Source organism: Zalophus californianus, chromosome 7 (genome assembly GCF_009762305.2).
Source record: "Zalophus californianus isolate mZalCal1 chromosome 7, mZalCal1.pri.v2, whole genome shotgun sequence".
In the NCBI taxonomy this organism is placed as follows: domain Eukaryota; kingdom Metazoa; phylum Chordata; class Mammalia; order Carnivora; family Otariidae; genus Zalophus; species Zalophus californianus.
The window spans coordinates 88,338,313-88,410,401 of NC_045601.1; positions in this window are offsets into that span (position 1 = coordinate 88,338,313).

Genomic DNA, 72,089 nt, shown 5'->3' on the forward strand with positions numbered 1-72,089 from the left:
AGTCTACAGAAAATTAAATGCTTCATTAAAATACTTTTAACGGCACACTGTGGGGCATGAGGGGGGTAGTTTTCTTTAAAGCATGTTTATAATCTGATGCTAAATCCAGATTATTGATTGGGACTTCTTAGGTAGAAAACTCCTTCAGAGAATTATGTTTCAAGGTCTTGTATGAAAGGTGGAATTTCACAAAACCCTTACTTAATACTGCTGGATACCACTGTTAAGTCTTCTCCCAAACTCTAGCAGTCAAAACCAATGAAAGTGGAACATTCTCTTTGTAATGCAGCCTTGGGAGCTCTGATCTTATGAACCCTCTGTCAAGCAATATTTCTGAACATGGACAAACAATGCAAATAATGCTCAAGAGGTAATGATGATGAACACGGATATTTTAGAACTGTTATAGCTGTTTTGCTGCAAATAATTATTCTGATAAGTTTTTCAAACTGCTGAATAAAAAGGGATTTGCTTGTGCTTAAAAGTATTTTCTCTATTGCTGTAAATTATGAAAAGAGTTATAGCAGCATTCATGACAGAAATCAATAAATATATATTTGGGAGGAAAAAACTGAAATCTGGAAAAAAACTTAGGGCATCATTGTCACAATATTTTTTAAATAAGGTGAAATGAGTTCTATTAATATATTTTATTTTATCTAATATATACAAAATATTATCATTCCTATATGCAATCAATTTAAAATTATTAGTGAAGCATTTTACATGCTTTTCTACTAAGTTTTTATAACCTGGTTTATAAAAGATATCTCAATTTAGTTTAGCTATGTTTTAAGTGCTTAAGAGCCACATGTCGCTAGGGGCTGCCATATTGGATAGCACAGATTTAAGGATTTTTTCTTTTCTCTGTGTAAATAAATTAGAGATAATCTCCTTTTTGGTATATATGTTGAAAAGGCCATACTATTTTCTCACTTCCCCAATTCCTTCATGTCCCCAAACAACAATTTGTAACTCTTACTTTGGCATTGGGCCATGCATCAAAGTATGCACCACACAAATATTTCTCCTTTATGGTAGCAAATGGTAGAGCAGTCCTTTGTGTGAAATACATGTATCCATGAACTTTGAGAAATTTCTTTTAAGAATTGTGATCCATGCAAATGCTTTGTTTTTGACAAATTTCAAAAAATTAAATGATTTAAATACAAACTATCACATTTTAAATGCCATCTTACTTTTATTAAAAGGCAATGATAAATAAGAAATGTATCAGCTTTAGACACAGACATGTGTTTGAATCCCAGCAATAGCAATTATATGACCTTGAGTCTGTCACTCAGTTTTTTTTTTCTGGGTCTCAGTTTATTTATAAAATTTGATTAAAAATTGTATTAAATAATTCATCGAAAGTCATTCATTGGTAGTAATCTCTTAAGATGATTTTTGAAACTACGTATATGGACGAGACAAATCTGGTCCATATACGTAGTTTAAAAATGAATTAATTAGTAATATAAGTAAATGCTTCATCAGATATCACCTCTCAGAACATGGTTTAGTGGCAAATGACCAGTAAAATGTTATATGTTTTTAGACAACGATAATTACAGGGGGAATAGAAATACTCAGATATATATCACAGCAAAGGTCATATTTGTGTCTTGGGGAAGAATGGTGAATATAGTGTGTCATCCAAATCACAGAAAAATTTTAAATGCTTTCAGGCAGGAAATCACATGATGTCTTTAGGGAAAAAAATGACTCAACTTTTGGGCAGCAGTGTTAACACTTTCTAGAAAGGAAGAGAAGCCATATTGTGGTCGTGAATGACAGATTACCTATTTTAGATAGGTGGCAAGCCACTAATAAAGAGGTCTTTAGGGAAGAAATCCTAGAAGCTATGTCCTTATTAGCTCTAAAATACTTCCTTTTGTGTTTGTCTTGCTTTTCTATGTTGAACATGGTTGTTACTTATATTCATAGTTTAAAGCATGAATTTTCTATCCCTGCTAGGATCAGCGTTTAAAATCAGCTCTGGAATTACCAAAACGAATATTTTGTACATAGTATCTATAATAATAATACTGTAAAAGAGATATTATTATACCATTTAATATATAAGGGAAACAAGGCATGGAAAGTTTACAAATCTCTCAAAGTCACACACTTCCTATGTGATGAAGCTAGGAGACTGACTTTAGTCAATTTGATGGCAGAACTACTTTATCCCATCCTATCTTATTGGATGTACCTGTATGTTTTGGATAGTGGTTATGTTGATACTTTCTTTGTAAAACTCATCTGTTTCTTTTTCTGCCTTGTTCTTAACAACTGCTAATACACCAGTTAAAAAGAAAACAGCATGACTCAAGGGATTATCCCATTTGACTCATTATTCAGTTACAAAAAAAGAGCAAGGTGATCTTTCCCATTTCGCTAGGAAATTAACTGTTTCAAAAAGAACATCCCACCTGTTTGCCTAACTCCTGCAGAATGTTTATATGCTTATTATTTATTCCACACTTGCTTTATATTCTCCCCTTTTTTTAGAAACCACATTTGTTGTCAGTAAGGAGAGGACTTTCAGTGATCAAATCTTGTTATTTCTTCCAGCTGTTATATTCAGATATTCAAATTTTAAAATATAGCATAATCTTCTGTCTACATTTTTAAATAAGATAATATTAAAATGGCAGAGTTGCACACATTGTGTAGAAGATTACATCTTGGCTCTTTTTATCAGGATCTGTTTATGCAGACCAGCTGACAAAAGATAAGTGGGTAGGAGTAAAAAGTGAGAGATTTACTGTTCTAATAAATGATTATATTTTTCTACTCAGACTCCAAAGGGAAAGAAGAAGAAAGTTTTGGGTGTTTATTTTAGTGGGATTTTCAACTGCGTTTGCTGTTTTATAGGATGTATTCCTCATTGATGCACATTTTAGTTATAGTCATATCATCATGTATATGTGCACAAATTGATTGGGGCTGAAAAGAAAATAAAAATCCTTATCTTATTCAGCATAATTGAAAGTATGAGTCATTCTTTTCCTTCTGAAACATGTACTCCTCTGTTCCCTATTTTAATTCAAAATCTTCCTCTCAGCCTTTATCTTAAAAATATAGAATTATCATATCATTCTATTCCTATATCCTTCAGCCTATAGCCTACATGGTTTCCTGAACTCTTCATGGACTTTCATGTCTTTGCACTAATTTTTTGTGCTGTTTCCTCAGCTCAGAATTTGACATTCCTTAATCCAAATATCTGTATTCTCTGTTCCCTTCAGGGAATCAATCAGATGATTCTGCCTCCTGGTATCTTTCCTTACAATTTTACATAGCAGTCATCTCTTCCTCTTTTGCATTCTGCAGATCTACATTGGTTTCTTTAAACACTCTTAACATTTTCTAACTTCTTGTATCTAATAATTTATAATGTCTACCTTTTATCTCCCCCACTATAGTTTAAGATGGCTGAGAAAGTTCAGTGTAACAGCATAAAACTCTATTAATTGATTGATTGAATATTTGAATGCATTCTTCCAAAGTAGAATCTAAGTGGGAGTAAATTAGCTTTGGAGGCTGCATTGGCTTTGTTTTACTTTGTTTTTTTGAGATAAAATTTACTATAACACCTCTAAATAGCTTCTATACCACAAAAAATAATAAATGTTCAGGACAGGTGAATTTGGTTCTGAATAATGGCATATTTATCAGTATATTTCTGTCATATTTAATGTTACGTATTTAGGCAGTTACTAATTAATGAGATTATATTTGAAAAGATTCTTGTGGAGTTTACCCAAAGTCATATTTTTAGTATGTCTTTAATATTTTAATTTTTTCCTAAAGTTGAAACCTCCAAGTAGACCAGCACTTGTAATTTTTACGCTCAAAAAAACCTCTAAGAGTAACAAATTGACAGGCTGAAATGGTAATAACTTATAAAATGGAAAAGAACTGGCAACTTAGAAAAGCAAAATATCAACCTGTGAAGTACAGTATAATGCATAAAAGAGAACTGAAGTTCAGTGAGGTCTATGGAAAATATTGGCTTTTGAATTTAAACACAAATAGCAGGTGAAGAAAACTTCTCTATCCTGCTTTAAAAAATACAAATTTCATAATATTTGATATTAACTTGAATCCCCAGTTGCCTAAAATACAAAAACAAAACAAAACAAAACAAAAAAAACAGAAGAATGCATCAACCCTACTATATTTTTTTCTTACTTTTATTTTCTGAAAGGGTATCTAAAGTTCTACCCCCTGACAGGGAATACAAAGAAATTCTCAGCTTCCTGTCAGATGTGCTATCCTGGAGCAAGCCAGAGGAAAGGACAATTCTCCGTCCCTAGGTCCTGGTGTTGTCTCTTCAGAAATACAGCATAAAGCCTGGGCCTCAGCAAGGGTCGGCAGCAGCTGCTGCTATTTTTCTTGAATGCTTTAAGGTGGCAGTAAAACACAATAAGATATTTGTTTTGTTTTATTTGTATTTACAAGTATTGCATCTAATTGAAAATATTATACATATAACACAACAAAGTGAGTGGAGTAATATTCCCTAGAGGAAATAAAAAACAAGCACCATAACTTTCAACTGTAAGATAAGGTCTGAGGACCTAATGTATAGAATGGTGACTATAGTTGATAACATTATCATATAATGGAAATTTGCTAAAAGAGTAGAAATCAAATGTTCTCACATACACAAAAAATATATATAACTATGAAATGATGGACATGTTAATTAACTAGATGGGAAGTGCCCTTTCACAATGTGTACATGTATCCATCATCACGATGACCAGCTAAAATATCTTACAAAAAATAAAGTATCTTACAATTTCATTTGTCAATTATACCTCAGTAATGCTGAAAAAGTACTGTATTTTATCAATATAATTTTTATACTATTTTTCTTTTAAATTTTAATCACTGAGTATACATGATTCCTTAAGTCATGTAAGGGTTTTCATACAAAATATTTTAATAATATGTGACCTGGAATTACCCAATCATCCTTGTAAAGAGTGAAAATATGGAAAAATTGAAAAGCTCATAATTTGAAATACATTTTGCCACAGCAAAATTCCTAATTTCCCCTAATCGAGCCATCATAACATCAGTGGAGAGGGTAGTGTCTCCACTTTGCAACAAAAATGTGGTTTGTGGACCAGGACCATTGACATTACTGGGGCACCTATAAGAAATTCAGAATCTCAGGTCTCATTCCAGACCTAGAGAATGAGTATCTGAATTTTCACAAGATCCCCAGGTGGTTTGTATGCTGATTAAAATGTGAGAAGTTCTGGGTAAGTGAATGTGGGTAGGACAGGAGAAATTTTACAAAGATCCCTTGCTGACCAATCTAAAGGAGTTAAAGTGCCCTGGGTCCTATGCCAAATGTAAGTAGAAATGACCTAGGGCTAGAGAACTTGCTGAACACAAAGGAAGAACAGAGACATCCCAAAGGTTATCTAATAAAATGGTGAGCTCATATCTACTGCTGTGAAAATCCGTGTAGTTTTACAGAGGCAGGAATTGACCAGCTACTGACTTTGTATTTTTCCACCATTTTCATCAAGATAATTTTTCTCAATTTTGTGGGTATTCTTATTGTCTGAGAGACACTGTATCAGACCCCAAATTATACATGATGGTTTCCTTGAGCCAGTGATTCCCCAGCAAGTAACACCCAGGCTTTTGGCATTAGTTCAGAGGAGAGAACCTGCCAGCTCATCTGTTTAGTTTACATCAGAAAATATGTAAATACAAAGACTTTTGCTCCAATCATGTCCCACTCTTAGAGTAAGAGGAAAAGAAGGAGATAAAATTCTTCATCATTCATTTGACCATTCCACCTTAAATAAAGAGACCGTTAAATGTGTAATGCAAATATGGCATTAGTCTGAATCAACACTGAAAGGAAGAAAAATGAATAAATAAAGAAGTAAATTAAACAACCAATTTGTTAGGACGGATATTGAGTTAAAGGTTATTTTTGTAGGGGCAATTATCAGACTTTTTAAGGACCTAGATGGAATTCATTGTTAGATTTCTTGGAAAGCCAAAACTAGAAAAATTTGGGGTCTGGTAAAAAGCCTGGTGATGACAAAGTGAAACCAAAGTCCCAGACACATCAATTCTGGTGTGTGTGTGTTGTCACCTCTTTGACCAACTTCACACTTACTTGACGTGTATTTATCAATCAAGTGCCTGTTGTACTCATACTTCTAGAGTGAACCATGTGGTTGTAATTGAATTCAGAAATCTTATAATCAATATTCAACTCATCGTGGTGACTGTCTGACTTAAGGAACACCTGGGGATACTTTATGTTCTGTATATAAATGCTAACATATTTACAGTTTAAAAATATTTTATCTAAGAAATCATAGCAAATATTTTCCTAATGAAGGCATACATAAAAATGGGAAATATCAATAAATCTTTATTATACACAGGGATACTTACATACATGTCCTTTATTTATAATCATATTGTATTATTATCATGGAAAACTTAGAGGTTATTTTTATTCCTTGATATTAAAGTGATACTTACACTTTATCATACCTATCAACTCCCTTAACCATATTCTTTGTATGTTCCACCTAGAACCTTCAATATTAATCTGTACGTTCAGCCAGAACCAACATGTGTGCACCAGTTTTTGTCATAGGTGAAGAAAGATAAGAGCAACAATATGTATCCCAGTGGTTTGGCATGGCCAATCTTGATGCTCTAGTTTTTGTATCCTCATAATTATATTTGATTCTTTTTTTTGTAAATTATCAATGTGTTATTTATTGTCATTGTGTTCTTCCCTATTTTATATTCTAGTTACCAGATTTCTCCTTCCACCTATTTGGCTTTGAGTTCTCTCTGTAACTGGGTTTCCTTCTGTAAAATTTTGCTAGTGATACATTCTCCTTGATACCAAGTGGGAAGAAATAATAAAAATAATAAGTATTAAAATTTTTATGTATATATATTACATATATGTGTATATAGTTATGTGTTCTATATTATGGATTTTGTACAATACCTACAGCAACATGGTGCTATAGGTATAACTATTTTTGTTTTATACATTTTGTAGTCGAAGAATCTGTGTCTTAAAGGACTTGGGTGAATTCTCCACTGTTAGTTGATAAGGAAAACTTCTCAGTCATATTTTATTTGTTTTTATTTTTTTAAGATTTTATTTATTTGTTAGAGAGAGAGAGCGTGGGCGAGAGAGTGAGCAAGGGTACAAGCAGGGGGAGCTGCAAGCAGGAGGGAGAAGCAGGCTCCCTGCTGAGCAAGGAGCCCGATGCAGGACTCGATCCCAGGGCACTGGGATCATGACCTGAGCTGAAGGCAGAGGCTCAACCGACTGAGCCACCCAGCCGTCCCCTCAGTCATTTTTTAAACACAGCTTTGTTCATTGTCAAAGCCTGTCCCATTAGCATAATGCATAATAATTCACAATTTACCTGCCCTGATTGATTTTTTCTACAACCAGATCAGTGATAGCAGACATTTTATCTTTAGCACCAACACTGGGCAATTGGTAAAAACTACCGAGAATTCTGGATCACAAAGATTTTAAATTTTGGGTACTTTTTATTTTGAGAAAAGTGTAGAGTCATATGCAATTGTAAGAAAAAAATACAGAGAAATTCATTATGCTTTTTACTCAGTTTCCCCCAATGGTAACATCTTGCGGAACTGAATAATACAAAATCACAACCAGGAAATTGACATTGACATAACCCACCACCTTATTCAGATTTCATCAGTTTTAAGTGCACATGTGCGTATGTGTGCGTGCATGTGCGTGCGTACGTGTGTGTGTGTGTGTGTGTGTGTGTTTAGTTCCATGAAAGTTTATCACAAGTGTAGACTCAACCCACCATATCACAGTCAAGATATGAAAGGTTTGATCACAAGGATCCCTTGTGCTATCCTTTATAGCCACAGCTCCCTCTTTACCTACTTTTCTAACCCCTGGGAACCACCAATCTTTTTTCCATCTCTATAATTTTGTCATTTCAAGAATGTTAAATAAATGTAACCTTCTGAGATTAGCTTTTTTCACCCATCTTAATCCCCTTGACATCTTTCCAGGTTGTTATATGCATCAGTAGCTTATTCTTTTTTATTATTGAGTATTATTTCATGGCATGGATGTGCTGTGGTTTAATTATTTTCCTGTTGAAATACATTTGGGTTTTTACAGTTTTTGGTTATGATGAATAAATGCTGCTGTAAACATTCTTGTTCCAGTTTTTGTGTGATCAGTAAGTTTTCATTTCTCTGGGGTAAGTGTTCAAGACTATAATTGTTGGGTCATATGGTAAGCCCATGTTCAGTTTGATTGTATAAGAAACCTCCAGTCTTTTCCAGAGTCTGTGCCATTTTGCATTCCTGCTAGTAAGATATGAGTGATCTGGATTCTTTACATTATTGACAACATTTTCCAAATGTTATCACTATTTTAAGAATTTTTGGCATTTTGATAGGAGATTTATGATGTCTTAAGTTTTTAATCTGCTTTCTCCTAATGGCTAATGGTGTTGAAAACCTTTTCACATATCTGTTTATGTTTTTTGCCCATTTTATAATTGTTTTTTTAATTGATAAGTTTTTACATATTCTAGATACAAGTCCATTGCTGTATATGTTGTTTGCAAATATTTTTCTCACAGTCTATAACTTGAGACAAAAGAATTTAAATGCTTTATGTAGTTTTTATGATAGCTTCCCACAACATTTGAGTGATGTGTACAAAGAAAAGAGGAAAAAGACTCTAAAAACCTTAGTTTGCTACGTACACATTTACCATCCCTATCTTAGACATCAAACAGTGCAGACTTATGTGCATATGCATTACCTTCTCTTCTTCCCATCTCTCCGAATCTGTTCAATGAGAACAACACATACAAATCACTCTTGTAGTAATTACACAGAATAATAGCCTTGACAGCAAAAACCTGGCTTTAAGTATATACTCTTGTACTTAACTCTTGGAAAGTCATCTAAAATTTTGTCAAATTAAACATTTTAATAAAAAAAATACATTGAACCACTTACCCAGATGTTACTGATATAAATAACCCAAAATAATTTTTTTAAAGATTTTATTTATTTATTTGAGAGAGAGAGAGAATGAGAGAGAGCACGAGAGGGAAGAGGGTCAGAGGGAGAAGCAGACTCCCTGCTGAGCAGGGAGCCCGATGCGGGACTTGACCCCGGGACTCCAGGATCATGACCTGAGCCGAAGGCAGTCGCTTAACCAACTGAGCCACCCAGGTGTCCTAACCCAAAATAATTTATACTACACTTAATCTTACCTAAAAGGCCAAGCAATAAAAAATTCAAAATAATTTATAGGTGATTTGTTTATCCAAACTTATAAAACATACATAAATATTGCTACTAAATGTTGGTGCTCATTTATTATATGCTCATGGTATATTTCTGCCTGTTTCTATAATAGAAGAATATTTAGGCTAATTATTAATAAAGTTCTTTTTAAAGAGTTGATTTGTGTGTTTGATTGAGCATCATAGCAAAGGAAATTGCAGTACCTTATTCCTTCCTCCTCAGCTTCAGTCAAAATTATTCTTGAACTTGGGATTGAGTAGATTGATGACTTAATGTTAACTTTTTCAGAGTTGTTCAGTTATGCTCCTCCTAGAAAGAGAGAGACCTCACCCCATGCAATACATGACAGGTTCCTAAAGTTGGGCCCTGATAGAAGAGAAGTAAAAAAATGCCCCCATAGACAGCCTAACAATAAGATGCTTCTAAATATTTGCTTCAACCTTGATTTAAAGAATCTGGTTATATATGCATTCAGCATTGATTGATGACCATGTGTGCTAAACAGTAATGAACCTACACATTGTCTTTCACAGGCAAAACTAGTTAGTTAAATGGTCATTTAGAGTGAATGGACAAAATGAGGACAATGTTTGCTAAACACCTCTTGCTCTCTATTCTTGTTTTTTTTTTCCTACTAAATAGCAGATATTATTTGCTTCAAAGCCTTCCTTTTCCTGGCATAAAATAAGTCACAGGTTTAAATTGGAGGGTGGCTCTGAGATTGGTATTAAAAGGCCCCTGATTTTTTGCCACTCCTCCCCCATTCTCCACTGTTGCCTCCTCCAGGTCAAGTACCTACCAATTAGTTCACCCTATGTAACAGGGTAAGTGATCAAGTCTTGTATCTGAATAGTACATTTTGGAATAAGCCTTTCAATCTGTTTATATAAATCTCATTTTGTAAGCCTGAAGAGAGAAATTATGGCCCAATACAAAGAAAGTCTTGCCTAAGTGTCCGATATGATAAGTGATAAAATCCTACACAAAGATTTCACTCCTTCAATTAAAATGAAAAGTCCATTCCTTTTAAATAAATAAGCACTGGTGGATTCTTGATGTTTTCTTAAAGGGAGCATAGTGTTTTGTTTTGCTTTTTTTAAACTTTTTTTTTTTCTGTTCTTATACAACAGATAAAAATAAATGAGAAATTATAATTATAGTCAGAAGCATTCCTGTTTAGTTTTAAATGTGTAGAAAGTAGGCATTAAAATATTATAATGTGTGACTGTCCCTTCAATATGGAATACATAGCACTTCCATTTTTAAGTTACTTATGTCATTAATACTTGATTTTTTACAGACAATTTAAAATTACTTTTTAATTGGATATTCCAGTAAAAGTGAATAAAAAGACATAAAATGGATATTTTAGGAGATGCTCATGAATTACATAAATTTGGCAGACTCTGAAAAGGACAGATTGGCATGGATAGTTTCCCAAGAAGACTTAATCCCTAGGTCATTCTTAAAGCACATATGCTTTTAAGAGCAGATTCATGTCAGAGGACTTACTCATCTGGTGGATAATTTATATTACAGGACAAGTATATTATTCCAAAGAAGTGTTTTATTCATTTTAGATAGCAGGAGATGGGGTTAATGAAATTGTGCTCTCTTAACTGGTTTACTGGCAGATTAAATACAATATTCTTCACTTTATAATGTTCAACATGATGGCTACAAACGTAACAGTTGCAAAATATTTTTACAAATGTCTGTGTGGTATATATACAGACACCTTGCATAAGGGGAGGACCATGAATAACCTCTATCTGATTACAGGTTAGATTTCCATCATCTTAAACTCTATGAAAGACAGTGAAACATGACAAGTGTATGAAGTATGAACAATGCAAAGGAACTACAGAACCTCCAAAATTAAAGCCAGCCATCCGCCTCCCATTCTGAGCTGTATTTGGCCTGTAAATCTTAAAAAGCTGGGTTATCTGTTTTTCTAGTTTACTGCAGATTAGAAGTCACAGTTAGATTAGAAGCAACAAATTAGATGTGGGAGGTGGTAGTGAGAGGTGTTGGTTGAAGGCATTCTGACAGCATTGAGAAGTTACAGCTGACAGCCTGACATTGAAGAATACAGAAACTCCCAAGCATATGCAGAAATGTGCTGAGTGTTTTAACAGAGAGCAGGAATGGAGATACATAATGATGATGATGAGTCATCAAGAAAACGACTTCATTATGTGCTGTGTCCTCTGTTGAGGAAGGAAGTGAAATGTACTTTCCGCCTTTTGGAAAAATTGCTATCAAAAAAAAAGTTAAATCATTGGCACCTGATGAGACAAAGTTTGTTCATCTAGAATATTCACTTAAATAAAATGTGGTTTCATGATAAAAATTCCTTCTAATCTTCCTGCTTCTCCCAGAATTTTATTCTGAAACAAGTTGTGATTATAAAAATATACAAGTCCTAATGTACTAAAAATTTGGATATGAATTCAAGTTCCATCCCTTAAAGTGTGTGACTTTGGGCAATGAAGTCTCTTTGAGGTTGAGTGTTCACATCTGTAAACTCCAGTTTTACTTACGTAAAACTTACAGTTTTCAGTGCAGGTCAAACAAGAGTAAGGGAAATCACTTTATAATGTTCGATATAATAGCTACAAACATAATCAGATTGATTACGTGATGGAGGAGTTGTTCATTGGTGTTCATGGGAGGTTTCCTCCTTTGATAATTAAGAGGATTTGAGATTCTGGAGTAATATTTCTAAAAGATCAAAGTCTAAGAACCTTGTGGACTTTCAGGAGATTTTTTAAAGGCACTTGCTTGGATATCATGGAATGTAAAGCATGGATTGGACTCAAGGTTAGAGGTCCATCCCCTTAAACTTTCTGGAATATAGTAGGAAATGTGAAAGTGTATAAAGCATCAGAATAGCTTAAATGAGACCACAGAAACCTACAATTAAGAAGTTCTCACTCTGAGCTCCATTTGCACTGTAAATCTTGAAAAGTTGGATTATCTATTTTTTTCATTTTATTGCAGATTAGAAGCAACAAACAACGTGGGAGGAGTTAGGAAGAAGTGGTGGTTAAATGTGTTCTGACAGCATTGAGAAGTTAAAGCTGACAGCTTGGCATTGAGCAGTACAGAAACTGTCTCAGACTAACACCTTACAATTTGGTAGAGACAAAAAAGGATTAGAACATCAAATTTCCCAAAGATACACCCAATCCATCTCATTCTTTCACCATAACTTCCTAGTGAGATTTACTAGTGTTCAGCCTTGAGGTATTATGTTGGAGATAGAGCAGTGGGTAAGGACTGGCTTTTCCCTTTCTCTCCTTCATACAGAAGAAAGTTGATGACAAATAGATGCTAAATGAAGATATGTTTACAGATCATGGAAAAGAAAATTCTGCAACCCAGTGAGGAAAGGCCAGTCATACCAGCTTTGGGTAAGAAAGCTGGGAGACTGGCAAAATGTTGTGAAATTTGTTTGAAACATTTAACTGTAGACTTCATAAGTAGCAAAGAACAAGGCCCTTAAGTGATGCTCATTGTATGTGGGAGCTTGTTATCTTTGTTACCATTTATTCTGTGTTTCCCACGGGGGGTATTTTTCTTTTTAAAAATTAACTAAAAAGGTAGGTAAGTATGAGTATCTGAGTGTAAAGAGATGCTAAATTGAAGATTTACACTCTGCATTCTCATTTAACTGGTATCTGCTCTCTTCAGTAGAACTTTGTGCCCTGATGGAAATGCTTTACATTCTGTCCTGTCTTAGAGTAGCCATTAGTCACATGTTAACTACTAAGCATTTCAGATGTGGCTAATGTCATCAAGGAACCAATTTTTAAATTTTATTTGATCTGCTTTTTAAATTTAAATTAAATAGCCAAATACGGCTTGTGGTTATAGTCTTGGACAATATAGGCCATGATATTATTTTTAAATATGAAAAGAGTTCAAATGAATAGAAAGGTCTTAGAATCCAAAAACATGTTTAAGAAGTTTTTTGTTTTTGTTTTTGTTTGGCTTAGACTTAGACTCAATGTAAAGAACTTACAAAAATCCAAGAAGCTCTTCATTGCAGCTAAATATAATAAAAGTGGCATCAAATGCTGCAAAAGTTGTTCTCTGATACCAATGCTGGAAATGAAGTAATATTATCCAGGCAATAGGAGAACCACTGAGGTGTCAATTGTTGATGATTATACCCAAGAAGGACACTCATCAGGGGATTTAGAATGAAATACTTTACTTCTTAAGATGAAGGCAGTGTAGGAAAACTTTTAGAGAATAAGTGATCTCAGGAAATACTGAGTTTAATAATAATCTCTATTATAGAGTCAGTATAGCTGATGATATAAAATGATGATAAAAAGCTCCTTTCAGAAACAAAATTATAGGATCACAGTCCCATTCATTAGTCCTCATGAATAAAATGAGCAGAATAATTGATGTTTAATTATTTTTAAAGAACGACTTTTTAATGAAGAAAATTACAAGAAAATATTAGATCTAATATATTATTTATAATGCACTTATAAATATATAAATCTATATACTTGTTAACCTGTAAAAATGAAATAATTTTGTTACAACTTGCTTTGTTTGTTGACATTAATATATTATAATCATGACGATTTGAAGATAACTTCAAAGCCAATGCTTTTAGGATACATAAAAATCCATTGTATATGCCATGAAACTCTTAACATGTAATGCATTGATAGTAAGCCAAGAAAGGTTGTAGTTGATACTAATGCTATATCGTTTCTTAGACTGATGGAAAAAGGATTTTTCTTATTCAGAATATGTTCTCACTCCTTTCTGTCTCCTCATTTCAAAACTGGCTTACTGTATAATTAATGAGTAGCACACATCACACCTATTCTCAAGGAACATACACATAGGATTAATGATACAGTTTAGTACCACATGTTTAATCAGGGTAAAATTTACTTTTTAATGGTAACTCCATTGGATTAGGTTGTAGAGTCAGCTTAATTAAACTGAGCTTATTTTGATTTTTTTGTTGGCTCTAATTAATATTAAAATATATTCTTGACATCTCTTAAGCATATGTAAGGAAGTCAAAGCCTCTAGTTATAAAAATAATTACTAAAGGTAGAATGAGAGGGCTTTGATTATACTATCTTATATTTGATTATTATATGTAATTGGTATGGTAAAATTAAATGACATTTTAGGAAGACAATGTTTTATTTTTTAATCTTCATTTCTGAAAGGAGAACATATTCTAAAGGTAAAAACATTTATGAAACTGGAGTTTTAATTGGTAAGATAACCAGTGAAGTATTTCTTCCTTGGGGGTGTTGGTAGATGGTGGTATGTAATGCTCTTACATGCCATAAAACACAGTTGTGTTCTCCATAGGCACAGAAAAGCTTAACTCTCTGAAGTAGCCTTTCTCTTTTTAAGTACTAAGTTCTTTAAAAAACATGTGATTTGGCAATTTTATGTTGTTTTTTACTCCTAGGTTTGATAATTTATTTCTTTTTTATCTACATTGTTCTTTGTTTCAAACTTTACTTTTCTTCCTTTTCTATCTGCATAACATTTTATTAAATACTCTTCTGGAATATTCAAGTTATAAGTTAAATATTTTTATTTTTTATTTTTTATTTTTTTTTAAAGATTTTATTTATTTATTTGAGAGAGAGAGAATGAGAGATAGAGAGCACGAGAGGGAAGAGGGTCAGAGGGAGAAGCAGACTCCCCGCGGAGCGGGGAGCCCGATGTGGGACTCGATCCCGGGACTCCAGGATCATGACCTGAGCCGAAGGCAGTCGCTTAACCAACTGAGCCACCCAGGCGCCCTAAGTTAAATATTTTTAAAAGATAATTTTTCTTTCTTTCTTTTCTTTCTTTCTTTCTTTCTTTCTTTCTTTCTTTCTTTCTTTCTTTCTTTCTTTCTTTTTCTTTCTTTCTTTTCTTTCTTTTTCTTTTTCAGGTGCCAAATATCTAGAAATGCAGACTGAGTTTATCTCCTATGGTGAGTTTTATGTATTTCATTACCCTTATGGGGAAAATTTTCAATTGGTCAATGGCAAATTGGATGAGCAATTTACACTATTTTAATGGGCACAGTGGTGTGATTGCACTCATATTGAACAAAAATTTACCCCTTATGATGAAGAAATGCTATGGGGAAAGGAGATGGGATTCATATATTTAATTTTCCTCCTGCAATTGAATAAACATAATCAAACCTTTTAAAAAGCTTGATTAATCAAACAATAAATGAAATCTATAAAGTAAAAGTACAGGGGTGTTTCCATTTATCTATTACATGAACTGTTCATTCAATTTTTTAAATTATTATGTTAATCACCATACATCACATCATTAGTTTTTGATGTAGTGTTCCATGATTCATTGTTTGTGTATAACACCCATTCAATTTTAAATAACTTGTTTCACATTACTATAATAACAGGAAAAAAGAAGGCAGTCTATTTCATAACAAGAGACTGATGTAGGCCAGATTAAACTATAAAATTCTATATTTTATAATCTTGACAATAAACTTATTTTCTTAGTGCCTTAAGTCATTCTCCTCGGAACAAATATCTTCTGTTTTACTTTCACAAGGAAAAAAGATGCCAACTAAAAATAATTATCATTTCAAGAATAATACAAAATCTAGTACAGCAAAGTGAAATACAATTTAATATTTTCAGTTGATTATTTTCCTTACCACACGAATGAGTCATTAATAATATTATTTATATTTCTTTTGCTAGTGTTTTAAGTTTTATAATAATAATCTCAATAAGTAAAAGATTAGTTCCTTTAGACTTGCAGACTATGTCTAGATATGATGCTTGGTCTATCCCTATTTAGTTCCTCCCTACCCTCAAGGTGTAGCCTTGTGGGCTTCCACTCTGGGAGTATAATATTTTTACTAGAGATCCTCCTTCATGGCAGACCTTAAACTACATTTTCCTTCAGTTATTTAAGACTGATAAAGCTCTGCTGAGCTTATTAGGCACGTTTTTCTTGGCTTCTTTGCTTCTTTCATACTATAGCATAAAAATCTCTGTGTCCGGGCGCCTGGGTGGCTCAGTTGGTTAAGCGACTGCCTTGGGCTCAGGTCATGATACTGGAGTCCCAGGATCCAGTCCCACATCAGCCTCCCTGCTCAGCAGGGAGTCTGCTTCTCCCTCTGACCCTCTTCCCTCTCGTGCTCTCTGTCTCTCATTCTCTTTCTCTCAAATAAATAAATAAAATCTTTAAAAAAAAAATCTCTGTGTCCACTGCTTACCAGACACTTTTCTCATGGCAGTATACAGTGATAAAGACACATTAGATTTAAAGACATTAGAATACATTAAAAAACATTAAAATAACTCATGTCTTCCAAATCATAATGTTTTCAAAAATTTTAAATGAGATATAATACAGATCTACTATAATGTGGAATGTTTGTTCTAATTTATAATTTTCTTACTGAATATTAGTCATGAATATTTCTTCATTAAATATTGGTTTTTGGCTTTGTAGAACTTTTTTGTTTCTCTGAAATATATTTAATAATATATAGGTAGGATCAATAACTTTCCAATAGCTGTTTAAAAGCCATGTTGAGAAATTTCCACGAAAATGTATTAATACAACAACCAAGGCCAGGATGTATTTGTTGTTCAGTTGCACCTGTCCAACATACCCTACCTTGCTCAAGATGAAGTATGGCTCTGCAATGAGCTTAATGAATTTAGTTACCTTTGGCATGTGTTTATTTTCTGTTTTGGCATTAGTTATGAAAGTTTATATTCCCTACATGTCAGTAAGTGAATCAATTAGTTTTCACATGCTTTTATCTTTTATCATGTAATTATATATACAATATATTACCTTTCAGTAAAGGGGGTCAGGGAGATGAGGAAAAGTGAAGAATTCAGAAATCGAGTGCATCTTTGCCTGCATTATCTCCTATCAAAATTCCAACAACTCTGTAAAGGAATAACTACTTTCATATGTGTATATTTGTGAAAAATTAAGATATGCAAGTTAAAATGTTGCAATTTTTACAAATTTATTAAGCAGTATATACAGTTTTATAAGAAAAACTAAGACCACACATGAATAGCTGGACACGGTATGATAAGTAAGGAGGAACAGAATGCCGCTTATATAAACATTAGAAGTAAATAAAAATTATATATATGCACATTATATATGGCTTTTCTTGAGAAAATCATATTTGAACTTCGGTTATCTTAGTTTCCATTAAGGACTGTTAAAGCTTAGGAAATAGGTCTAATATTAAGATGAATCTAAAATTTTTAAATATCTCAAAAATCTGTTATCTCTTTTCCATTCACTTCCACAATTTCCCTCATACTAGTATAATAGCTGCTTTATTAGTTTTTCTTCTATTCTTTTTAACTCGTCACGCATGCTACAGCAGATATAATAAAATTATGTAGTCACATAAATTGCTAATATAAATTAGCTACTTATAATAAAAGTAGTATACATAATACACACACACACACACACACAATCCCTGAGTTCTAGGCCAATTGAAAATTCCTAAGAGGTGTAGAGCAGGGGTTGTCAAAAATTAAACTGCATGAGAAACTCCTGGGGGATTTGTTAATTTACAGATTGATGGACTGTACCCTTAGTTGACTCTGCGCGCCTGAAGTGTTGCCCCCAAATTTGCATTTCTAAAAAAGAAGGGGGGCTGGTGCCTGGGTGGCACAGTCGGCTAGGTGTCCAACTCTTATCTCAGGGTCATGGGATAGAGCCCCCATGTCTACTCAGTGCTCAGCGTGGCGTCAGCTTGAGACTCTCTGTCCCTCTCCCGCTGCTCCTCTCCCCTACTGCCCCTCTCCCCCACACACTCTCTCTCTTTTTCTGTAAAAATAAATAAACAAACCTTTAAAAAAGCGAATTTGCATTTCTAAAAATTTCTCAGATCATACTGGTGCTGTTGGTCTATAGACTGCCCTCCATAGTACTGTAAAAGCTCTCAAGTATCAAAATATGTTTCCTTTACAACTTTATTATTTTAAACACATCAAGCATTCAATTTGCCTTTGGCTAGCTTTTTATTTAAAAGAAGCTAGCCAGAATCTGTTCCTAAATGTTCTGCTATAATTTCTAACACTTTGCTTGTGGTGAAATAACTCACTTTGAAATAGAAACAACAGATGATGACATTCCTTAAAAACTGGAAATAGTTTAATGTTTTAACCCTCTCACACATGACAAAATGTGTGCTATTAATAGAACTTTTTTCCTTCTATCTTTAGTACTGGAAATAAATATTAGAATAACAAAAATGTTTACTTGATGCACAATTGACTTTTCCTATTTAAAAGAATTTATTTATACAAGAATCTGAAATTTAGTTGAAACATTCTGTTTGTTTTTCTTTGAGAAGTCCAGGTATTATAAATACCTGAGGTTTGTTGAGAATTCGTTGAATGAAAGGTATGCACTTTTATTTTGATCTAACAGTAAATATATGACCAATTTAGCAAATAGGGTTGCCTCTGATTTACTAGACATTATGTATAGGGGAAAAACTGCTCAAATTAAAGTTTGTTTGAATATTTTGCATGAAGGTGATTCCAAACCTACTAAACAGTTACTGATAAGAAACATAAAATGTTGAAAAAGTTACATGATAGACTGAGTTTATTTATTTACCAGCTTTGTAAAAAAGGCTTGCTATCACTATGATACAGATTGCCACTACAAAAAGATAAAATGATGAAGACAAAAGTATGAGGAGAAAAAATAAGCGACACTTATGAACAAGGTAAACAAAAGGAGAAAGTAATTGTCGTAAACATGTTAAATGACGTATTACCTCACTGATTGTTTTAGAAAGAAAAATAAAACAATAATTTTGAGTGTGCATAAAATACAATGGGAAATTATTTTTCCACCTTTCAAATGGTCAATAATTAAAAACATAAATAGTAATGATATTCGGCTCTGATTGATATTGGTGGAAATAAAGCACATTTTTAAAGGGTAACCTGACAATATTCATTCAAATTATATTTTAAATGCCTCTTTGTCATTTTATTCCTACTTGAAAAATTTGGAAATCTGTCTTACAAGAACAAGCAGAATTAATACCTGCACAAGATATTCATGGCCGGTTAATTTGTAAGGGGAAAAATAAAACAAGAGAAACTAGAATCAACCTGAATGCCCATGAGAATCTATATATTCATATATATATATGTATTTAAGATTTTATTTATTTATTTCAGAGAGAAAAAGAGAGCTTGCATGTGCCAGAGAGAAAGAGTATGAATTTGGGTGGGAGGGGCTGGGGGCAGAGGGAGAAGGAGAGGGAGAAGCAGACTCCCCACTGAGCAGGGAGCCCAACACAGAGCTGGATCCCGGGACTCAAAGATCATCTGAACCAAAGGCAGATGCTTAACCAACTGAGCCACCAAGGTGCCCCTGAGAATGGATTATATTTTCATATGACCAGTAGATATTAGGCAGTGATTGAAAGTAACTATATACCTGACATATGCATATATAGTTATATATATGTATACATACATACATATATATATATGTAAATTCATACATAAATCATGAAAGTGATATAGAATAAAAGATTTGTTAAGTCTTCTCTTCAAACATTCAAAACATTGGTTAGAATATTATTGTACCTCCTGTATATGTCCTCTATGTACTGAGAAATTTTCTAGACTTTATGTTCAAAATATATTTTTGGTAAGACATCTTTAATCTTTATCTTATTCTATTAGCTCATTCCTGGATTATTTATTTCAATATCATTTTATTAATTTTATTAATCCATGCTCTCTTTCATGGAAAATTTTTCTACTCCCTTCTTTTTTTATAGAACCCTGATCTTTTATGATGGACATCAAATCCAGCTGTTCTGTTGCTTCATCTTGATCCTTCTTTATGTTTTTGGGTTTCTTAAATTGTCTAGTATTTCTTGATTGTCCTTCATATTTACAGATAAAAACACAAACCCAATTTATTTAGATATCTGAAGGAGATTTTTCCGTCAAGTGTGGGCAGTGCCTTCAGGATGTGGATAAGACCAGGCTTTCTGGCAGGTGGCTTCAACAGAGAATAGACAGAACTCTGGAACCCCTTGAATAGTGAAAAGGACGTTTCTCTAGGAATTGTGAAATACTGGGTATTTACTGTTGAATAGAGTTGTATTACTTTGCCTTGCTTTTCTTTCTCCCACTTTTTTTTTTTTTGGAAGAACATATTGTCATCAAATTGAAATTTGGTCTGTTGATGAATTACTCTAATGATTTTGTAATGTCTAAGTTCTGACTTTCTTTGTGATGAATGGTCCCTCATTTAAAATACCTTTGATGTTCCCCTTATGAAGAATCTTACTTATCTTAGGAATTGTCTTTTTTTTTTTTAACCCTTTCTTTATTGATACAATCCCACAGGCTTTTGAAAGCCCTGGAATTTCTTTAGGAACTTCACTCATTTATGCTTTCCTTCCAGTTTTTAGTACTTCAACTGGATATTGTACATGTGCGTTTTAGTGTGCCAGCACCACCCCAGGCAAATTCCCCTGGCACCCCAGTTTTCTCTCACAACTCATGATGTTCATTCTGAAGTGCTGTCCTTATCTATTTATTATACAGTATTTAATCTAATTCTTATTTTCTAGTTCTTAAGTTGGCATGCCTCTTGGTTTACAGCCTTGCCTTTATATTCCAGGTCACGATTGTTTACTATTGTCATCTCAACCCTGATTCAGGTTCTTTGTGTAGTTTCTCTGTGTAAAATGCTATTCATATTTGGCCTCAGAATCTTGGTGCCAGCCATTTATAGTTGATGATTTGTTCAAGTTAATTCCTGTCCTGCAAGATAGAACTATTCAGTGGTGCTGACTGCACCACTCTGGAGAGGTCTGTCCTATGTAAATGCAATTAATTAGTCTTTGTTCAGCAATGTCCTGAGACATGATATTTACCAAAACGGTATTTATTCAGGGGCACCTGATTTCAGTGGCAAGGTTGGGAAATATATTTTTTGCACTTTTCATAAGTACCCCCTTAACAAATCCTTAAGGCATGATTTGACTTTTATTGGATTTTAATTGGCAATATACTCTTATAAACTCTGGTGCCATTTAAAAGCATTCCTAATCCTACCTGGATGTCAAAAGTCTTTGAGCATTTCAATTTCACTAAAGAAGTAAAAGGCTCAGAAGAACTTGCTGGTAGAGAGATAGTATCACAGAAAATTAACAAAGATGATATAGTTATTGACAGCTTCTGGAGTTCCAAAGATCTTAAAAAGGAAAATTTTACTAAGAGAATTGATAAAATAGATGTTTAATTTTTGAAAGGAAGGACAATATCCCTACCAAAAGAAAATGTAACATAAATGGGAAAAGAACTGAACAGTCAAGAGCTACAAGCTACTCATATTAGGAATGAAACTGAACTTATTGTATTCATTTACACTCAGAGATAGAATTAATCTTATTTTTCGATGATTTCTATCTCGCCATTTGAAATCTGTGCCATTTTGAAGCATTTTAAAAATTATAATCAAATTAAATAACAATTGTTCATGATTGCAGTCAGCTGGACTTCAGTATGTACTGGACTTAATTTAAGAGTAATTAACCTCTACCCCATAAATTCATTTTTTAACCTTTGCCAATTAAGTCCCATACACTGACTAAAAATCAGCCTTTCTGATTTTAAATCAGTTGCCTCAATTTTTCCCTTCTCTTGTGTGGTGCTGTCTCAGCCACAAGGAGAGAGTGGGGCAAGCTCTGTAAGAATTTGCAAATTTCTGAGAAGTGGTCCTGAATCACAATTGCCTGCACATTCAGGGTGTGGTAGAATGATGTTTTTGGTGGTGATAAAACTGAGGTGGCATATTCAATTGTACCCACAAGAGTTTAATCATTTCATAATGTACCCGAATTATCTTCAAAGATGAATTTATTTTTCTTCTCCACAAACTGATGGTTTCAGGTAAAAAGCCTTAGTTTGGCACAAAAGTCATTCTGAAGCACTTTGGACTGCTTCCCAGATCTGCTGGGCCTTTTTGGCAATATAGTAACTTCAACATTTCATATTTCAATATTTATTCTAGGGAAAAAGTAAATTTTCACAGGTAAAAAATGATATCATTAAAATGGCAACATTGAGGAAATAACAAAAACGTCTATATATACTTTATATCCTTTCAAAATTGTGGGATGGAGAAACAAAAAAGGAAGTTGGCTTTATTAATTAAACCTAATTTATAAAATAAAGTAAAAGGCTTTTCTCAAGCTAGAAAATACGTTGGTTCTTGTCTTTCAAATGTGACTTAACATTGAAATGTCACAAAATTGTCTATATCATATTTATTTTTTTTCAAAGATTTTTATTTATTTATTTGTCAGAGAGAGAGAGAGAGCACAAGCAGGGGGAGCAGCAGAGGGAGAGGGAGAAGCAGGCTCCTCACTGAGCAAGGAGTCCGATGCAGGACTTGATCCCAGAATCCCGGGAACATGACCTGAGCCGAAGGCAAACGCTTAACCACGGAGCCACCCAGGCGTCCCTATATCACATTTAAGAAAAATGTTTTATATTTAAAATTCAAAAAAAATATTCTCTGTTGAGAGCTTATACAACAATTTTGCTGAGGGGACAGGAAATAGAATACTGTTTAGTTCAAATATGTTGACATAGAAAAGTACTAAGTTTATTTCTTATGGGATGTTATATTCATTATAACTGACTGGACTTTTAGGTCCCTGTTTTATGAGTCAGGTAAGTAAAGTCAGAAAATGTGAAGTTAGAACACTTTTTTTTTTAAAGATTTTATTTATTTATTTGAGAGGGAGAGGGAGCCAGAGAGAGAGAGAGATCAGGAGCGGGGATGGGGACTCAGAAGAGCAGGGGGAGAGGGAGAAGCAGACTCCCCGCTGAGCAGGGAGCCTGATGCAGAGGGCTCTATCTAGGGAGACTCTGGGATCATGACCTGAGCTGAAGGAAGATGTTTAACCGACTGAGCCAGCCAGGCATCCCTAAAACACTTTTTTTAAGCTTTATATATTTTAAGTACATTTCTTGATTCTGTGTTAAATTGAACTAATGAGAAAATACTTAAATACCGACTGAATACAGGTGTGGTTCTTGGTACCAAGCTGATTACTTTGAGATCTTACAAGAAGCATGGCATTAATCCCTTAGTAAGGAGTTTGTGATGTTAATGGAACGGGAAAAGGAAAAACAAACAAACAAACATGCAAAATCAAATCATAGTTTAAGTGAACAATTCCTGGAATTTTTGTCATATGAGACATACAAATGGAAGTCCTAAAGAAAAAGGGTGCATTTTAAAGACTCTTCGGAACCTTTGCTCCATCAGTTACTCTGAATGAACGGCAACGGTCTCTGATTGTTAAAGTTTCAGCTTACATCTTACCAATTCAAATAGGTCTCTCCTGACCATACACTGTCTACAATAACATAATTTTCACTTCTGAATTCCTAAATCACTTAGTCATCAAATACATAAAAATATTATATATTTAAATATAATATTTTCTGTCATTCTCCAGGATTTTATTGATGCATTCAGTCCTCCCAATTTTACTGTAATCTCACAATAGAGACCTTATATATATATTATACTCCTTATTTACCATCCCTCAGCAGAGTATATTATATGTAGTAGGCAGTTGGTAAATTTTTGCTGACCAAACAAAAGACTTGGATTGTAATAGATGTAGTTTCTGACATGTACCCTGCCCAAAGAAGCTTTAAGGAGGGCACTTGTGATGAGCACTGGGGGTTGTATGTAAGTGATGAATCATTAAATTCTACACCTGAAACTAATATTACACTATATGTGAACTAACTGGAACTCAATAAAAACTTGAAAAAGAAAAAAAAAAGCGGCTGTCCTGCGTACCATATGAACGCTCTCCAGACACAGATGATTAGACCTCGCTTTTGACAAACACATCTTAGGCATTCCATAATAACCTATGGCATAGCAGAAGACAACCCACCAGATCCTATCTTCTGAGAATTTAAACTAAGCAACACAAAGAGGCTTACCATCAGCAGTGAGCTGTGGATGGACCAAATAGGTCATAATGAAGAATCACGGATGGGCAGTGTTGGGCTAAAAGTAAAATACCTAAACAAACGGAGATGGTTAAGAGAAAAAGGAGGAAGAGATAGATCGGAAGGAGCAAGAAGCCGCACAGAAATGCTCTGTCTTAGGTATTGCAGACTTTCCAGAGAACACTTTGTGTTTTCAAAGATTAGCCTGTGTTTCATTTTCTGCCTGAAGAAAGAGAAGATAGATCAGAATATTCCATGTATAATTTGAAAGAAAATAATTCCTTCAAATGATTTTGATGAGCAGATCTTAGATAACCTCCTCCCATTATTTGAGAATCATTGCTGAAATAGATAAGAATTAAATGATTTCCTAGACCTCATTACTTAATTCACCAGAGCAGATATTTTTCATTTTGTATTTTATTTAAGGTAAAGCAGCTTCTTCACTTAGAGAAAAAATAGTATAGAAATTCAAAATAGACTTATCCAAACACACTTTTTTGCTTATTTATTTTAGATGGATAAATGTGACTTTAAACATAATTTATATACACTAAATCAAATGATAAAAATCATTTCAATAAATAAGAATGAAATAAATTTAAGTACACCAGAGTCGCACATCTTGGTCTTATTGCCATTGGCTATCTTCTACTTATATCTGAAGAGTCAAATCATCACATATGCTTTAAGTAGCTTTTGAAGTCCAGTTTAAACTCTGAATACTCCAAATTAAAAGCATACAATCCATTAATATTTTAAGAATTTCATATTTTTAAGAATGTATTTATTTCATTTGGCTTGATAGAATCCTAACAACTGCTCAATCATTCCGTGAACCAGTCTGATGCCAAACCAGGATATTTCTGATTAAATAGCATTTAGATGATAAATATGTTCTTTCATAAAAGTCATAAGATTGATTGCTTACAACAAAGTTATGATATTGTAAACACAATTCTAAAAACAGTATCTCAATATGTTGAATTCAGTTTATGTTTGAAATGTTATTTCCAACATTTATGTTTGAGGTAATGTTTAGTTTATTAAACTCAGCACTGGCCAGAATGTGTCAAGAAGAGTCATTCAAAGTGATAAAATTTTCAATTTAATTCTACAAATATTTATTGGGCAATTACAATGTACAAGCCACTGCATTAGAATCAGTTAAGAAGACAAGATGAAAAAGACAAGGTCTCTGCCCAACATTCTATAAAGAAAATGTAAACAACCATTTAAGCTTGTAGTTGTTATCTTCAAAATTAGCTGCAGATATCTTTCCTGAATTGCTATTATAGTTTTCAAGGTATTAGCCATATTTTTTAAAACTGGTTATCTATTGCTTCTCCCAAAATGTAAATCATAGGAACTGGTTCAATAAGCTAATTTGATTTTTGTTGTTGTTGTTGTTAAAGGAAACAAATCCATGAGAGAGTTGCAATAAAAAAAAATAAATAAAAGACAACTCTAAAAGCCAGAGATTTTCACATGAGTTTCATATTTTCCAGATTACATTTTATTTTTTTCTAAATTACTCGCTTGAAAAATGAAAACACATTGGTTTAGTAGAATGGGGAAGATGTTAAGAAGAATGGTTACTTATGGGGTAATTGGAGACAGTCAACTTAAGTCCCTTTTGAAACAGAAAATGAGGTTGGTGCCATGCCAATGAAAACAAGGAAAAAGTGGTAGAGAGTAGCAGAAATTCTCTACAAAATAGGATCATACTTTGTCTTTTCTGCTCTGCAAAAGTGTGAGGTGAGGACTTTGAAATTCTTTAATTTATAGACCACATTTATTTCTGCTGTTGAGTCTTAGAAAATTGTGGTACAGCACAGTGGAGTTGAGCTGTGTTATCATGGCCTATGTGTTGGCTATGGTTTTTAAAATAGCTTTGTTTGGCTAAGATGCAAATAAGGATATAAAAAGATGCCTCATATCATATGTCATCAAGGAAATGCAAATTAAAACAGTTATGAGATACTACTACACACCTGTTAGAATGGCCAAATTCGAGAACACTGACAACACCGAATGCTTTTGATTATGCAAAGTGACAGGAACCCTCACTCCTTGGTGGTGGGGTTGCAGAATTGTGCAAGCCACTTTTTGGAAGACAGTTTGATGGTTTCTTACAAAACTAATCATACCCTTGCCATATGATCTAGTAATCATGGTCCTTGGTATTTACTCAAAGGGCTTGAAAACTTAATGTCTACAAACAAACCAGCACATGGATGTTTATAGTAGCTTTATTCATAATTGGAGAAACTTGGAAACTACCAAGATGCCCTTTACTAGGTGAATGGATAAATAAACTGTGGTACATTCAGACAATGGCATATCATTCAGGGCTAAAAAGAAATAAGCTAGCAAGCCATGAAAAACATGGAAGAAACTTAAATTCATATGCTAAGGGAAAGAAGCTAATCTTAAAATCTACGTATTGTATGATTCCAACTATATGACATTCTAGAAAAGACAAACTCTGGAGACTGTGAAAACATCAGTGATTGATGGGTTGGAGCAGGGGGAGAGATGAATAAACAGAACACAGAGGGTTTTTAAGACAATGAAAATACTCTATATGATATTATAATGATGAATACATGTCGTTATACATTTGTCCAAATTCACATATGAAACCAAACGTGAACTTTAATGAGAATTATGGACTTTTAGGGATCACGATGTGTCAATATAGTTTCATCAATTGTACCATTCTGATAGGAGATGTTGATTATTGAGGAGACTATGCATGTAGGGGGCAGAGATTATATGGAAATCTCTGTGTCATCCCCTTAATTTTGCTATGAATCTAAAACTTTTCAAAAAATCATACATTTTTGATAAATAATTATGTCATTTTAGATATCCAACGGATCAAAAATAAATGCTTAAACTTAAATTAATGTTTAAATTTAAACAGTGTATTATATTGTATTATTTTGCTAGGGCTGCCACAAAAAAAATACCATAGACCATGAAGCTTAAACAACTTTAATTTATTTTCTCATGATTCTGGAAGGCTAAAAGTCAGAGATCAAGGTATGACAAGGGTTGGTTTCTTCTGATGTATCTCCCCTTTGTTTGTAGATTGTTTTTCTTTCCCTCTGTCTTCACATGGTCTTGCCTGTGTGTCTGTGTCCTAATCTATGAGGGTGCTAGTCATCTCGGATGAGGACCTACTCTAATAACCTCATGTTAACCTAATTACCTTATTAAAGACTCTATCTCCAGATACAGTTACATTCTGAGATACTGAAGCTTAGTACTTCAACATATGAATTTTGGGGATGATATAAATTAGCCCATGACATACATAGTGTTTCACCTTAAGACATTTTTCTTTAGACCTAACACAAAAATTCTTTCATTATTTAAAACTTCTTTTAAAATTTCTATTGAGTTGGAAAAAAGATGGCTCCTTCTTAGCTGGTGTGAAAAACAAAGGTAAATATTACATTTAATGTCAAAACATCTAAACATGATATGTTGATAAAAATAGTTATAAAGAAGGCATGATTAAATAAGATTTAAATTCAAAAGCATATTCTTAGAATATGTGTTATGATCAAGTAATTTTCATTACAGCAAAGCAAGGCTGTTTCAATTTAGGAAATACACAGAATATACACAAATACACAAATACACAAAGTATATAAAACTGTATGGTTGTTCCACAGGATGCTGACAAATCCTACAAGATAATTGGTAGTCATTCCTAATCTCAATTTAAGTGAACAAGAAATAAACAAACTAAATATAATAAAACTAGTTATTTCAGCCCAAATCAATCTAGTAACTAATAAAACAATGAAATCCCAATGATTAAAATCAGAAAAAGTAGAGGGATGACTATTATTATGGCTATCATATGACTAAATCCTTCAAGGATGATGATGTTTAGGGAAACACTTTTAATAAGTGTGGAGGAGGGTGGTTCCCACATGGATGGGCTCTCTTCAAGATGTCAGGTAATTACTGTCTTTAACCTCAGTCTTGTGTCCTAGTAGCCAAATATAGGAAACAGAAAAATAACATGTTACAAAACACAAGCATTCTACTTTACGATAGTACCAACAACTAAAAATAATTTTTAAATCCCTATTACGATAGTGGAAAAATGTAAAATAGGAAAAATTATATATTCAGGGCCTCTATACACAACTATAAAACTTATTAAAATAACTAGGGATCCTTGAATTATATGAAGAAGGATACAATTTTCCTGGATTTAAAGACAACATAGAAATAGAAATTATTTTAAATTATAGAAATTTACGGAAACTACAATCAATTATTAAATGGTTTCTTGGAAATGGTAAAAATGATTCATAAGTTCAAAAGGAAGAATACATTTCTGAGAATTTTCAATTGATTTTTTAAATAAAACAAAATATATTTAGATTCAAAATAATGCTAGTATAATAACATTAATTACCATTATAAAATCAAGGTAACCCCTAAACATATTTCATATACATAATTGTGTATACCTTAGTTTTTTTCCGTAATTTCATCAATTGTGACTAACTCAGCTAACCATTATTTTCCACTGATATTCTAGTTTTCACTGGACCCAGTTACATAAATTCTTCTTCTTTTTTTTTTAAAGATTTTTATTTATTTATTTATTTATTTGACAGAGAGAGAGATAGCGAGAGAGGGAACACAAGCAGGGGAAGTGGGAGAGGGAGAAGCAGGCTTCCCGCGGAGCAGGGCACCCAGTGCGGGGCTCGATCCCAGGACCCTGGGATCATGACCTGGGCCGAAGGCAGACACTTAACCGACTGAGCCACCCAGGCGCCCCTAAATTCTTCTTAATTTTTCTAATATTTCATAGTTTCATTTATAAGACTATTTGCAAAACTGTTACCTTTTAGAAAATATCTGAGAGGACTTTATGTGACTGTTTCCAGTGAAGGCCCAGTTAAGGGATGCAAGAAATATAAAAGCCATAAAAGAATACATTATTGATTTTTTTTCTGCATGGAAGAAGACCAAAACAAAATCAGTAAATAGATTATACTCCAAAGGAAATTATTATGATATATAACCTGGACAAAGGGTTAACATCCCAATACAAAAAATTAATATCCACACAAAAAATATTACATAAAATGTAGGCAAAAATGTTAAACAGACGATGATTATAAACAAATGAAAATATGTAAAAAACTAAAAGGTAAACATTGCCTCATTTATATTATCAAAAAGTGATATTTTACTTTGTGTAAAATAATTTTATTCCAAACATACTTTATTTTATCTTTCAGAAATCTAGTAATAAAGAAAAGCTTAAAAATGATTTTTCTACTCTAAAGATATCTACATAGTTTGAATACCAGTGAATAAATTATAAAAAGATCAGTCATTGCTAGGAGGTTTAATAAAACAACATTGATGAATAATTCAATTTTCTCAAAAAGTTCAATGCAAACGTGTATATAGCTATTGTAGTAATCATAATCTCAAATCTAAGAATTGCTTTGCATAGTGGATTACAATAAATCCATTGCAAGTAAAGTTCACAGGAGAATATTTGCAAACAAATGGCCCAGGAATCTCAATTCTTGGTGAGATATGGAATGTGCAAAGATAACAGAACTTTTACCTTATTTGGCTAGTCCATTTATACTGCTAGCAAAGTGAATCTGTATTAAACTTATCCATTATATTTAACCAAGTGCTTTTTGTCAACAATCTTTGTAGTAAAAATATCTCAGTAACTACAATAAGCTTTGATTGTTACTCAGAACTGCAATGGAGTTACATGAATAGAAATTCAACATATACTTTCTTTTTTTTTTTTAAAGATTTTATTTATTTAATTGACAGAGAGAGACAGCGAGAGAGGGAACACAAGCAGGGGGAGCGGGAGAGGGAGAAGCAGGCTTCCCGCCGAGCAGGGAGCCCAATGCGGGGCTCGATCCCAGGACCCTGGGATCATGACCTGAGCCGAAGGCAGACACTCAACGACTGAGCCACCCAGGCGCCCCAACATATACTTTCAATTATATTTTCATCCAAGGTTGACTCAAACCATTTGGAATATATTTTATATTTCCATGTAAAAATTGTTTTCATTGGTTAAATAATCAAATATTTTAAGGTGAGTTAATGACTAATGAGGGTGAGAGCATATAGATACAGTCATGTTTGTATATTGCTAGCAGGATTATTTATTGCTATAATGTTCTCAGAATATTATTTGACAGTATTAATTATACTTTAAAAATTATTAATCTAGGGGCACCTGGGTGGCTCAGTTGGTTAAGCGTTTGCCTTTGGCTCAGGTCCTGATCCCAGGGTCCTGGGATCCAGCCCCATGTCGGGCTCTCTGCTCAGAAGGGAGTTTGCTTCTCTATCTCCCTTTGCCCCTCTGCTCATGCACTCTCTCACTCGCTCTCAAATAAATAAAATTTTTTAAAAATTCTGAATTTTTTATTGTAAAAGTTAACTTTTGGTATTCCTCTTATATAAACAAATGCACCAAAAATAAGATATATTTAATATTTATTTTATCACTATTTTCAATATTGAAACAAACCTAGAAAAAGTATCCATTATAGGAGATATTTCCATCAATTGTTGATTCTCCATGCTATGAAATATTATCCAGCTACTAATTTTTTTTAAGATTTTATTTATTTGATGGGGAGAGAGAGAGAGAGAGCTGGTGCACAAACAGGGAGAGCTGCAGAGGGAGAGAGAGAAACAGGCTCCCCGCTGAGCAGAGAGCCTGACATGGGGCTCAGTCCCAGGACCCTGGGATCATGACCTGAGCCAAAGGCAGGTGCTTAACTGGCTGAGCCACCCAGGAGCCCCCAAGCTACTAATTATTTTAAAAGACAGTTATTAATTGATTATTAAGTATACTCATCAAAAATACTTCTTTTGAAATAAATACACATTGAAAAAATACAATGATACAAGTCATCCTATGTAGTATGATTGTATTTTTTAAACATATGAAAACCAGAATAAATATAATAAGCTGAAAACCTATATGGTGGTATAGTCATACAAAATACCAGAAATGTTTACATATTTTTTAATAATGATCACCTCTGGTCGTTATAATAGAAAGAACAGAAATTAATTTGTCAATGCAGTTTTCTTTTTTTAATTATTAATTTTATTATGTTATGTTTGTCACCATACATTACATCAATAGTTTTTGATGTAGTGTTTCATGATTCATTGTTTGCCTATAACACCCAGTGCTCCATGCAGTACATGCCCTCCTTAATACCCATCACCAGGCTAACACATCCCCCCACCCCTCTCCCCTCTAAAACCCTCAGTTTGTTTCTGAGAGTCCGTAGTATCTCATGGTTCATCACCTCCCCGATTCCCCCCCCTTCATTTTTCCCTTCCTACTATCTTCTTTTTTTTTTATTGAAACATAATGTATTATTTGTTTCAGAGGTACACGTCTGTGATTCATCAGTCTTACACAATTTACAGTGCTCACCATGGCACATACCCTCCCCAATGTCTATCACCCAGCCACCCCATCTCTCCCAACCCCCCCACTCCAACAACCCTCAGTTTGTTTCCTGAGATTAAGAGTCTCTTATAGTTTGTCTCCCTCTCTGGTTTCATCTTATTTCATTTTTCCCTCCCTTCCCCTATAATCCTTTGTCTTGTTTCTCAAAATCCTCATATTAGTGAGATCATATGATACTTTTCTTTCTCTGATTGACTTATTTCATTTAGCATAATACCTTCTAGTTCTATCCACGTCATTGCAAGTGGCAAGATTTCGGGGTTTTTTTGATGGCTGCATAAGATTCCATTGTGTGTGTGTGTGTGTGTGTGTGTGTGTGTGTGTGTGTGTGTGTGTGTGTGTGTGTGTACACATCTTCTTTATCCATTCATCTGTTGATGGACATCTTTGGCTGTTTCCATAGTTTGGCTACTCTTTGGATCACTACATTTGTTATCTTTGGGGTAAATACCCAGTAGAATAATTGCTGGATCGTAGGGTAGCTCTATTTTCAACATTTGAAGAATCTCCATACCGTTTTCCAGAGTGATTAAACCAGCTGGCATTCCCACCAACGGTGTAGGAGGGTTCCCCTTCCTCTGCATCCTTGCCAATATCTGTCATTTCCTGACTTCTTAATTTTAGCCATTCTGACTGGTGTGAGGTGGTATCTCGTTGAGGTTTTGATTCGGATTTCCCTGATGCTGAGTGGTGTTGGACAGTTTTTCATGTGTCTGTCGGCCATTTGGATGTCTTCTTTGGAAAAATGTCTGTTCATGTCTTCTGCCCATTTCTTGACTGGATTATTTGTTCCTTAGGTGTTGAGTTTGATAAGTTCTTTATAGATTTTGGATACTAGCCCTTTATCTGATATGCCATTTGCAAATATCTTCTCCTGTTCTGTCAGTTGTCTTTTGGTTTTGTAGACTGTTTCCTTTGCTGTGCAAAAGATTTTTATCCTGATGAAGTCCCAATAGTTCATTTTTGCCCTTGCTTCCCTTGACTTTGGCAATGTGTCTAGGGAGAATTTGCTGCAGCTGAGGTCGAAGAGATTGCTGCCTGTGTTCTCGTCAAGGATTTTGATGGATTCCTGTCTCACATTTAGGTCTTTCACCATTTTGAGTCTATTTTTGTGTGTGGTGTAAGGAAACGGTCCACTTGCATTCTTCTGCATGTGGCTGTCCAATTTTTCCAACACCATTTGTTAAAGAGACTGTTTTTTCCATTGGACATTCTTTCCTCTTTTGTCAAATATTAGTTGACCATAGAGTTGAGGGTCCATTTCTGGGCTCTCTATTTTGTTCCATTGATCTATGTGTCTGTTTTTGTGCCAGTACCATACTGTCCTGATGATTACAGCTTTGTAATAGAGCTTGAAGTCCAGAATTGTGATGCCACCAGCTTTGCTTTGCTTTTTCAACATTCCTCTGGCTATTCAGCATCTTTTCTGGTTCCATACAAGTTTTAGGATTATTTGTTCCATTTCTGTGAAAAAACATGATGGTATTTTGTTAGGGATTGCATTAATGTGTAGATTGCTCTAGGTAGCATAGACATTTTCACAATATTTGTTCTTCCAATCCATGAGCATGGAACGTTTTTTCCATTTCTTTGTGTCTTCCTCAATTTCTTTCATGAGTATTTTATAGTTTTCTGAGTACAGATTCTTTGCCTCTTTGGTTAGATTTATTCCTAGGTATCTTATGGTTTTGGGTGCAATTGTAAATGGGATCAACTCCTTAATTTCTCTTTTTCTCTGTCTTGTTGGTGTATAGGAATGCCACTGATTTCTGTGCATTGATTTTATATCCTGCCACTTTGCTGAATTCCTGTATGAGTTCTAGCAGTTTTGGGGTGGAGTCTTTTGGGTTTTCCACATACAGTATCATATCATCTGCAAAGAGTGAGAGTTTCACTTCTTCTTTGCCGATTTGGATGCCTTTTATTTCTTTTTGTTTTCTGATTGCTGAGGCTAGGACTTCCAGTACTATGTTGAATAGCAGTGGTGATAGTGGACGTCCCTGCCATGTTCCTGACCTTAGGGGAAAAACTCTTAGTTTTTCCCATTGAGAATGATATTCGCTGTGGGGTTTTCAAAGATGGCTTTTATGATATTGAGGTATGTACCCTCTATCCCTACACTCTGAAGAGTTTTAATCAAGAAACGATGCTGTACTTTGTTGAATTCAATGCAGTTTTCTATTCTATCAATTAATTTATGAAAATAATCTTACTATTTTTATAAAAATGAAAAGCCAAATACATAAAGAAAACTGAAAGAAAATGCAGCTATCAATTATAGGAGGGAAATTATAGGTTCATATTTTCGTAAGTTATAAATATACATAAAACTTCATACAAACTCTTGGCTTTGATTTTATAATTATGTTTTATACTGTGTTTTTCATTAGAATTTGGTCTTTTTTTAAGATTTTATTTATTTTATTGACAGAGAGAGAGACAGTGAGAGAGGGAACACAAGTAGGGGGAGAGGGAGAGGGAAAAGCAGGCTTCCCACCGAGCAGGGAGCCCAATGCGGGGCTCGATCCCAGGACCCTGGGATCATGACCTGAGCCAAAGGCAGATGCTTAATGACTGAGTCATCCAGGTGCCCCAGAATTTGGTCTTTTAATGATTGGCTCCTGTAAGATAATTTTAAGAGTTGGAATATAGAACAAACACTCATCTTACTATGACATTTTCCTTACAATGATCTCATTCTGGCTTCTTTCATATTGTTTTCTATGGCATAGGTCTTATTAAAATTTTGACATTTTGGGGGGCCTGGGTGGCTCAGTCGTTAAAATATTGACATTTCTTTTAACTTTCATTTATGATTTTTTAAGTCCTGGACTGTTATTTATATTGATTCTTACTCAAAGCAATGAAATTATATAAATATCATTTCAACTTGATAAAGTGTATGATTTTTAAAACCAAGCACTATTTTGATGTATATGATTATTTTAATTTGGTAGACCCCTGCATGTTCCCCTACATATATATCTCAGGCTTTAGAACAGCATAAATGCTCTCTCCAAGCAGTTCATAAAACTCTTGTGATTAAGTACTCTACATACAGTGTATTGCTGTTTTCCTATTTTCTTATTTTGTATAAAATTCATCAAGATAGAGACCATCTTACCAAAATATATGCAACAGCATGTAAAACAATTTTATCCTTGAAAAAAGATAAAAAAATACATATAATAATTATATAAGTCCTTTATGTAAGATACTATTATTTCTCAGGGTTCAGTCCTATGCTCCATTATCAGAGGGATAACTCACCAATTCTGTGATTCTAATAGCCACCATATGCTGGATTTTCCCTAACATCTATCTTCCTTGAAATATTTCTGTGGTGAGTATCAGACATGAATATGTGGCTGTCCTCCAGGCCTCCTCCTTTGGATACCCCACAGACACTTAAAGCTCAACGTCTTAAAAAAAAAAAATCAACGTAATTAACATCAAGACAGGATTTTTCTTCCGTGTTCCCAGTTTCAATGAATTGCACCAATCTGTACAGATGGCCACTGTAATAAACTGGGCAATTTTCTTAAGATCTCTATTCACTGCAACAAATATTATGTTGTTCACAGCTTCTTTTAATACCAGCTATTGGAACGTTTTTCTTGGTGCAAAACACAATTCATTATTAAGGTACTCTTTTATCTGGAGGCTTGTTATCTGGCCAGTTTCAGCTTTTCACAACTCATTGACCCCACATGTTCCTGAAATATAGATAGCATTATCTTAATTCCTGTACTGTTTTTCACAGTGCAATAAAATGTAATTATTTAATTGTTTATCTCTCCCACTATAATATATAATACCCATTGCCTTGTACAGTGGCTGGCATAAAATTTGATATGAAATATTTTCTCAAAAACTATTTTTGAATGTATGAATAAATAAGTATACAAATGTGTTCTTAACAATAACTAGTAGTGATCTGCCAATCTGTCTTGGAGCTTCCTGTTTCATAAATAAAAGAGGTCATATTATCAATAACAAAATCTGCATTATTCCAAGAAAGAAACATATCAGATTCCTATAGAATTTTTATTTATTTATTTATTTATTTATTTATTTATTTATTTATTTGAGAGAGAGAGAATGAGAGATAGAGAGCACGAGAGGGAAGAGGGTCAGAGGGAGAAGCAGACTCCCTGCTGAGCAGGGAGCCCGATGCGGGACTCGATCCCTGGACTCCAGGATCATGACCTGAGCCAAAGGCAGTCGCTTAACCAACTGAGCCACCCAGGCACCCTCCTATAGAATTTTAAAATATTTAAATACATTAAGCAATTTGTTAAATTTTCTTTAAATTGTTATTTGTTAGCACAAGATAATATGGAGGACAATGTATTTGTTTAGCATTAATTTATAATAATCCTTAAAGCAAAACCATTTCGTAAAAAAAAAGCAATATGACAGAAAATCAAGATAACATTTTTCTAGCGTTGTGGCATCAGTTGCTAAGTATATGTGACTTTTTCCAAATACACATATTCAAAGGAACAGTGCCGCTTATATAGGACAGAATTAGAAACCATTTTAATTATTTACTTCATATACAAAATATGCATAACATATATCTTAATGCACTTTGAATTCAATACTAAACTGTTATATAATTTAGTCAGTATTATTTCATACTTCTATTTCAGACTATTTCATGTATCTGCCTATTCATCCAAGCACTTGCATTGTAATAAATGGTTAAAAATTATTTTTGTTCTAGACCAGGAATTGGCAAACAATGGCCTACAAGTCGGCAAACAATGCCCAGCTAGCAGTTTCTTTTCATGTCGTCTACAGCTAAGAATGGTATTTACAGGGGCAGCTGTTGGTTAAGCGACTGTCTTCGGCTCAGTTGGTTAACCGACTCAGTTGTTCAATTGGTTAAGTGACTGCCTTTGACTCAAGTCATGATCCCAGGGTCCTGGGATCGAGCCCCACATCGGGCTCCCTGCTCGCTGAGGGGCCTGCTTCTCCCTCTCCCTCTGCCACTTCTACTGCTAGTGCTCTCCCTCTCCCTCTGTGCTCTCATTCTGTCAAATAAATAAATAAAATCTTAAAAAAAGAACGGTATTTATATATTTGAAGCATTGTAAAAACAAGAACAAAACAAAACAAAAAATTAGAGACTATGCCACAAAAATATATCACATGCAAAGCCTAAAATATTTATTATCTGACCCTTTAAAGAAACATGTTTGCCAAACTCGTTCTAGAATTAAATTCAAATTCACCACATCCCATGCTCAGTGTCCTAAAATTTACCAAAAAAATTATTATTTTTATACAATTAAACAAAGATTATAAAAACCTTCAGGCTCTATTGTGAGCCTTATCTGTGTCACCACATTTTTTCCCCAACACTTAAATAGTAAATATTTGTCATTCAAAGCAGTTGATACCAGTTTGTGATTGTCAGTGAGCCTCATATCCAGTCCAAACCTCATTTTGCTCATCTGTAGCATGAGGAGAATAACAATAAGACCTAGATGGTGTTGAAATTCTTTGAAATAATACAGCCTTATGATTTAATTCAGTGATTCACACATTGTAAGTATCTCACCATTGTCAATTTTTCTTCCCCATTTTCCACTGATTCATTTTACATGTTCATTTGAATTATACAGATACATCTATAAATATTAGAACTCTAGCAACAGAAGTAAACAAAGGCAGCATCTATCTTAAAATGCAAACAAATTTTAAAAATTAGGAAAACATAGCCCATGACAAAATATAATTAAAATATAATACATTAAAATCTAATTATATTAAAATCTAAAAGTTGATTGCATGACTAATGGTCAGTGTTTATTCATGTGGGTAAAAAACACTGTTTTGAAATTATTTTGATTAATCTGTATATATGAGGGTCATAAAGTTACCTGGAGACTTAGTCACTCTTAGTACAGAGAACATTTCTCTCAGTGTTTTAGTTATTGTTAATTGTGTATTGGTCGATACTTAATAACAACAATTGCTCACAATTGTTAAATACTTACATATTATCCTCATGCTCTACAGAATATTTTTCATGCATTATTGCATTTAATCTTCAAAAATTCTATGAATTAAGTATCATTACCCTCCTTTCAAAAATGAGAGAACTGAAGCTTTTTAGAAGTGTAAGTGATTTGCCCTAGATCTCAAGCTATTAACTGGCTGAGTCAGAATTCAAACCAAAGCAATCTGACTGAGAGCCTGTGCTCTTAACCAGCGTGCCCAGCCATTGATGAACATGACAACATGACAACAGTGTATTTGAAGTAGCTATTAATGCTCATCACTAGTTTTAGATGGTCAACTGATTTTAGTAGTTTTTGGACATAGGTTGTGGGGAAATTTAGAGACAAGAAAAAACTGTGCCACATTAGAAATAACTCTAGGCCTATTGCGAAGAGTAAGGCAGTTTACAATGCCCAACTATAAAAGATGATCATAGTAAAATATAGAAGTAAGGGTTTTTTTTTGTTGTTATTCTCTCTTTTTTATTGAGAGGTAAATAACATAAAACATTGTGTAAATTTAAGGTGTACAATATGCTGATTTGATGCATTAATGTATTGTGATATGATTACCAGGATAGTGTTAGTTAACATCTCTATCATTTTACTTATTATCATTTCTCTTTTGTCAGAAATGTGAAAACAATTAAATCTAGTTTCTTAGCAACTTCGATGTTTATAATATGGTATATTATTATTATTGACTATAATATAATATAATATGGTATATTAGTATTGACTATAATATAATATAATATGGTATATTATTGTTATTGACTATAATCTCTATGGTGTGCATAGATATCCAGGACTTATTTATCTACTAGTTGCAAATTTATGCCCTTACACAATATCTGCCCAATTCCCCCAAGCCCCAGGCCCTGGTAACCACCATTCTACTCTGTTTTAACAAGTATGGCTTTTATAGATTACACAGATTAGTGGTATCATAAAGTATTTGTCTTTCTCTGCCTGACTTATCTCATTTAGCATGATGCCTCCAAGGTCCATCTTTGTTGTTGCAAATGGCAGGATTTCATTTTCTTATGGCTTTCCATTGTGTGTGTGTGTGTGTGTGGTGTGTATGTGTATTGTATGCCATACCTTCTTTATCCATTTATCCCTAGGAGGACACTTTGTTTTTAAATAGATAGTAGAATATGGTTTCAGGCATTCAGGCATAAATATGAAAAACAAGTATCTATTTTAATTCCTTGTTTATGTGGAGGAGTTGGATTTTCAAATTCCCACATCAAACTATTAGAACTCTTCTGTAAATGCCTTTAACCCACAGATTCTTTCTGACAGTTTATATAGAAAAATAGATAAAGAAATGCTGATCAGCCAGTCACCCAGTGAAAAATAATTACCCCTGATTTTTCAACAGTGAATAATAAAGAGACTCAACAACCAAAAACTCCTTTTTGGAGGGGCCCCTGGGTGGTTCAGTTGATTGAGTGTTCAACTCTTGATTTTGGCTCAGGTCATGATCTTAGGGCTGTGAGATTGAACCCCACATTTCACTCTGTGCTCAGCGGGCAGTCTGCTTGAGATTCTCTCTCTCCCTCTACTCCTCCTCTGCTCTCTCTCTAAAACAAATAAATAAATCTTTAAAAAAAAAAAACCTCCATTTTGGAGAGGAGCCAATAGATTGTTCTAATAATAATGTTATTTATGGATTATATAAAAAGATTGGAAATAGTAGTTTGCTGTTATAATTTCCTGCCTTGTAGAAGCATCGGGGTCAAAAGTTGAACCTGATGTGTTTATAAATCAGTATCAATAAGCTTTAGAATACAGTATCCTCACTCTAGACCCTGAAGGGATTCAGCACATCTCAATTTTTTTTGTTGTTGTTGCTAAGAAATGGCCTCAAAGTTGAGGAAGTTCCCCAGGCTTGAAGCAATCCCAGTGTATTTTGAAGTGTGGATTATATTCGATAAATATTTTTTTTGCATTTGCTTCAGTGCATACTTATCTATTGCTACAAAAACTATGAGAAGTGATTCCACAAACTATTTCAGTAAGAAGTTAATTCCATGCAGAGCAAAATAAATCACTTTCAAGTGACTTTAAAAACATAGCAACAAAAGCAAAACTTATCAATATTATTTTCACACTGCCTGACTGTAACTTTTGCTATTCTTTGCAACAAAGGGCTCATATTTTTTATTTCTTAATTAATGACAAATATTTTAATGAGGCACTTAAAACCATGGTATTCAAGAATAACATTAATATTATAACAAATGTAATCCTTCTCAGAACCAATTCAAAAGCCTATCAGAAACAAGTAAAAAAATTTAAAAGCGTGTGTGATGAGTAAAAGGATTTAGAGTTATGTAGTTTGGAATTAGGCACTTGGCAACTGACGTTTAAATCAAATGGACTGCAGAAATGTAGTCTACCCAACAGAGAATTAAAATAATAAAGTTATATATTATTCCTTAGAGTTATAAGTAGAGATTTAAATGAATTTTCTTCTATTGCTGTTTTGGTTTGATCAATGGGATTTGGTATAAAATGATTTAGCTAGATGATGAAAAAGCTGTTATTCCTTAACCTATTATTATGTGGCAATCAAAAATAGAGCTATCTTAATATAATATTTTTGGTTATATCAAATAGAATAATGTTCTGTTAGACATATAATTTATTTAAAATCAGGAATTTAAAATTTTATTTCAGTGACAAGTCAACCTTTCAGAAATGTTTAAGTCTAATTGTGTCAGGTTCGCTACATTTTTATTTATCACTGAACTCAAGAAAGGAAGACAAAAATTTCCAAAAAAAAACTCACCTTTTCTTGTTTTCTCTTTCTCTCTTCTTTTTTTTTTTTTTAAATCTCTGGCTTTCGTTCTTTCATAAATGGAGGAGTTACAAGTATGTTTCACTAGGTTTAAATATTTTACTTTAATCACTTCCTTGGTACCATTATTCTAGATTATAAAGTTCATTGGGAGGAAAAGTCGTATCTCCTTATTTCACTGTTATTTTCCTAGTTCCTAGAACAGTATCTGAAAAAAAATAGGTTTGTTAAGTAGAGAAAGAATAAACAAAATGATGAATATTATCACATTAAAATAATTGAAGATTCTCTTAAGAAAATTTTCAGAGATAATTGTACAAAGGTATAAGGAGGAGATGCAAACAAGGAAAATATTCAACATGTATCTGTGTAATATAATCATGTAATTACTACTTTGACTTCATTTTAAGGTCCATGAAACTTGAATCTTTGAGAGCCAAATAAACTGTTTAAAAATAAAATCAATATTGAAAGTCAAAATCCATTATTGGGAAAGATGTCAAGAAGTTGTGTGGCTTAGTACTCTTAGGTTTATGAAGAGACTTTTCAGTTTAGTTCTTGGAGTCTGAACTTCTTCATAAGTCACCCAAAGATCCATTTAAAGATACAATTAAATGAAGTGACAGAAACACAAAGAAAACATCTTGTCCTACTGTTCATCTGCTGAACTAATTCTATAGAAAAGTATGTTACTTGGAGAAGCAAATTAGTATTGTAAGTATTAATTAATAACCAAGGGAGTTCCAGCCATAGTTCAGTTCTAACTCATTTCAAATGTGGATCCAGTTAAGATGGGCTGAATTTGTATTTTGGGTGTTCCCTCAAACTTGGAAAGCCTAGTGGAGAACCAAATGTACTGCTGCTTAGAAATTTGTTTTTATTTATTTTTCCCCAATTTAAATTGTAGTTAAGTAACATATAGTATAATATTGGTTTCAGGAGTAGAATTTAGTGATCCATTACTTACATACAACACTCAGTGCTCTTCAAAATAAGTGCCCTCCTTAATACCCATCACCCATTTAGCCCATCCCCCACCCACCTCCCTCCATCAATCCTGTTTTTTCTCTACAGTTAAGAGTCTCTTATGGTTTGCTTCCCTTTCTTTTTTTTTTTTAAAGATTTTATTTATTTATTTGAGAGAGAGAGAGAGAATGAGAGATAGAGAGCACGAGAGGGAAGAGGGTCAGAGGGAGAAGCAGACTTCCTGCTGAGCAGGGAGCCCGATGCGGGACTCGAGCCCAGGACTCTAGGATCATGACCTGAGCTGAAGGCAGTCGCTTAACCAACTGAGCCACCCAGGTGCCCTGCTTCCCTTTCTCTCTCTATTTTTCCCCCTTCTCATATGTTTATCTGTTTTATTTCTTAAATTCCACATAAGTGAAATTATATGATATTTGTCTTTCCCCACATGTACTTTATCCATTCATCAATTGATGGACACTTGGGCTCTTTCCATAGTTTGGCTATTGTTGATAATACTGTTATAAACATCAGGGTGCATGTACCCCTTCAGGTCTGTACTTTTGTATCCTTTGGGTAAGTACCTAGTAGTGCAATTGCTGGGTCATAGGGTAGTTCTATTTTTAACTTTTTCAGAAACCTCCATACTGTTTTCCAGAGTGGCTGCACCAGTTTGTATTCCATTAACAGTGTAAGAGGGTTCCCCTTTTTCTGCATCCTCGCCAACATCTGTTGTTTCCTGTGTTGTTAATTTTGGCCCTTTAGACAGATGTGAGGTGATACCTCATCGTGGTTTTGATTTGTACTTCCCTGATGATGAGTGATGTTGAGCATCTTTTAATGTATCTGTTAGCCATCTGAATGTCTTCTTTGAAAAAATGTCTGCTCATGTCATCTGCCCATTTCTTAATCAGATTATTTGGGTTTTTTAGGGTGCTGCATTTGATAAGTTCTTTATAGATTTTGGATACTAACCCTTTATCAAATATGTCTTTTGCAAATATGTTTTCCTATCCCATAGGCTGCCTTTTAGTTTTGTTGATTGTTTCTATTGCTGTGCAGAAGTTTTTTTTTTTTTATCTTGATGAAGTCCCATAGTTCATTTCTGTTTTTGTTTCCCTAGCTTCGAGAGATGTGTCTAGTAAGAAATTGCTAAGGCCGAGGTCAGAGAGGTTGCTGCCTGTATTTTCCTCTGTGATTTTGCTGGATTCCTGTCTCACATTTAGATCTTTCATGCATTTGGCATTTATTTTGTGTATGGTGTAAGAAATTGGTCCAGTTTCATTCTTCTGTATGTTGTCATCCAGTTTTCCCAACACCATTTGTTGAAGAGACTGTCTTTTTTCCATTGGATATCCTTTCCTGTTTTGTCTAAGATCAGTTGACCATGTAGTTATGGGTCCATTTCTGGGTTTTCTATTCTGTTCCATTGATCTATGTGTCTGTTTTTATGCCAGTACCATACTGCCTTGATGTCTATAGCTTTGTAATATAGCTTGAAGTCTGGAATTGTGATGCCTCCAGCTTTGCTTTTCTTTTTCAGGATTGCTTTGGCTATATGGGGTCTTTTCTGGTTCCATACAAATTTTTATTTAGATAGTGTCCATGTTTAAATTTCATTAGTACACTTAAAAAAAAAAAGAATTATCCAGGAAAATGAGCTGACAAATTCTGAAGCTCACTTAAATGACTTATTAAAATTATTGTGTGAATTTAATGGGTATTGTATTCTGAAGTATCGTGAGAATGGTTGTCTGGAAAGATATTAAATAATGGTTAAATTTTCTTCTGCTTTTGAGTCCCTTCTGTGTGTCTGGCACTGTCCTAGATGTTAGTCCTGCAATGAAAATAAGCAGAGATCTTAACTCCACTTTCATGAAACTTATATTCTCAATAAGTAGATAGTTTAGCCCCTGCATTAATTCTGTATAATATAAGGAAAACACACAGTGCTTTCAGATCACATAAGATAAGCATCTAACTAGATGTCTAAGTTGTGAGATGGAAGAGTTTTAATATTTTTACAAGAAAATCTTCTATAGAAGTATTCCAAGTGGAGAGCATATCCTGTGACAAAACTCCCAAGCAATATGATCATAACACATGAAAGAAAATAAAAAGAGTTCAATGTACTTAAATAATGAGTTGTTGCAAATATATAAAAATCTGCTCATTAGTGGTCTCTAAATCTTTGTTAAGAAGACATGGTTATATCTCAAGAAAAAATAGAAAACCATTAAATAACCAATCTTTAAATAGGTCAGTAAAGTGATTTGAATGATAATGCATTTTATGCTATCTACAGAATAGTTTAAAGAGGACAGATGATGATATGAAGGTAAAATAAGACTTTCTAATATCGTGTGAGGGATGGTGATTTGACGGAGTACTAACTACCAGATAGATGGAATAAACAAACTCAAAGGATAGTTTGAATATAGATATTGGTAAGATGCTGGGAAAGCAGTGCTTAGATGGAAATGCATACTATTAAAGACATAATATTAGAAAAAAATCTCTAAAGTCAGTAATCTATGATTTTACCTCAACATCCTAAAATAGAAAAACAAATAAATCCAAAAGCAAACAGAAGCAATCAGTAGTAAAAAAAAAAAACCAAAAAACAAAAAACAACAAAAAATAAAAATAGTGAAGAAATCAATGGAATAAGAGTTAGGAAATCAGTAGAGAAAAACAACATAACCCAGAGCTGGTTCTTTTGAATGGATAAAAAAAATTGGTAAATCTTTATCTAGGTTAACCAGGAAAAAGAAAGAAGACACAAATTCCAAAGAAATGGAAGATCATCACTCTGATCCCATGAAAATAAAAAAGAATACTGAAGGAAAACTATAAACAACTCTATGTTACAAAATTTGATAACTGAGATGAAATGGATCAGTTTTATTAAAGACACAAACTATCATAACTCACACAATGAGAAATAGTCTAAATAAGCCATATGTAATCACTACCCTTCCAAAAAAAAGAAATAATCTGTCACTGTTGATTTTATTGGTGAATTTTGACAAACATTTAAGGAATGAATGATACCAAACTTTTATAGTCTCTTGTGAAAATAAAAGAGAGAGAACTTATCCCAATACATTCAATGTGACCAGAAAGGCCCAAAGCCAAAAAGCAGAAAAGATATTACCAGATAGGAAATCTACATACCAAAATCTCTCAAGTATATAGATGTCAACCCCTTAGCAAAATATTAGCAAATCAAATCCAATATGTTTAAAAATAATTTTACAAATAAATTATTCAGGTATGCAAAGCAGTTTCAACAAGTGAAATTAATCTATGTAAGTAATCCATCACATCTAAAGACTAGGAAATTCATATGCTCCTATCAAATGTTACAGAAAACATTTTACAAAATCTGACACCTAGAAAATAATAGAGGGGAATTTCAACTTGATAGAGAATATCCACAAAAATCTTACAGTTCACATCATACTTAATGATGACAAAATTTTTTTTTCCCTAAGACTGGGAAAAAGTCAAGGATGTCCCTTCTCATCATTATTATTCAATATCATACTGGAAAGCCTAGCTACTACATAAAGGATATAAAAGTATATAGACTAAATAATAAAAGTTAAAACTATTCTTCACAGATAGCATTGTCTATGTAAAAAATCCAAAAGGATGACAAATAAATAAAGTCCTGGAATTAAAAAGCATTATTATAGGGTCATAGGATACAAGTTTAATATGCAAAATCAATTTCTTTTCCTTTTTTTTAAAGATTTTATTTCTTTATTTGACAGAGAGAGACACAGCCAAAGAGGGAACACAAGCAGGGGGAGTGGGAGAGGGAGAAGCAGGCTTCCTGCTGAGCAGGGAGCCCGATGCGGGGCTCAATCCCAGGACCCCGAGATCATGACCCGAGCTGAAGGCAGATGCTTAATGACTGAGCCACCCAGGCACCCCTCAATTTCTTTTCTAAATGCAAGAAATGAAAGTTTGGGATTGGAAATTTTAAAAACGTGCAATTTATATTAGCTTGAAAAAAAGAAAAACGCTTATGTGTAAATCTAAAAAAATAAGCACAAGAGGTGTATGAAGAAAGCTATAATACTTTAAAGAACAAATTGAAGAAGATATAAATAAATGGAGACATGTTCTTTGTTTATGGATAGGAAAATGCAATGTTAAGATGTCAATTATTGGTGATAGCTTAACATAATAAAATAAAATTTAAAAAAATTTGTAAAGCTTTTTGGAAGACAAACTTGCAGATTCTTACTGTACTACATGTAGTTTTACCATATGATCCACTAATCACATTCCTAAATATTTACTCCATTGATTTGAAAAGTATGTCCACACAAAAACCTGCATATAAATATTTATAGTAGATATATTTATAATTACAAAAAGCTAGAAGTAAACATGGTGGCCTTCAACAGGTAAATTAATAAAGAAATTGGGGTAAATCCATGAAGGGAATTTTATTCAGTGATTAAAAAATGAGTTATCAAAACACAAAAAGACATGGATGAACCTTAAATGCATGTTGTTAAGTGTTAGAATTCAGTGAAAGGGCTACATATTGTATGGTTCCAATCATATGATGTTGTGGAGAAAACAAAACTGTAAATATAATTAAAAAGATCAATGATTCTTGCTAAGAGGAATGAAGAGCATGTTGAATAGGTAAAATACAGAGTATATTTTTGGCTGTATAATATTCCATATGATATGGTAATGGTATACACATGGCATTATGCATTTGTCAAAACCCATAGAACTTTACAGCGCAGAGGATGAACTTTAATATATGCAAATTAACATAAAATTATTTAGGAGCTTGGGGAATGCCAAGAAGTAATGCAGGTTATGACCGAAAGAAAATCTAACTGTATTACAAATCTGTGAAACAAACTTAAGAGTGTTGTGGAGATCAACATAATAATATTTGTATTATAGAAGTCCCAGAAGAAAAGGAGAGAGAAGAGGGGGCAGAAAATTATTTGAAAAAATAATAGCTGAAAACTTCCCTAATCTGGGGAAGGAAACAAAATCCAGATCCAGGAGGCCAGAGAACTCCCATCAAAATCAACAAAAGCAGACCCACATCAAAACATATTATAATTAAATTAGCTAAATGTAGTGATAAAGGAAAAAAAAAAACAGCAAGACAAAAGAAGACAGTAACTCTCACTGGAAACCCCATAAGGCTAGCAAAAGATTTTTTTTCAACAGAAACTTTGCAAGCCAGAAGATAATGGAATAATGTGGTCAAAGTGATGAATGAGAAAAATCTGCAGCCAAGAATACTCCATCCAGCAAGACTATAATTCAGAATAGAAGGAGAGATAAAAAGTTTCCAGGCAAACAAAAACTAAAGGAGTTCATGGGGCACCTGGGTGGCTCAATCAGTTGAGCGTCTGCCTTCAGCTCAGGTCATGATCCCAAGACCCTGGGATCGAGTCTTACATTGGGCTCCCTGCTCAGCAGGGAGCCTGCTTCTCCCTCTAGCCCCTGCTTATACTCTCTCTCGCTCTCTCTTTCTCTCAAATAAATAAATAAAATCTTTAAAAAGAAATACAGAAGTTCATGACCACTAAACCAGCTGAAATATGCAAAAGAGAATATTTACAGACCAAATGGTAACTATATATCAAAAAACATTAATAAATATGCAAAGAATAAAGAGAAATCCATATGTATCACCAAAGAAAATCAGCAAAACATAAAAGAGAGAAAGATAAGAAAGGATTAGAGAAAATCTTCAGAAACAACCACAAAACAAACAATAAAATGAGAACAAATACATATCTATCAATAATTACTTTAAATGTAAATGGAATAAATACTCCAATCAAAAGACATAGGGTAACAGAATGGATAAAAACAAAATGCTACCTACAAGAGACTCATTGTAGACCTAAAGGCATCTGCAGATTGAAAGTGAAGGGATAGAGAAACATCTATCATGCAAATGGATGTCAAAAGAAAGCTGGAGTAGCAATATTTATGTCCAACAAGATAGACTTTAAAACAAAGACTGTAGCAAGAGACAAAGAAGGACGCTATATAATAACAAAGGGGACAATCCAACATAAAGATATTACAATTGTAAATATTTATGCACCCAACATAGGATCATCCAAATACATAAAAGAGTTAAACACAAGCATAAAGGGACTTATCAATATTGATAATAATACAATAATAGTAGGGGACTTTAACACCCTACATACATCAATGGATATAACATCTAAACAAAAAATCAACAAGGAAACAATGTCTTTGAATGACACAATGGACCAGAGGAATTTAACAGTAATATTCAGAACATTCCATCCTAAACAGTATAATACACATTCTTTTCAAATGCATATGGAACATTCTCCAAAAGAGACCACAATTAGCCCACAAAACCAGCCTCAACAAATTCAAGAAGACCGAAGTCATAACATGCATCATTTCTGACCACAAAACTATGAAACTAGAAGTCAACCACAAGAAAAAATCTGGAAAGAACACAAATATTGGAGGTAATATAACATGCTACTAAACCACCAGGAATGAAGAAATAAAAAAGTAAGTGGAAACAAATGAAAATGAAAACACAATGGTCCGAAATCTTTGTGATGTGGCAAAAGTGGTTCTAAGAGGGAAGTTATAACAATACAGGCCTACGTAAAGAAGCAATAAAAATCTCAAACAACCTAAACTTATACCTAAAGGATCTAGAAAAAAACAACAATAAAAACCCTTAACTCCAGCAGAAAGAAGAAAATAATAAAGATTAGGGCAGAAATAAATGATATAGAAACTAAACAGTAGAACAGATGAACGAAACCAGAAGCTGGTTCTTTGGAAAAATCAATAAAATTGACAAAACTATAGCCAAACTTATCAAGGGAAAAAAAGGAAAGACTCAAATCAATAAAATCACAATCACAAATGAGAGAGGAGCAAAATCCAATACCACAGAAATACAAACAATTATAAAATAATCTTATGAAAGAGTATAAGCCAAAAAATTGGACAGTCTAGAAGATATTGATAAATTTCTAGAAACATACAAACTACCAAAACTGAAACAGGAAGAAATAGAAAACTTGAACAAATAGCCAGCAAAGAAATTGAATCAGTAATCAAAACAACTCCCAACAAACAAAAGTCTAGGACCGGATGGCTTCACAGGTGAATTCTACCAAACATTTAAAGAAGAGTTAATACCTATGCTTCTCAAAGTATTCCAAAATAGAGGAAAGGGAGGAAACTCAAAATTCATTCTATGAGGCCAGTATTATCCTAATACCAAAACCAGATAATGACACCACTAAAAAGGAAAACTACAGGCCAATATTCCTGATGAACATGGATGCAAAAATCCTCATTAAATACTAACAAACTGAATTAAACAATCCATTAAAAAAATCATTTGCCATGATCAAGTGGGATTTATTCCTGGGTTGCAAGAATGGATGATTATTCACAAATCAATCTGTGATACATCACATCAATAAGAGAAAGGATAAGAATCATATAACCATTTCAATAGATGAAGAAAAAGCATTTGATAAAGTGCAACATTCATGATAAAAACCCTCAAAGAAGTAGGTTTATTTTTTTTTAAGATTTTATTTATTTGAGAGAGAGCGTGAGTGAACAAGAGAGAGAACACAAGCAGGCAGAGAGGCAGGCAGAGGAAGAGGGAGAAGCAGGCTCCCCACTGAAGAGGGAGCCCAACGAGGGACTCGATCCCAGGATCCTGGGATCATGACTTGAGCGGAAGGCAGACGCTTAACCAACTGAGCCACTCAGGTGCCCCAACAAAGTAGGTTTAGAGGGAACATACCTCAACATAATAAAAGCCATATATGAAAAATTCATAACTAACAAGATCCTCCCTCAGCTTTCCCCCTAAAGTCACGAATAAGACGAGGATGTCCATGGTCACCACTTTTATTCAATGAAGTACTGGAGGTCCCAGCCACACCAATCAGACAACAAAATGAAATAAAAGGCATCCAAGTCAGTAAGCAAGAAGTAAAACTTTCACTATTTGCAGATGACATGATGAGAGTGAAAACCTGAGAATCCACCAAAAATCTGCTAGAACTGATAAACGAATTCAATAAAGTTGCAAGATACAAAATCATTTGCAGAAATCTGCTGCATTTCTATATACCAATAATGAAGTAGCAGAAAGAGAAATTAAGAAAACAATCCCATTTATAATGGTACCAAAAATAATGATACCTGGGAATAAAGCTAACCATAGAACTGAGACCAGGACTCTTAAAACTATAAAACATTGATGAAATAAATTGAAGATGACACAAAGACACTCCATGCTCATAGATTGGAAGAACAAATATTAGTAAAATGTCTATACTACTCAAACCAATCTACACATTTAATGCAATCCCTATCAAAAACCAACAGCATTTTTTTTTCACAGAACTAGAACAAACAATTCTAAAATTTGTATGGAACCTCAAAATACCCTGAATAGCCAAAGCAATCTTGATAAAGGAAAGCAAAGCTGGAGGCATCACAATTTCAGACTTCAACTTATATTAAGAAGCTGTAATAATCAAAATAGTATGGTAGTTACACAAAAATAGACACATAAATCAATGGAACAGAATAGAAAACCCAGAAAAAACCCACCATTACATGGTCAATTAATCTTTGACAAAGCGAGAAAGAATATCCAATGGGAAAAGGACAGTCTCTTCAAAACATGGTGTTAGGAAAACTGGGCAGCAACATGCAGAAGAAAGAAACTGGACCACTTTCATACATCACACACAAAATGAATTCAAAATGGATTTTTAAAAATGGATTAAAGGGCACCTGGGTGGCTCAGTTGGTTAAGCGACTGCCTTTGGCTCAGGTCATGATCCTGGAGTCCCGGGATAGAGTCCCACATCAGGCTCCCTGCTCAGCAGGGAGTCTGCTTCTCCCTCTGACCCTCTTCCCTCTCATGCTCTCTGTCTCTCGTTCTCTCTTTCTCAAATAAATAAATAAAATCTTTAAAAAAATAAATAAATAAATAAATAAAAAATAAAAATAGATTAAAGACCTGAATGTGAAACCTGAAACCATAAAAATCCTAGAAGAGAACACATGCAGTAACCTCTTTCACATCAGCTGTAGCAACTTTTTCTAGATATGTCTCCTGGGCAAGGAAAAAAATCAAATATATCTTCTTTGAGGCAAGGAAAACAGGAACAAAAATAAGCTATTGGGACTACATATAAATAAACATCTTCTGCACAGCCAAGGAAAAAATCAAAATGAAAAGGTAACCTATGAAAAGGAAGAATTATTTGTAAATGACATATCTGATAAAAGGTTAGTATCCAGAATATATAAAGAACCGATAAAACTCAACACCCAAAAAACCAAATAATCCAATTAAAAAAAAAATGTGCACAAGCCACGAACAGACATGCATCCAAAGAAGACAGATGGTCAATGGATCCATGAAAAGATGCTTGACATCACCCATAATCAGAGAAATGCAAATGAAAACTACAGTGAAATATCATCTCACACCTGTCAGAATAGCTAAAATAAAAATCACAAGAAACGACAAGTGTTGGCAAAGATGTGGAGAAAAGGAATCATCTTGTGTTGTTGGTGAGCCACTGTGGAAAACAGTATGGAGGTTCCTCAAAAAAATTAAAAATAGATCTACACATAAACCAACATTTGTACTACTGGGCCTTTACCCAAAGAATACAAGAAGACTAATTCTAAGGGATACATGCACTCCTATGTTTACAGCAGCCTTATTTACAATAGCCAAATTATGGAAGCAGCCCAAGTGTCCATTGACTGATGAATGAATAAAGAATATATATATATATATATATATATATATATATATATATATACCACAAATGGTATGTATATATACCACAAATAATATACTATATATAAAAATATATGCAATATAAATAATATAATATAATATAGTTATATATACAATATATAATATATAATAAAATACAATATATACAATATATACTGTATATATAATATATAATACAATATATATTATTTGTATATATACACAATATAAATACACAATATATACTATATATATATTATTTGTATTACACACACACACACATAGGATTATTACTGAGCCATAAAACAGAATGAAATCTTGCCATTTGTAATGACATGGATGTAGCTAGAGATGTAGTTAATGGTAAGCAAAATAAGTCAGAGAAAGACAAATACCATATGATTTCACTCATTTGTGGAATTTAAGAAACAAAACAAATGAGCAAAGGGAAAAATGAGAGAGAGAGACAAATTAAGAAACAGACTTTTAATTATAGAGAAGAAACTGATGGTTACCCAGGGGTAGGGTAGGGGATAGGTTAAATATGTGATGGGGATTAAGGAGAGCACTTGTCGTGATGAGAGCTGGGTGATGTATGGAATGTTAAATCACTATACTTTACTCTTGAAATTAATAGAACACTGTATGTTAACTGGAATTAAAATAAAAATTTAAAAATAAATAAATTATCCGGAATTCTGTAAAAAAAAAAACGGAAAAGGTAAAAGAAGTTTGTGCAGAAAAGTTGCTGACTCAACTAACTTTGGAAATGAGTAGAGTTTTTCAGATTATAGGTGAAAGGAACAGCAAGTAAACACTGCCTTCTATTTGATAATGTTGTTTTCCACAGGGCTGTAACCCAAACTATAAAATCAATATCTATGAGTCCATACTGATTTAAATACATGATTAAACAAACAAACAAACAAAATAAAGGAGAAACAGATAAATCCCAAATAACCCTCAAGTTAAGGGAGCATAACTCCCTGTGCCTTAAGTATGGTTGCACATGTTTACTTCCTTTTTTTTTTTAAAGATTTTATTTCTTTATTTGACAGAGAGAGAGAGAGAGACAGCGAGAGAGAGGATACAAGCAGGGGGAGTGGGAGAGGGAGAAGCAGGCTTCCCGCGGAGCAGGGAGCCCGATGCGGGGCTCGATCCCAGGACCTTGGGATCATGACCTGAGCCGAAGGCAGATGGTTAACAACTAAGCCACCCAGGTGCCCGCACATATTTACTTCTTTACAAAGAATACAGAATGGACAAGTGGCAAAGAGTAACTTTAAAGTGGAGAAACCTAACAAACATTACCTCAGGCAGGTGACCAAGGTCAATATAAATCATGTTAACAGTATGTAACCTTGATGTGATGTGATGAAAATCGCACTTTATATGTGCAGTCTTGCTGTCAATAATGCATAGCCTTTGTCTGTTCATGAGAAAAACATCACACAAATCCTATTTAAAGGACATTCTATAACCTACTTAACTAGTATTTTTCAAAACTCCCAAAGTTATAAAAAAATAATTAAAAAGCCTAAGGAACTATCAAAGCCAAGAGGAGCCTAAGGAGGCATAAGAACTAAATGTAATGAGGTGTTCTGGATGGAATCCTGGGACATAAAAGAACATTAAAAGCTGTGGAAATCTGAATAAAATACGGACTTAATCTGAATGAAATATGTACTTAATTGAAACCTCATAATAACGTATCAATTTTCATTCATTAATCATGAGCAAGGTACCATACTAAGATTTTTATAAGAAAAACCAAATATAGAGTGTATGAGAACTCTATATTATTTTTTCAATTCTTCTGTAAATTTAAAACTGTTCTAAAAAATAAGGTCTGAGAAAAGAGAGAGAAAAAGGAGAGAGAGAAAGCATTCCCTGTGCATATGTAGAGTCAGTGTCATATGGCTTGTTACTTATTCTGCTGCTCGCAGTGACTTGACTGGGATCCTCTAAAATTCATGCAATAATTCATTTTTTTCAAGTAAAATGAAGACAATCAGGCTTACTTTTGTTGAGAAAAGATGAATTTTCATATCTATCCTGGAATGACAATTTAACAATATCCACTACAATTTAAAATGTATATATTAAAAAAACTAAACGTATATCTGAGAGAAACATTTGAACTATTGCACAAGAAGACATGCATTGAGGGCGCCTGGGTGGCTCAGTCGTTAAGCGTCTGCCTTCGGCTCAGGTCATGATCCTAGGGTCCTGGGATCGAGTCCCACATCGGGCTCCCTGCTCAGCAGGAGACCTGCTTCTCCCTCTCCCACTCCCCCTGCTTGTGTTCCTGCTCTCGCTGTCTCTCTCTCTGTCAAATAAATAAAATAAAATCTTTAAAAAAAAAAAAAAAGAAGACATGCATTGAGTGTTCATTGAAAAAATTTTATGTTAGAGTATAAAATTGGATTCAATGTAATTGCTTATCAGTTTGTGAAAAATACATATTATGCTAAGAAATATCCAGTAGTTAAAACGAAGATTAGTATGTTCTCATAAAAACAATTAGAAAAAACACTGGAGTCAAAAATAGGTCATTTAAAATAGCTAAAGGATTATTTTGAAAACAAGCAAGGAATAAAAAACAATATTATATATGTTGATATATATCATATATTCTCACTCTAAATAACCAGAAACTCTTAGCTGTATTTATCCCTGGAGAGGGGATGGAGTGGTGATTGTCAGGGGTCATTAGCATTTATTTGTGAAATGTATGTTTTCAACTATTTATGTAATTAATTAAAAGTTAGCTGTGCATCCTATTGGCATTTAATTCCCATATATTCTCTTAGACATTACATTGATACGTTCCAAATATATTATAATTTGGTTGGAATTAATGTAAACGTGCAATTGATATCTATGAAATAACAAATTATCATTCCAAATATATAGTTCATCTTTCCACTTCAAAGTTTTATCTCATCTTTCCTAATATTGTAAGTTTCTTCCAGTATATCTTGTTCATTCCTTTTAAATTCAGTTCTTATATAAATTTGTTACAATAAATAAAATATAAATTTCCCTAAATTTACTTTATGATCATGCTTTTATATATTTTTCAGTAATTTATCATTGGCTCTTTTTAGGCATCCATAATAGAGATCCATACCATATTTAAAAATAATAGTTGTTTTCCATTAACATTTAAAGAGTAAACTCAGAGTCCTGTGGACTAATATTCTTTCCAGTCAGGTTGTGAAGAGAAGTAAATTGGACTTATAAAATGGCTGTATCTAGTGAGTCACAACCACTAGTTATTAGAGTATATTTATAATAATCTGTCTCTTAGTTAACTCTTTTATATATTTTTTTCTGACTAAAATATGTGGAGTAGTATCTCAGAGACATTTACATGAGTAAACAACATTCATTGTTCATGTTCTATCCAATTGCCATTGAGGCAGTTACTCTGACTTAAAAGCAATGCACACAACCTAGAGGATTTGTCTTGAGAAATATTAAGAGAATATGGGGGTATGGGAAAGTGCATTCTAAGTAATTGCTCAATCTTATTTTGTGAATTATATTTTTATAATTTGTTATTTCTTTATGTATAAAAAGTCAACCATTTTGATTAGGTTGGCAGCAAAGGAGAAAAGTATAACCATAAGTTGCTTCCTTTAGTTTATTAACTAAAATGTAAATCAGGCTTAGATTTGAACCCCTTACAGTCTGCATGATTATAAATCAAGTCTTTATATTATTAGCTTTAATTTTTATATGGATGTAGAATGAAAATTTCACCTATATCACAGAGTATTTATACAAATTTTAAAAACTTACAGGTGGAAAGCCACATATTTAGTTTTTATTATGATCAAGATGATTGTTATACCAACTCTAATATTCATGGAGGCAAAGAAATGTTTGAGATTTTTACATAATGTACCTCAAACCAAGTTATAAACTACCTTGAATCCAAATCAAGGGAATTATGGGAGAAAAAAATAATTATACATAAAATTTCAACTTTAAATTTATAATACAAATAAGTGGAAATACAACCCTTTTTATTGACTAAACATGGAAAGGAATGATAATTTTTATAAAATAGATAAAATGATTGGCATATTAATATATTATAAAACATAGAGAAGTTATATTATTTTAAAAAGTAATCATAGGGGGCGCCTGGGTGGCTCAGTCGTTAAGCGTCTGCCTTCAGCTCAGGTCATGATACCAGTGTCCTGGGATTGAACCCTGTATTGGGCTCAGTGTCCTGGGATTGAACCCTGTATTGGGCTCCCTGCTCAGCGGGAAGCCTGCTTCTCCCTCTCCCACTCCCCCTGCTTGTATTTCCTCTCTCGCTGTCTCTCTCTGTCAAATAAATAAATAAAATCTTTAAAAATAAAAAAGTAATCATAGGGGTGCCTGGGGGGCTCAGTTGTTTAAGTCTCTGACTCCTGATTTCGGCTCAGGTCATGATCTCACTGTTGTGAGACCGAGCCCCATGTGGGTCCCATACTGGGCATGGAGACTGCTTAAGATTCTCTCTCTACCTCTCCCTCTGCCCCTCACCACTCCAAAAAAAAGGTAATCATATAAATTTACAGTAATTATACTTGAGTTGGGAGTAGCTTTTCAGCAATTAATATTTTCTTTTTGCATTTACTAAGGAGGTTAAGGACAGATACTCAGAGACTACTTATAACTTCAAGAGAGAAGAACTGAAGGTTTGGGAAAGACGTGTGGTCAAGCAAGTAAGATATTTGACTCTCAAAAACTGTAGCATCCAATAAAACCCATTAAGAATTCAGAAATAAAAGCAAATTGTTTTGGAGTAAGATTTTGATTAAGATTGAGAAATATCTTAAAGGTGATAGGTATGGATGAAGAATTAAAATTTACTTTTAGAAAAAACAAAGCAAATGAGAAAAATGGTACATATATAAAGTTCCAGGATTATATTTATAAGACAACAGATATGTTAGTTAATAACCTAATAAATGAACTTAAAAATTATTGTAACATTGTCTCTGTTAGCATCTTATACTCTAAAACAACAATTGCTTCAAATGTCAGGATATATTGGTGTTCTTTGAACTACCATGCATTCACTGAAAAATTTACACATTAAAGCAGATAAACCTGATTTATTGTATATCACCTCTGTTTACTCTGTTTAACTTACAAAGTTAGTAAATCAAGGCTCAAGTGACTTAAAAAATGAACTTGAATCAGACAAAAAGAACAAAAGAGCAATGTTTATTAATAGTTACAAAAAAAAGAAAGCACATTTATAATTTACAATGCTGAACTCAACAGCTTTAATAGAAGATTAACCATTATGTGTTCTAGGACTAGAGAAGCAAACAGAATTGGTATTTATTTTGTTCAAATATATGTGATAATAGAATGGACAAAGACAAGGTATTATTTCTTTTTTTAAGATTTTATTATTTATTTGACAGAGAGAGAGAGCACAAGTAGGGAGAGGGGAAGAGGGAGAGGGAGAAGCAGACTCCCTGCTAAGCAGGGAGCCTGATGCAGAGCTCCATCCCAGGACCCTGGGATCATCACCTGAGACAAAGGCAGTCACTTAACTGACTGAGCCATGCAGGTGCCCCAAGACAAGATATTATTTCTGATAGAGCAAATAACACCCTGTATTTTCTTTGGTGAATTAAATATATAAGTAAAAATAGAAGATATAACTTGAAATAAATATAAAATATAAAATAAAATGTGGATTTGTTAAATGTTATTCAGTATAGTTGAAAGCCTATAAAATATTATCATAAATATTTTACATTATTAAGATTTATATATGTTTCTGAAGAGTTGTCATTATGCACATTCATTTTTTTCTACTTTAAAACATAACTTTGGCTTAGTAATTTTAGCTTGCCCTTCCCTTCCTTGCATCTCCTAAGGGCCAGAGGGGGACCCTCCCTATAGCATATTATAGAACTGGACCAGCCCAGAAGCTTTTATTTCTCCACAAATGGTGAGTTGCCATCCCAACTGTTTCCCTGGGAGATCATTCTACTGCTTACAGCTTCTACTCTGCTGTGGACAGAGTTGGGTCCCTCCAAAATTCTTGTGTTGAATCCCTAACTCCCAATGTGACTGTGTTTGCATTTAGGGCCTACAAGGAGTTAATTAAGGTTAAATGAGGCCACAAGGTGGAGCCCGGATCCACCAGTGGATTAGTGTCCTTATCAGAAGAGACAACAGAGAGCTTCCTCCCCCTCTCTTTTGAGGCACAGAGAAGTCACATGACCAGGCAGGGGGATGATGGCTGTCTGCAAGCTAGGAAGAAAGTTCTCACCAGAAACCGAATTGTCTGGAACCTTCATCTTGTACTTCTGAGCTTTCAAAATTGTGAGAAATTAAATTTATGTTGTTTAAACCCCCAAAATCATATATTTTTTTTTTAGTAAAATATCTAATGGCTTAAAGGGAAATCTACAGTATGATCTTTTGAACAAACAAGGAGTATCAGTAAATAATAGGTATCAGTAAATTATAGGTAAATATGTTTATTTGGGGTCACGTATTAACTTCTTTCTGTAGAAAATAAAACTGAATTGGAATAAGGGTAAAAAATAGATTGGGGAATAATAAATTAATGCATTTAATGTCCAGAGACTTTTGACCTTTAGTATTTTAACTATAAAATGAGATGTAGAGTAAGTTAAGAGATAAGAGAATCGAGACACAAAGATAGAAATGGAAGATGATCAGAAAGTAGCAGGGATTACATGCATTGGTAACCAGAGAACTATTACGGTCAGCTTTCTGGTTTGGTTTTTAGTAGGCTGTATAACAGGTTTGAAGAAGTTTGCCCTACTTCCCTTCCTAGATGGCAAGAACAATCTCTGGGCAAGACTGTCACTTCTAGTACTAGGGCTTAGCATGAGTGGTGGCAGAACAATATTTAGCTAAAACAGAGTCAATGATAACTAGATTCTGAAGCCTAGACTAAGGCCTTCTAGGAACACAGAGAAGTTAGATGTAATGAGTGCAAAAAAGCAGACCAATATTAAATTCCAGATCCAAACAGAATTAGAAGCAGTGAGCAAGCAAAAATCTCTAGCAAGTAGAAAAGATAGAGCCTTGAAAAATCTCATGAAATAAAAAACACCTGGTAAAGAAGGTAATTTTATGGAATGACAGTTTCCAAATCTTCTGGAATCCTTTTCATGGGAGTTATACTTGTTCAACAAGAGTGTGCTTCACAGGTATTTCTGAAACATTAGCTATGGGTTGTGCACCAGGCCTTGTGGTCAGTGCTCTCTATAGGAAGTTAGATGTGGTCTTGGACCCTATAAATCATGCATCTACTGGAGGTGTCAGAGGATTAAATGGTAGTATTATTACAATATCACAAGCCCCCTGATGGGAAATACAGAGTGTTATGGGATCCATAGCCTGGACATTTGACCCAATACAAAATAATAAGGTATCTCAGATGAAGTGACAGTGAGAATAAGTGGGAGTCATTCAGGCAAAAAGAGGTACTACAGATTTTCAGAGAGAGGAGAGAGCATAAGACAAGGAGTGACAGTCATTTAATATGGCTGCCCAGAATGAATAGACAGTGAAGGACAGAAGAGAATGGAAAGTTAAAAAAAAAAAACAGGGCAACATTATGATGCACTTTACAATCTGTGTACATTAGCTTTAGCTTAAGTTTTAACAAAAGGGTTACTGGACAGTTCTTAACTGAAGAGAAATTTTGCTTCTTAGAAAGAACATTGTGGTGCAGCTCTATAAATGACTTAGCAAAGGGTAAACTTGGAGGTTGTTTCAGTAATCCAAGGGAGGTGATCTGATCTAGATTAAGGAAATGGTATCTGAAATAGAAAGCAATATATTTAAAGTATTTTTTTTTCAAATAGAGAAATTAGTGATTACAATTTAGAAGTGAAGGAAAAAAATTAAAGATAACTCAAATGTTTTTAGCTAATATTTATTAAGAGCTAATGTATTTTTGGTAATTCTGCTAAGTGCTTTAAAACACCTCTCTACAGCCCTATTAGACTATTTTAATAACCAATTTACAAATAATAAAACAGACTAACATGGTTAAATGTCTTGCTAATTGTCTCTATCAGTAAGTGATAGAAACAAGAATCAAACTAGTAATTTCTCTTATTCAGAAGTATATATTCTTATCTACTCTATTACACTTTAAAGAAGAAGCAGATCTTTTGGTAGATGCTATATCCAGTTATCCATTATATGCATATATCACTACATGAATAATCTGAGAGGGACATAAATTGAAATAAAGTCAACTATTTTAAGTCTTTAAGAATTTATAAATGCCAGGGAGCAGAGTGGAATGAATTTGAGAATGAAAGTACAGAGGCAAGCTGATTTTCATAGTTCATAGTCTGTGGCCTACATTTTAATTTCTGTGTCTTTTAAAAAATAGAGGTTTTTAAATTTTTATAAAGACTAATTCATCAGTTTTTCTCTTTCATGTTTCAGCATTGTTGCTAAAAAAGAAATCTTTGCTTACCACAAGGTTATTTTCTAACACTTTCCATCAGATAAATATTTTTTAAGTTTAGCTTTTTCAATTTAGTCTATGACACGTTTCAGTTAATTTTTGTGCTTATTTCATTTCTCTTAGTAATATTTTTAGCTCATTAATAAGGAGTGCTTGCACATATTTTGTTATATGTGACCCTATTTATTTCATTTTTTATACTCATAAAAGGTATGTTATGTTTAACTTCTTTTTTGAAAAGATTTTATTTTTGCATGCACGAGAGAGAGAGAGAGCGCATGTGCACAGGAGTGCACAAGAGCAGAGGAGGAGGGGCGGGGGGGAAGGAGGTCCCCCCATTGAGCAGGGAGCCTGATGCGGGGCTTGATCCCAGCGCCCTGGGATCATGACCTGAGCCGAAGGTAGATGCTTAACTGACTGAGCCACCAGGCGCCCTTAACTTCTTAATCGCTTTTATTTCCAAATAATGAAGAAAAACAATTGAAACATGAATATTGACCTTTTATCCTCTGAACTTGCTAAATCACTTCTTAGTTTCAGTGGTTTTTAAATAGATTATTTCACATTATATACATATAGAATCATTTCTCCTCTGAACTAATAGAATTTTACCTCTATTTTTCCATTCTGTCTGCATTTTTTAGGTTTTTCTTGTCTTTTTGCACTGGAAAAGACCTCAATTTCAGGGTTGAAAGCAATAAGTAAAAGATGTTTTCTCTTTCCATTTTTATTCAATATTGTACTTTCCAATATTAATATGATATGTTGTATTGAATTTGCATTAAGTTCAAAATATTTTTTAATCTTCCCTTTTTTATCTTTTGAAGCATATGTTACTTCAAGATGTGCTGTTTACTTTCCAAACTGCTGCTTTTTAAATAAATATTATTTTGTTGATAATTCTTAATTGAAATCCAATGGAGTCAGAAATCACATTCTGTATAATATAATTACTTAAAATTTATTGAAATTTATAACACATTATATGCTCTGTTTTGCTGAATATACTATGTTCACTGGAAAAAGAATATGAACTCTGATATTGTGTGGAATGTTTATAAATGCCAGTAGGTCCAATTGGATCGTTGTGTTGTTCCAGTCTTCTACATTTTTGCTGGTTTTCTACTTGTTATACAATTAAATCAATTATGGAAAGATAACTATTATACAACTATAATTGTGAATTTGTTTATTCTCTTTCAAGTGTTATCAATTTTCACCTCTTATATTTTGAACATCTTTATTGGGTACACACACTTTTAAGATTATTATGTCTCCTGTTAACTTGGTCCCTCTGTCATTGTGAAATCTCCCTCCTTATTATTACCTCATAAAACTATATTGTCTGATATAAAATAACCATTCCAGCTTTTTCATGGTTTGTCTTTGCACATCTTTTCTAATTTTACTTTGTCTTCTCTGTCTTTATATTTCAGTCAGTTTGTATACACAGCAAGTAGTCGATCTTTCTTTTTATATTTAGTCTCTGTCCTTTAATTAGAATCTTTAGTTAATTTCTATTCATTTAATTATATATAATAAAATAATGACATAATTAGAAATAAATAGAATTTAAATCTACTATCTGTTGTTTTCTGCCTTTTCCCACCTAGTCCTCATTTCTCTCATCTCCTGTATTCTCTTGCATTTAGTACTACAAGAAATGTTCCAGAAGGTAATTGAGGATGAAAGAAAATAATAGCCAATGGAAATGTGATTTTTTTTTTTAGAAAAGAATGAGGAGTGCACAAAAAATAAATATTGAGTAAATGGAGAGTAATTTTCTTATTTAAAATTATTCCTATAACATTATTGACCATTTAAGACAAAAATAATAATCAGATTATTTGGTTTCTTATTGTTGAATTAATTGTGTTAAGTTATCCATATATTTAGATCCATATGTCATTTGCAAATATCTCCGTCCATTCAGTAGGTTGTTTTTCTTTTGTTGATGGTTTCCTTCACTGTGAGAAGCTTTTATTTTGGTGTAGTCTCAATAGTTTAATTTTTATTTTGTTCCCCTGCCTTAGAGGACACATCTAAAAAGATGTTTCTATGGCCAATGCCAAAGAAACAATTGTCTAGGTTTTCTTCTAAGAATTCTATGGTTTCAAGTCTCACATTTGGGTGTTTAATCCATTTTGAGTTTATTTTTGTATATGGTGTAAGAAAGTGGTACAGTGTCATTCTTTTGCATGTAGCTATCCAGTTTTCCCAAACCCAGTTGTTGAAGAGACTGTCTTTTCCTCATTGTATAATTCTTGCCTCTTTTCATCATAGCTTAATTGACGATAAAAACATGGGTTTATTTCTGAACTCTCTATTCTATTGTTCTATGAATCTGTTTTTGTGCAAGTACCGTACCATTTTCATTACTACATTACTATTTGTAATATATCTTGAAATCTAAGATTGTGATACCTCCATTTTTGTTTTTCTTTTTTCAAGATTGCTTTGGCTATTTAGGGTCTTCCGTAGTTCTGTGGAAATTTTAGGATTATTTGTTCTGGTTCTGTGAAATATGTTGTTGGTATTTTGGTAGGGATTGCGTTAAGTCTGTAGGTTCCTTTGGGTAGTATGGATATTTTAACAATATTGGTTCTTCTGATTCATGACATAGAATATCTTTTCATTGATTTGTGTCATTTTCAAATTCTTTCATCAACATTTTACAATATTCTGAGTATAGATCTTTTATCTCCTTGGATAAGTTTATTCGTAGGTAACTAAAAAATGAGTATAGGACCTGAATAAACATTTTTCCAAAGAAGACATACAGATGGCCAACAGACACATGAGAAGATGCTCAACATCACTCATCATCAGGGCAATGCAAATCAAAACATCAATAAGATATATCATTTTATATCTGTCAGAGTGACTAAAATCAAAAACACAAAAGATGACAAGTATTGGCAAGGATGTGGAGAAAAAGGAACCCTTATGCACTGTTGGTGGGAATGCAAACTGTTGCAGCCACTGTGGAAAACAGTATGGAGCTTCCTCAAAAAGTAAAAGAATTATTTTATGATGCAGTAATTCCAGTACTGGATATTTACTCAAAGAATATGAAAGCACTAATTCAAAAACATATGTACTCCCATATTTATTGCAGCATTATTTATAATAGTCAAGATATGGAAGCAACCCAAGTGTCCATTGATAGATGATAAAGAAGTTGTGATATATATATATGTGTGTATTTGTTGCTATTTGCAACAACATGGACAGACCTAGAGGGTATGATGCTAAGTGAAATAAGTCAGTTAGAAAAAAACAAATACCATATGATTTCACTCATGTGGAATTTAAGAATCAAAACAAACAAATAAAGAATAAAAGACAAACAAACCAAATAAACTCTTAAATATAGAGAACAAATTGTTGGTTGCCAGAGGAGAGGTAGGTGGGAGGATCAGTGAAATAGAATTAAGCATACACTTTTCTTAACAGGAACTGAAAAATGTATAGAGTTGTGGAATCATATTGTACACCTGAATCTAATATAACACTGAATGTTAATTATACTTGAATTTAAAAATACTTAAAGAGTTATTTCTAAGACTAAATGGATGGGGAAATAAAAAAATAGAAATCAAAAGGGAATATAGAAATGAAGGGAATAAATAAAGGTAACTAGACAAGTTTTTAAATGATTAACATTAAGAAAGTTACTTTAAGTTTCAGCTCTGACATGTAGAGATTGGAAGTCCTCAACCTCATCCTTAAAACAATAAAAATCTGAACACACTCTAGATCAATGACTTTTCTTGAATTTTTCAGTGCACTGGGGTCACAGGGCGAACTACCATCCAAAATTCTGAAGAGACAGGTGCAACCAGAGAGATACAACCCAGATCTGTTTACATGGAGCAGACAGCCCAGGAGGTTTGATAAGACAATTATTATTATTAGGCTTTATGATAATCAATTCACCAATATGAATAAATTAATTTGGAAGTAAGTGTGATAAAATAATTACCTGCATCTAACTTCTCCCAAAGACCAGAGTGGTGGGTAAAACAGAGCTCTCTCCTTCTCTTTCAGAATTAATAAAGAATTTTCTCTTTGAGGTCTGCACAAGAATGGTAACTAATAGTTTAGATTATGTGTGGTCACTCACCTATCACAGAAAAGAAAATAAAACAAAAAATAATAATGCATTGTGTGGTTTATAGCTTACAGAGAAGTAAAATGTATTACTATGACAGGAATCAGTAAAAGAAAATATATCATTTTCAGTATGATACTTCTCTCAAAGCAGGCCTAAAATTCCTCATGGAATATAAATAAATGTATGTACTCTCATGCCTAGTGAGCTCAAGGGATACCCACTTTCCTACCCTTCCTCTTAGTTACACTTTTGATAAGAATTAAAAGATAATGCAAGGGACATACGATTTGACCATGATCTGTGGAAAGAACAATGAGTTTAAAAACTCTTAAATCTATAAAGTACTGTTTTTTTTTTTCTATTTGCATACTTTCTTTTGGAATTTGCATTGGCTAATTGTTTTTTGTTGATTATTTTATTTTGTTTTTCATCTCTGCTATGCCTCAGGCACTACCCTAAGCATGGTGATCCTCCCCTGCAGGTCAGTTGTTTACTGAAACACTTCATATTACTCATAGAGTATTAACGTTCAGAGGCATTTTCTCCCTTATTATATGCAACATAATGCTTAGAAGGCCAAGTAGAAAATATAGTTGAAAAAAAAAGTCAGGAAAATGTCTACTTATCTATGCTATAGACTAAAATGGCAAAGGGCATATGTCTCATACTTTTTTAAGGACCAGATAATGGTAACATATGGGTTGCTGGGAAATATAAGCAAATTGAAGAATTTCTGCTTTTCATTCTACAAATGTTTATTTTTTATTATGTTATGTTAATCACCATATATTACATTAATGAAACAATGATTCATTGTTTGCATATAACACCCAGTGCTCCATGCAGAACATGTCCTCTTTAATACCCATCACCAGGCTAACCCATCCCCCCAACCCCCTCCCCTCTAGAACCCTCAGTTTGTTTCTCAGAGTCCATAGTCTCTCATGGTTGATCTTCCCCACCAATTTCCCCCCCTTCATTTCTCCCTTCCTACTATCTTCTTTTTTTTTTTTTAATATATAATGTATAGCCATTATTTTAGATGCTAGGGGGAGTGGTAACTAAAGCAAGGTTCCCTTTCATTAAAAAGGCAACTAATTAGAAATTAATAGATTTATAAAATGAAAGCAAATAGTTATACAAACTATGCATAGTAAAATATGTTAAGGACCTAGAGCAGAACTACCCAATAGAATTCTTTGTAATGGCAGATATATTCTGTTTTATCTAATGTAGTAGCCACTAGTTACATTTGGTTTTGAACACTTGAAATGTTAGTGAAGCAGGGGAACTAAATATTTTATTTTAGTTTAAACTTAAATAGCCACATAGTGGTAGTGGTTACCGTATTGTACAAAACAGAGAGAACAGGGATGGTTGTCTCTCTGGAATTAATATATAAGCAGAACTGAATGAACTGAGGGGAGGGTGATTCTTCATATATATAGAATAACATTTCATTGGGAGGGAAGAACAAAGACACTGAGCCAGTAGCACGTACTGTTGCTTTGTAATGGTTTAAGAAGTTTGCTTATTCTAGTATTCACAAATTTCAGATTGACCAAAGTAAATGCTGATTTGGCTGGTTGAAACAAACCATAAGGTGATTCTAGAAATTAAGCTTCTTGCCTGAGATTCATTGTATCATGAATGTTATAAGTTATTTTGTTATATAAATACCAAATAAATAAATAATACATATTTTGTCATACTTAAGCTGATTTGATTTTTTTGGCTAACTTCATGATGGAATTGAATTCTTCAAGCTGTGACGTGCCTCAGTGTTTAAGTCACCTGAGATCAATGGATTCGTGAAACATTTAATATAATACTTGAATATTAGAATAGTAAAAAGCAATCACTCACTGTCTTGACTTTTCTGAGACTGGAGGTTACTGGAAGTGCCATTTAATTTGCAAAGGAGAAGTGGTTAGATAGCCTTCTTCATTGTGGTTTTTAGACTTTTTTCTTAATTACAATGAGAGCATTTAGGTCAAATAAATTGTGGTTAAATTTATCAAATATATAAGATTTATTTGCTTAAGACTTTGCCTCATAAAATATATTTTTTCAGGTCATTTATGTCAGTGATTGAATAAATAATTAAATACAATTATGACTAGTATAAGTATATATTTTAATTTAGACTGTTAAGTTTTATTCTTTTTTTTTTTAAGATTTTATTTATTTATTCATGAGAGACAGAGAGAGAGAGAGAAGCAGAGGGTGAAGCAGGCCTCCCGCCGAGCAGGACGCCCGATGCCTAACTCGATCCCGGGACTCTGGGATCATGACCTGAGCCGAAGGCAGATGCTTAACCATCTGAGCCACCCAGGCACCCTGTTAAGTTTTATTCTAATCATGATTAAATTCCATAAAACTGTGAAAGGAAATTCTGTATGCATTTTAGTTGTAAAGAGATTTTATTGTAATAGATGATAGATGATTTAAGTAGAATGCTTTCATAGTAGTTCACTGAACTAGTGCTGTACCATTCAAACTTATTTGAATAATCTATATGGTATTTTACTGAGACTACTTTATACAACTTATAGTGCTGTAATTACAAATAAGTAATAGTTTTTACAAAGTTTAATTATATTCTTTCCCATTTTCTTCTGAAATTTCTCACGATTTCTTTATTGAGTTAATTATTTTAGGATGATTATTTCAATTCCTCAGTTGAAGGTAATTTTAGATTTTTTTTCTAGGTATATTTTAGGGCTTGTAAAAGTCATTTGACAAATGACATACATGGCTTGACCCAAATCTTGAATTCCAAGCTTTATGATGAAGTCAAACTTCTTGGAAGCTGCTAACTGTCATGATCTGATGGTGGTAAGTAAATAAAGCAGATCATTTTATGTGCCCTTAAAGAGATCTCAGAGTAGAAGAGAAGGCAGGAATTCAAAATTAGACATAATTATTTGTTCAAAGATCTGCAAACATTAGTCCCTTTTCTTTCAATGTGAACTTTTCTAAGTCATTTTAATTTGTTTCCATAAAAATAATTCTGAATGTTACCTACTATTTTAGGCCAGAAAAATTAAAAAAAATCAGTTTCTTACATTTTATGGTACCAGCATACTATTAGTATTGAAAATGATAAAGATAGTCTGAAAACAGAGTGATGATTGATGTAGATTAAACTATAAAGTACAGGAAGTGGAATTTGGCAGTATATCAGAGGAATCATGTCCAAGACGATGTAAGGTACAGACCTGGAAAGCAAGGAACAGGCAGTCATCATTAAGAAAGTTATTATTTTAATTCATTTAATAAAAAAATAGGGAAGAGAAAAATGTGATCGTATCAATAAATGTAGAAAATTATTCTGATAAAAATCATTATCCTTTCATTAAAAATTCAGTAAAATAATGAAAGTAATTTCTAAATATGATCAAGATTTTCTAAACCAAGAAAATCAAACTTTAAGCCTAAAATTAAAAATTTGCTCTGAAAATTATTTGAGAGCTTCAAATATTGTTTTTAAAATATGAAAGAGAAATAATATATACCTTTTGGGGAGGTAAAAAATGTTCTAATTGAAATCAAGGTTTACATTAAAAACCTAAGAGGTTCTAGGAGAAATCTCCTGAGTTTTTTCATGTTTGAAAATATCTGCTTCAGGGCGCCTGGATGGCTCAGTCATTAAGCGTCTGCCTTCAGCTCAGGTCATGATCCCAGGGTCCTGGGATGGAGCCCTGCATTGGGCTCCCTGCTCAGCAGAAGCCTGCTTCTTCCTCTCCTTCCCCCTGCTTGTGTTCCCTCTCTCACTGTGTCTCTCTCTGTCAAATAAACAAATAAAATCTTTAAAAAAAATAAAAGTTTTCTTAAAAAAAAAGAAAAAGAAAATATCTGCTTCTTTCTGAATCTTTAAAACATTTGCATTTTAAAGTAGTAGCATTTTCCAAATAGTATTGAGAATTGTGTATGCATAAAAAAATCCATCAAGTAGAAATACCAAAAATTACTTAATCCTATTTTTTTAATATTTATATTGTTTACAAATATTCTATGATATAAAAAGAAACATCTTTGGGTACTTGTTTTTTAACCTATTTTAAGGAGTAGTCCCCTGTGATATGTCTCAAGAACTTGGCTAAACTAGATTATTGATTGACATGTAGTGGTGATATATTGATATTGTAATGCTCCTATATAAAATTTCTTATGATATCTGCAATTTACTCCAAAATATTTCTGCACATAGAATGAGATATTAAGCTAAACTTTAATCAAAGATTAATAAACTAGGAGTTAGCTAGTCATGGTAACATGCTGATCAGAAATGCATTGTTGGGTACTAGTCAGCAAATGTTAAATCAGAGGTTACCAAAAAAGGAAAAACAAAAAAACAAAAACCACATCACATACATTCAGTAAGGTAATTACCTTACTGAAATTACTTTCTGAAATATGTTTTTATTTGTGAAATCAATGACATTAATTAGAATAAAGAATATTAGAATGGGTTCTCATTAAACTTAGTTGGAAGCAAAATGTTGGAAACTATTTGATTGAAAAGATCTGTAGTTCACTTTACCAGTTCTTGTAACAGTATTTCAAATAATCATTTCATTGGCTGTTCTGGAGGTTTAATCCCTGGAGGTAATTCGGTATAGAGAGAGTAAGGTTAAGTGAGTATGTTATCAATATTTCACTTTCTTCTTTTAATAAAAGGAAGAAAAATACCTTTTAATTTTATTTTGAAAATATTTGTTCAGATAATATGTGATGACCAAATGTCTTGATGACATTTTTCCTTCATAAAGCTTTTAGCACAAAATCTAACTTAGAATTCTGTTACATAAATATATTTTAATTTAATGTTATTTTGGGGATGAAAAGGTATTCCCTGATGTGCATCCTCAATTTTATATGTTGCCTGGTTTCTATCAGGAATTTTCCGAGGAGAAAACACTGCCCTGTTCATATGCTTTATTGTTTTTTTGTTTTTAATGAAATCTTCTGAAGCAGTATTTTTCAGCATGTTCAGAAAAGACTTCTTAGAATTTGGGATTAACTAAGGAAAAGAATTCTACTCTTTAAGTTAGGATTTACATTAAAACAAAGAAAGCTGGAGGTAATGATAACTAAATATATCTGTATATTTTACAAGAACTACTTCAAATAGTATTTGCAATCATATAATTTATTCATTCTCTATCAGCCATGTGATTACAATTAAGCTACTATATGCATTAAATCTCATTAAACAGTCAGATGAAGCAACCCCAAAAGACATATTGAAGTTGGATTTTAAAATTACTGAATAGAGCATTTAGATTGTATTTCATAAACTTATTGGAGCATGTAGGATTTGTGGCAAAGAGAAAAAAAATCATTCATGTAGATATGGAAACCTCCATGTTTAAAATTCTTGATTGTAGATACTGACTAAGGTACAGTGGTAGGAAATGTACCAACCAGAGCATCAGTATTCTTAATATTAGGATCATTAAAATATTTAAGTGCTTTTTAAATGGAAGAGATGGAAAGAAAATTCATATATATAATTTTGGTAGTAAATTACAGCTTTTTAGATTTATTTTTATAGTGTATAATTTCAGAAGATCTATATGCTTATGTGATACCAAAGGGAGTTTTTGCCAACTAAGTTCTTTAAAATGTTAAACCAATATCAATGTTTATATAGTCATATTACTATGAGATATTTGGCCAGATGAAAAAAGCCAAGTACGCTCTATCTCTACTTGTTAACTACAACTTTTGAGAACTGTGAAAATTAAATCAAAGGCACATAGATTGCAAAGGGGAGTCAAAAGTTGGAGACGTGACTAGTAAGGGTTAGACATATATGCGCACTCTCCCTCTCTGCACTGATGACAGTATCCCAAAGGCAACCCTCTGTTGAGAGCTGGGCAGTCAGTATTAGTATGTAGCAGTAGCAGCTAAAGCTCCACTAGAAATTCTTTCTCTGCAAAGATAAACAGAGGAAAAGGGATCTCTGCAATCTGAAAAGTCATGGGAGAATCCATATTTTTTTTCTTTTTTCTGTACTAGAGAGACAAGTCTATTAAAGAATTTTTGGTTTGTGGTTACCATGGGATTCATATATAACATCCTATGTGTATAGCAGTCTATAATAAGTTGCTAATTGTTAAGTTTGAAAGCATTACATTTTTACTCCCCTTCCATATTTTATGTATATGATATCATATTTTACATTTTTTAAAAACAATTGTATATCCCTTGACTTGGAGGTATAACTGATTTTGCTACTTTGGTGTTTACCCTTCATGCTAGCTATATAAGTAATTGATCTACACCCTATAATATATTTGCTTAATAGTGATTTTTTTTTCCTTTTACATTGTTTTTTTGTTTTTTACTTCTAGCTATGGCCTTTTCTTTCCACTATAAGAATTATCTTTAACTTTTCTTGTAAGTCCGGTTTAATAATGATGATCTACTTTAACTTTTGTCTGCGAAGCTTTATCTCTTCTCCAAATCTGAATGATAATCTTGCTGGGTATTCTTGGTTGTAGGTTTTTTCCTTTCAGCACTTTGAATATATTATGCCACTTTCTTCTCTCCTGTTAAGTTTCTGTTGAAAAATCAGCTAATAGCCTTATGGGGTTTCCTTTGTATGTAACTATTTTTTCATTTGCTACTTTGAAGATTCTTTCTTTATTTTTAATTTTTGCATTTTAATTGTTTGTCTTTTTGTCGACGTCCTTCGGTTCATCTTGTTTGAGGCTTTCTGCACCTTCTGGATCTGGATGTCTGTTTCCTTCCCTGGGTTAAGGAAGTTTTCAGCTATTATTTCTTCAAATAATAGCCCCTATCTCTGTTTATGCTCCCCTATAATGTGAATGTTATTATACTTGATGATACCACAGAGGTCTCTTAACCTGTCTTCATTTTTTATTATATTTTTTCTTTTTGCTATTCTGTTTGATAGCTTTCCATTATCCTGTCTTCTAGATGACTGATCTGTTCTTCTGTATCTGCTAATTTGTGTTGATTCTCTCTAGTGTATTTTTCATTTCTAGTTGTTGTATTCTCTAGTTATATTCTTTAGTTACTGTGTATGATATATAAATAATATATAGTTATATATTTAAATATAAATATATAGCTATTTATATATTTAATATATATTTAATATATATAATATATAATAAAGGTATTTTCTATATATCTTATATATGTAAGATATATATATATATTTTTTCTATATCTTTGTTGTAGTTACCACTGAGTTCATTTACTCTTCTCTCAAGTCTGGTGATTATTTTTATAACAATTACTTTGAAGTCTTTATCAGGCACACTGTTTATCTGTTTTATTTAAGCTCTTTATCTGTGATTTTGTTTTGTATTTTCATTTGAAACATATTCTTATGTGTTCTCATTTTGTCTGCCTGTGTTTGTTTCTACATATTAAGTAAGTCCACTATATCTCCTGGTCTTGAAGTAATGGCCTTGTATAGAAGGGGTTCTGTGGTGCTCTGTACTGCAGTTTTCCCTGGTCATCAAACCAGGCATTCTAGGGCTATCCCCTGTGTGGGCTGCATGTGTCCTTTTGTTGTGGCTGAACCACACCTGCTGCATGCTCACTGGTGAGTGAGGTTTTCCTTCAGCCCAACTGTCGGCAATGAGTTGCTACAACTGCTCTGACAGCTGAGGGTGAACTGATGGTTAGGGCTTGTTCTCTGTGCAACTGGTTGAGAGGCCTGGCTGCTGCAACTATGGGTATGCTGGTGTTGGGGATTAGCTCTCCTCCTCAGGGCAGGAACTGCTTTGGAGGAGGTGCCAGTCCTGGCTGGGGCTGCCTACTGGCTGTGGTGGAATGGTAGTTGCTTTGGAGGAATGCCTGCTGGGGTGGGTCTGCAGGGGAATGCCAGGGCAGGGCACGTGCTGCTCACAAGGTAGATGGAGAATGTCAGAACTGTCTTCTGAAAGCATCCAGCTATCTAAGTTAAGTTGAGT